The sequence below is a fragment of the Gossypium hirsutum genome, chromosome D10, assembly GCF_007990345.1.
Source record: "Gossypium hirsutum isolate 1008001.06 chromosome D10, Gossypium_hirsutum_v2.1, whole genome shotgun sequence".
In the NCBI taxonomy this organism is placed as follows: Eukaryota; Viridiplantae; Streptophyta; class Magnoliopsida; order Malvales; family Malvaceae; genus Gossypium; species Gossypium hirsutum.
Window position 1 is genome coordinate 16,607,260 of NC_053446.1, and position 72,089 is coordinate 16,679,348.

The following is a 72,089-nucleotide window of genomic DNA, read 5'->3' on the forward strand; positions in this document are numbered from 1 at the left end:
GGTGAAATAGGGATTTTAGCTTTAGCGAGCTCGGGAATTTCGTTAGCATGATATTTAGAAATCTTTTTGTCTCTGGCATTTTGAAAATGAAATCAATTTTTGAAAATGATGTCCAAAAGGTTTTCAATTTTAAAATAAGGATTTTTTTGAAATAGGGGTTAAAACTAGGAGTACTAAAAAGGCAAATAGCCCAAAACTTTAAAATCAACCTATTTCTATCCCCCACCTACAGTAAACTCACAACAACTATTTTTCCCTCATCCTTTTGTGTCTCCCCTTGAGTTTTCTAAGCATTAATCTTTCAATTTGATTTCCAAACTTCATCCCTTTGATTTCTTTCATTCTCATAACATTAAGCCTTCATAGAATTCCAAGAAAAACAACAAAAAATACCATAGATTTCACTATCGTTTAACTTTCGAGTTTTTTATCAAACGCTCAATTTTTTGGTCAACTAAGGTAACGATTAGATCCTTAATTAGTTTTAAATGTTATCTGGTCTTTTAAATTGAATTTTTAGTCATTAAATTGCATGTTTTGAATAAAAGCTGAAAATTGGATTGTTAATGGTAGATTTGGGGATTTTGGGTAAAAAAGTGGTTTCAAAGTGTAATTCTATTAGTTTTGATGAGATTAGAATGTTTCTAAACTTACTTTGAAGTTTGTTAAATATTTCTTGGGTTTTAATGAATTTTCATGGAAATTGTCATAAACATGTAAAAAATTTCAATACCATGAGTTGAGTAGTTTTCATAGTTTAAAGGTTGAGAATTAGTTTTAGGTGAATAAATAGATAAATAGAAGCGGTTTTAGGCAAAACGATTGAGTATAGATCGAGATATTTAGATATCAAGTTTGTTATGTCGAAGGTTTCGGTTCCTTGAGAAATTAGCTTAGGTTTTCGTTTTTGTTTGCTTGAGTTGAGTCTGTAGCGAATTTTTGAATTTATTGTTGTGTGATTTGTTGTGTTAAAACTTTGGATTCATTAAGACCATTTACAAGTTAAAGAAAGGCTAGTTTGGGCTTTCGGTATTTTGACGAAAACGCATTTGGTGAGTGTTTAGAATAGTTTCTTGTGGACACCATTCAATGCATTAATTGGGAATTTAGAAGTGGCCTAAACTCCTACTCTAAATTCTGAGTGTAAGCTTTCTTATACTCATGAATTTATATGTGAAAATTATAACAACCTGTTTTCAATGAAATCGGAACAGTTTTTTCGGGACCACAAATCTGAGTCCGAAAGAAAATTTATTTTAATATTATTTTCTGATCTGCTTTATGATTGAAATATTTCATGAAAATTTCGTAAAGAAATTCTATTAGCTCAGGTATTTTCACACGGGCAGAGACAAGGGTGTGTTTCTTAGCCGTGTGTGGCACACGGCCTGCACACAGGTGTGTGACTTGGTCGTGTGAACTCTACACCTTAATTATGCAAGTCTGTATGCTCACACGGTCTAGCACACGGGCATGTGTCTTGGCCATGTGGCCTAAGTCAGTAACCACCCTAATTTGGACACGGGCTGGGACACAAACATGTGTCCCTCCTTTGAATACTCACACAGCCTGAGACACGGGCGTGTCTCTCGACCCTGTAAAACACACGGGCTAGCCACATGAAAGTGTGTCCCCTACACCTTGGATAATTTTTGAAATTTTGCGAAAAATTCTGAAAGTTTTCGATTTAGTCCCAACTCGATTCTAATGCGCATTTTGGGCCTTGAGGAATCTTATAAGGGACTTTAGGATTGAATTCTGATACGAATATTGTATGTTGTGAAATGTCTGTTATCTGTTTTGTAATCTCTAGTAACGCTCCGTAACCCTGTTTCGACAATTTATTCAGGTTAGAGGTGTACATTTATTGGTATCAGAGCTATGATTTAGCCGATTCTCAGACTAACGTGCAAATACGAGTCTAGCTATTCATGTCATTATATAAAATGTGATAGTGTGATATCTCCTGACAATTTTAAATATGTTTTTCATATAGTAATGTCGTCCAACCGAGCTGCATCTGAAGAAGCTGAGAGCAATGCTCAGGCTTTAGTTCAAAGAGCAACATTCAGTAGTAGAACGCCCGTATCTGAGGGCCGATGAGGAGAGGCAAAAGAAGCCTTCTTCCAAATGATGAATGAATGGTTTACAGAAGTTCTAAGAACAAATCCAGTTGTATAACAACCTCCCCCTCCTGTGTCTCAATCGGTTCCTAATATGCCACATGGTACTAAACATGTTAGAACTGGTAAGCCACCTATAGATAAAATTCGTAAATATGGGGCAGAAGAATTTAGGGCTACAGCTGAAGATGATCTTGAAAGGGTTGAACTTTGGTTGGAAAATACTATCAGAGTTTTTGATGAACTATCCTGTATACCAGTTGAGTGTTTGAAATGTGATGTATCACTGCTAAAAGACTCGGGTTATCAGTGGTGGAATACATTAACTTCTGTTGTGCCAAAAGAACAGGTTACTTGGGAATTTTTCCAAACTGAATTCAGAAAAAAATATATCATTCAGAGGTTTCTTGATCAGAAAAGGAAATAATTTCTAGAACTTAAACAGGGTCGCATGACAGTATCCGAATATGAATGAGAATTTGTTAGACTAAGTAAATATGCCAGATAATATATCTTGATCGAAGTCACAATGTGTAAGCGATTTGAAGAAAGTCTGAATGAAGACATAAAGCTGTTACTTGGAATTCTTGAATTAAAAGAACTTGTCGTATTGGTTGATCAAGCTCACAAAACTGAAGAGTTGGGTAAATAAAAGAGACAAGCTAAGATGGAAACCAGAAATTTAAGTAAAAAGTTTACTGGAAAGTCATATTAGTCGGCCTCAAAGAAGTCAAAGAAAGATCATGACCATTCTGTTACCTCTGCGGTTATTCTGGGAGAAGTAAAAGTATTCGATACTCCAGTCCAAAATCCCAGGCTAATCTGTAGCAAGTGTAGGAAGTGTTAGAAACACTAAAATTAAATGCAAGCACTATAATAAATTTCATTTTGGAGAGTGCCGCATGAAAAGCGGAGCTTGCTTTAGATGTGACTCTTTTGACCACTATCTCAGAGACTACCCGGAAAAGCCTGAGAAAGATACTATACAGACTTAAAAGCTGTAACACCCCTTACCCGTGTCCTACGCTCGACAGGATACGAGGCATTACCGCTCTTAAACACAAGCAACCATACAAATTCAGCCATAAAATTTCATTCAATTTAAAACTATTTATACATATGCATCATCAACAACACTTATACGAGCATAATTATATCTAATTAACATACCATACCATTGAGCAAAACCTAGCCATTGGACTTCAAGACTTCTAGCACATACAACCATTAGGAATTTAGGTCATACCCACAACTCATCATGTATCATGCAAACATAACTCACATCACAAGACATTGGCATATAATTAATATATATAGGCTTACAACCAATTAGCCAATATAAGCCAAGTTACATGGCTACACATAAATCAAACCTTTAACCATTACGAACCAAAACATTTGGCCAAAGCATAATAACTCATAAACAAAATGACTGAGTCCCTATACATGCCATAAACTTAAAATGCCTAAATACGTTGATACCAATCAATAGCTTGATAGTGTGATAGAATCTCCAACGAGCTCTAACCCAAGCTAGTATCTATGACACTATAGGAAAAAGAAAGAAAGGGGGTAAGCTATATAGCTTAGTAAGTTGGTATGTAAATAATAAGAAATCTGTTAACATGCTTTTACCAACCCTCACAACATGTTCTCAAGATAATACAATCAAAATTGCACATAGTTCCACTATTTACTCATGTTCACATCAAGTTGTCTACTCGAGTCATAGTCACTAAATTATTTATATCTTGTGCTACGAAACTCCAAATTAAGATACGCTTGATTTTCTCGAAACTGGACTCACATATCTTCTTCCACAAAATTTTCAGAATTTTTGGTTTAGCCAATAAGTATAGTTAATTCTTCAAATTCGTCTCTATTCTGCTGCTTGACAGTTCCGACCCTTCTTCTCTAAAAATTAAATATCTCTTAGTACGGGATTCGGATGATATTCCCGCTTGTTTCTCTTGAAAATATACTCATTAAGAATTTTAATCATATAAATTCTAACCCATAATTCTTTTTATACAAATTTTTAATGATTTTCCAAAAGTTAGAATAAGGGATTCCGAAATCATTATGACTTTATCTCACAAAAATTCAAATATCTCATAATATGAGATTCTTTTGCTTACACTGTTTCTTCTATGTGACACTAGACTCAATAATATTTAATTTCATGACTTATTCAACCTCTAATGTGATTCCCAAAATTTTTGGTGATTTTTCAAAGTTATATAACTGCTGTTGTCCAAAACTATTTTATTGCAAATTTTACTCTTTCATGATTTCTTTGTATTAACATTTATTTAGACACACATAACACCAAAGCATATCCATAACTAGCCATTCCAAGAGCTAATCATTATCATATATTTACATGCCATTCATTGGCCAATTTCACCTAGACATCAACAACAAAGACTTAAACATATCATGTCTCAATTTAATTTGGCCTAAAAGTCTCACACAATCATCAATCAAATTTACCACATATTTATACCTCATAAGTATAGACCTATAATCACAAGGTCATCACAAGATCATTCTCATAAGTATGACTTACTCATTTACATTCTTGCCAAATGTCCAATATACATCGAGCTCAGTACTCATGAATTTTTCATACATACCTATATCCTTTCAACATGATCATGCATTGTCTTTTCTTTGACATAATCTTTGGATTACCCGTTGAACCACTTGGAATACTAAGGATACTCAAGAAAACTCGTATATAATGTATCGTACAAATGTCATGTCCCAGACAAGGTCTTACATGGAAATCTCATATCGATGTCAATAGCCCAACTATGGTCTTACACAAAGTCTCATATCGATGCCATATCCCAAATATGGCCTTATACAAAATCTCATGCAATGCCGATGCCATATCCCAGATATGGTCTTATACGGGATCTTAAATCGATTCTGATGCCATATCCCAGATATGGTCTTATACGAGATCTCAAATCGACGCCGATGCCATATCCCAGATATGGTCTTATATGAGATTCAAATCAATTCGGTAATATACATACATATACAAATCAATTCGGCAATGTATATATCTACATATAAATCAATTTGACAATATATAAAACATATACATTTTAATTCAAAAACATTTATTTACTTATGAACTTACCTCGTACGGAAACGAACGAATCGGATCAACTATTCATCAACTTTCGATTTCCCCCGATCTAAATTTGATTTCTTTCTTTCTTGATCTATATGAATTCAAATTTAACTCATTTAATCACCTATTCATTCAATTTCATCCAAAAATACCTATTTGGACATTTTTGCACTTTAACCCTTAAAGTTTCACATTTATTGAATTTAGTCCCTATTTTACAAATACACAAAATTCACACAATTCAATATAATCCAAGCTTAGCCGAATTACTATAGTGCCCCTAGAAGCCCAAAAATTTCATTTATTTCACATTCCAACCACTCAATTTGCATATTTCACAATTTAATCCCTATTTGACATTTTTGTCAAAAATCACTTTACAAAACATATTAATCTATCAACAATTATTCATTTTCCATCATCAATATTCAAAAAAATCAAGCTATCATCAATGGCAACTCACAAATTCATCAACCAATTCAAAAATTAAGGCATGGGCTAGCTAGAACACGAAACAACGATTTCAAAAACATAAAAATTATCAAAAACAGGCTTAAAAATTACTTACATGCAAGAGATTTATTAACCAAAAGTTTCAAGCTCCCAAAGCCTTCCTTGTTGCTGTAAATTTTGATTGGGGAAGATGAATGGTAGCTTTAATTTTTTTGTTTATTTTATCATTAATTTACTTATTTACTATTTTACCATTAAAAATATTAGTAATTACACAAAATGCCACTCCACTATCATCCACTAACTCATAAATGTTCTATTTACCAATTAAGGACCTTTACTTTAATGTTCTATAGCTATTAGGCACATTTAGCTTATAGAACACAACTTTTATGATTTACGCGATTTAGTCCTTTTTACCGAATTAAGCATTCAAACAGTAAAATTTCTTTACGAAACTTTCAAAAATATATAATCACATGCTTTAAATACCAAAAATAATATTAAAATAATTTTTTGACCTCAGATTTGTGGTTCTGAAACCACTATTCTGATTTAACTAAAATCGAGTTATTACATAAGCCGACTAAACCCGCCTCGAGAGGTAGACCACCTCGTAACACCAGTAATGTGAGTGATAGCAACGGTACAGGAAAAGATTCAACTTCCAAATCTGAAGCACGAGCACCAGCAAAGACATATGCCATTTGTGCACAAGAGGATGCCTTTGCACTAGACGTCATTACTGGTACTTTTTCTCTAATTGGTACTGATATTATTGCTTTGATTGATCCTAGTTCAATGCATTCATATATTTGCACAAATTTAGTGATTAATAAAAATTTATCTGCTAAGTGTACTAAATTCGTGGTTAAAGTTTCGAACCCTCAGGGCCAGTATCTGATGGTTGATAAAATCTGCAAGAATTGTCCGTTAATGATACAGGGTTTCTGTTTTCCAGCTGAATTGATGTTATTACCATTTGATGAATTTGATGTGATTCTGAGTATTGACTGGTTAACTCAACATGATGTCGTGGTAAATTATAAACAAAAGCATATTGTGTTGAAGTGTCAAAATGGTGAATTACTTCATATTGAAACTGATAATATAGATGGCTTCTCTAATGTGATATCAGCTATGTCAGCAATGAAATATATCAGAAAAAGGTATGATTCTTATCTTGCTTATGTGTTGAATACTAAAGTATCTGAGTTGAAGCTTAAATCACTGTCAGTTGTTTGTGAATATTCTGATGTGTTTCCAGAGGAATTACCCGAATTACCACCAGTTAGAGAAGTGGAATTTTCTATAGGTCTTGTTCTCGGGACGACACCGATATTTTTAGCATCCTACTGAATGGCTCCTCCAAAATTCAAAGTGTTGAAAGCACAGTTGCAAAAATTGATTGACAGAGGTTTTGCTCGACCAAGTTCTTCACCTTGGGTTGCGCCGGTTCTATTTGTTAAGAAGAAAGATGTATCCTTGAGATTGTGTATTGATTACCTACAGCTTAATAAAGTTAAAATCAAGAACAAGTATCCACTGCCCAGCATTGATGACTTGTTTGGCCAATTGATAGGTGCTACAGTATTTTCAAAGATTGATCTCTATTCTGGTTATTATCAGTTACAAGTAAAAGATTTGGATGTGTCGAAAACAGCCTTCAAAACCATGTACAGACACTATAAATTTCTTGTGATGCTGTTTCGCTTGACTAATGCACCTACGGTATTTCCGGATTTGATTAACATAATTTTTAGACCATACTTAGATAGATTTGTGGTGGTATTCATTGATGATATTTTGATATATTCCCGAGATGAAAAAGAACATGTTGATCATTTGAGAATTGTTCTACAAACTCTGCGTGAGAAACAATTGTATGCTAAATTTAGCAAATGTGAATTTTGGTTTCGAGAAGTTGGTTTTCTAGGATATATAGTGTCGGCTGAAGGCCTCAGAGTGGATTCAGGTAAAATTTTAGCTATTGTTAATTGGAAGCCACCGAAAAATGAGTCTAAAACCAAAATATTTCTAGGATTAACGAGTTATTATCGGAGGTTTGTAAAAGGATTTTCGTTGATAGCTTCTCTGATGACACAGTTGTTGCAAAAATATGTGAAATTTGAATGGTCTGATAAGTTCCAGCAAAGTTTGACCGGTTAAAAGCCCTATTAGCTGAAGCACCAGTTTTAGTCCAGCCTGAATCGAGTAAGGAATTTTTGATTTACAATGATGCATCATTGAAAGGTTTAAGCTGTGTCTTGATACAAGAAGGTAAGGTGGTAGCCTATGCGTCTAGACAGCTAAAACACATAAAAAGAATTACCCGATACATGATCTAGAATTGACAGCTATTGTATTTGCATTGAAAATCTGGTGACACTACTTGTTTGGTGAAAAATGTCACATGTTCACTGATTATAAAAGTTTAAAGTATCTGATGTCGTAGAAAGATTTAAATCTAAGATAGCGCAGGTGGCTTGAGCAACTAAAAGATTATGATTTGGTAATTCATTATCATCCGGGAAAGCCAAATGTAGTTGCAGATGCTCTGAGTAGAAAGTCTCTATTTTCCTTGCAAGCCATGAATAATCGATTGTCACTGTTTGATGATAGTTCAATTTTAGCTAAATTAAAAGCTAAGCCAACGTTTCTAAAACAGATTTGTGAAGCTCAGAAAAGTGATAATAAATTGCAAGCTAAATGGGTATAGTGTGAATTGACTTCTGATTTAAAATTTTAGATTGGACCTAATGACTGTCTGTTATTCAGAGGTAGAGTTTGTGTTACGAAGAATTCGAAGCTTATACAGAATATTTTGCATGAAGCTTACAGTGGTACTATGTCTATGCATCCAGGGAGTAATAAAATGTATAATGATCTGAAACAGATGTACTTGTGGCCGGGAATGAAATGTGACATTTCTGACTTTGTATCTAGATGTTTGGTATGTCAACAAGTTAAAGCTGAACATCAGGTACCTTCGAGATTATTACAACCAGTCACGATACCAGGATGAAAATAGGAAAGAATTACTATAGACTTTGTATCGGGATTGCCTCTATCTCCGAGAAAGAAAGATACCATTTGGGTACTTGTTGATCTTTTGACAAAGTTTGTACACTTTATTCTGGTACGTATGGATTTTCCCTGGATAGATTAGCAGAACTATATGTTTCTAAGATTGTCAGATTACAGTATGCCAGATTCTATTATTTCTGATAGAGATCCTCCGTTTACATCTCGGCTTTGAAGCAAGTTGCAAGAAGCTCTGGGTTCACAGTTGCATTTTAGTACTGCATTTCATCCGCAAACAGATGGTCAATCCGAACGCATAATTCAAATTCTTGAAGATACGCTTCAATGTTGTGTACTAGAATTCGATGGCAGTTGGGAAAAATATCTGCCGTTATAATAATAGTTATCAGTCAAGTATTAAAATGGCACCGTGTGAAGCTTTGTATGATTGTAAATGTAGAACTTCGTTGTATTGGACTGAGCCTAGTGAGAAAAAGAAACATGGAGTTTATCTAATCTGTGAGATAAAAGAAAAAAGTGTAAGTGATTAGAAACAGTTTGAAAGTAGCTTCTGACCGTCAGAAATCCTATACAGATTTAGAACGTAAAAAAATAGAGTTTCAAGTTGGTGACAAAGTATTTCTAAAAGTTTCACCTTGGAAGAAAGTTCTTCGGTTTGGCCACAAAGGAAAATTGAGTCCACGGTTTATCAGACCATATAAGATCATTGAAAGAATCAGACCTATTGTGTACTAATTAGTATTACCACCAGAGCTTGACAGAATTCTTAATGTTTTTCATGTGTCCATTTTACGGCAATATCGGTCAAATTCTTCACATGTTATCTCTCCGAAAGAGGTTGAGATTTAGTCTGATATGAGTTACAGCGATGAACTAGTTAGAATTCTGGCATGTGAGACTAAATAATTAAGAAATAAAAAGGTAGCTCTAGTAAAAGTTCTTTGGCAATGACACGGTATAGAATAAGCTACCTGAGAATCACAGGAAACTATAAGAAAGCAATATCCAAATCTCTTTACTGGTAAGATTTTCGAGGACGAAAATTCTTAAGGGAGAGAGTTGTAACAGCCCGTTTTCAGTGAAATCGAAAAGTGGTTTCGAGACCACAAATTTGAGTCCGACAGAAAATTTATTTTAATATTATTCTATGACCTACATTATGACTGAAATATTTCATGAAATTTTTGCAAAGAAATTTTACTAATTTTATGTCTAATCTGATAAAAAAGACCAAATTGCATAAAATTGCAAAAGTTTAGTTCTGCTAGCTAAAAGTATCAAATAGCTATGGAATTCAAAATTTAAGGTCCTTATATGGAATTAGACCATGAAGTAGAGTTAGTAGATAAGTATGATGATTCATCCATGGAAATTTAATTAAAGAAAAAAATGACATTAGAAAATAAAAGATGAAAAGATGATAAATTAATAAAATAAGAAAATATCATCATTTTCATCATCTTTCCCAAAATTAAATCCATGGAAATCCTAACTAAGAGAAAATAGCTCAAGCAAGCTTATTTAGCTTAATTGGGTAAGTATTCTTATTTCGTTTTTAGTAAGTTTTATATTTCCGATATCGTAATAGCTTAATCTAGCTATCTCAGGGATTAATTTGTAAAGTTATCAAAGTAATAGGGTTTTGATATGGATGAGTATGCATGAATCCTGAAATTTATGATAGAAAATGAAAGGTTGTTCGTAGGTAAACAACTTTTGGAAAGTGAATTTTGATGAAATTATGATTTAGGGACTAAATTAAAAACATGTAAAATTCAAGGAAAAATTCTAATTTTTGTTAAATTCATGGGCTGTAAATGTTATATGTAAAAATTGAATAGCCTTGGGATAAGGATTAAATTGCATGAATTTCATTTTCTAAGCCTAGGGATGAAGTCGTAATTAATTAAAAGTATAGGGGCAAAATGGTAATTTTGCCTGAGATGTGAAATGGATGGAATTGAATTCGAATTTTATTATATTGAGTTAAATTTAGTCGTATAGATCCTGATAGACCTAGTTCAAAATTGGATCGAGGAAAATAAAAAGTATCAGAATAGTAGTCTACGAACACGAACATTGTCGAGGTAAGTTCGTGTAACAAAATTGAGAATTTATATGTGTTAATTGAATTGTATGTATGTGTTTGTATTGTTGTCATGTATATGAAATTTACTACATATCTGACAAAGCCTGATAAATGTCAAGTCCCGTTTGCATAAAAGAAAATTTAATGGATACAGAATTTCCCGTATTTGGTTGTGGTCCTACATATGTTGCAGATACAACACTGCTCAAAAGAGCATCCCGTTATAAGTCCTCTCAAGCTTCCCGTTATATGGTTCTTGCCAGCTTCTCGTTAATAGCTCTTCGCAGCATCCCGATCGGTTGTGATCCTACATGTATTGTGAGCACACCGCAGCTCTTATGAACATCCCGATATACGGCTCTTCGTGAGCTTCCTGATTAAAGGCTCATTGTTAGCTTGCCGATATTGGCTCGCTTGAACTTTCCGATATATGGCTATCCAGAGCTCCTGATTATTGGCTCTTCGAAGCTTCCCGTTATTGGCTAGCATGAGCTTCCCGATTGTGGCTCTTATGAGCTTCTTGTTACATGGCTCACATGAGCTTCCGTTATATGGCTTGAGAGAGGAATTCCTGATTATATGCTCTAAAGAGCATTCCCAAAAATGAATTGACGTATTACAGATTTGTACACTTCAAGTGTACTACTCGTGTATCCATCAATATTTAATGATTCAACAAGCAAAATCCTGACATGAGAAAACATGAGTTTTAAATGAATTGTTTTCCGTATATCCCTGAAACACATGGAGTTGGTATATGTGATTTTAAGATATGGAAAGTTTATGAATATGGAAATTTTGTTACATGATGAGCTCATCCTTATTTCTTAGAATTCATGTGAATTACATGACTAACAAGTTTGATGATAATATGTGTTTAAGCTATTGGCTAAATTGTTTTGGATGTATTATCTATGCTTACCTGAAATGCAATTGAATGGTAACTTAATTTCTTGTTATACGAACTTACTAAGCTTTAAAAGCTTACTCTTTTTCTATTTTCCGCTGCTCTATAGTAATTCGAAGGCTCGTTGGGTTGAAAGATTGGCGGAGATATCATCACACTATCCATCGGCTCATCTCGGTATATTTAGTAAATTAACTTTGGTTATAATGACGTGGACAGGATAATTTGGCCAATTTTGGCATACACATGCTTTGGTTGTAATTAGCCATTGGAATGGCTTGTAATGGTCGCATTTTGATATATATGGTATTATCGTATTTGAGGTATGAATTTGATTATGCATATATGTATTTGGTATCTAGGTAAGTATAAGTTTTGGAATGACATAATAATAAATTGTCTATCGGGGTGCCTAAGAGCACATTGGTTGTATGTGTAATATGTTAAATTTAAGACTTGGTTTTGGCTTGGTTTAAATCTCTTGAATTGGTTGGTAAATGTGTTAAAATGTTGATGTAGGTGGAAGACAAGTTTGGGTGAGAAATAACGCTTGGAAATGGCCTTATTTTGTCCACAAGGGTAGAGGCACGGGCGTGTCCCCTGTATCTTTAAAATTTTAAAATAGAATGCTTAGGTATTTTCACACGGGCAGAGACACGGGTGTGTGTCTTAGCTGTGAGTGGCACACAGCTTGGCACACGGGCTTGTGACTTGGCTGTGTGAACTCTGTAACTTAATTATGCTAGTCAGTATGTTCACATGGCCTAGCACACGTGCATGTGTCTTGGCCGTGTGACCCAAGTCAGTAACCATCCTAATTTGGACACGGGCTGAAACACGGTCGTGTGTCCCTACTTTGAATACTCACACGGCCTGAGATACGGGCGTGTCTCTCGACCGTGTGAGACACACGTCCTAGCCACACGGGCATGTGTCCCCTACACCTTGGAAAATTTTTGAAATTTTGTGAAAAATTCTCTGAGTTTTTGATTTAGTCCCGACTCAATTCTAATGCGCATTTTGGGCCTCGATGGTTCTTCTAAGGGACTTTCTGATTGAATTCTGATATGAACACTATATGGTGTGAAATGTCTATTATCTATTATGTAATCTCTAGTAATGCTCCGTAACCCTATTCCGATAATTGATTCGGGTTAGGGGTGTTACAAAAATGTATTGTGAATTTGTGGATTATAATGTGACATTGTGATATGTCTAACAAGCTTATGATGGATATTGTGAAAGAGTTAATTGTGGGCATGATATATGTGCCATATGACAGTTAATATGTTGTGCTTATAATGTGATGATGCAAAGATAAAGTGCAGTGAATGGTAAGTAAATGTGTGTTAATAATGGATATTTTGACTTTTTGAACCTTAAGACCATTGGATATAGTTGGCATGCAATAGGATTGTGAGTATTCACATATATGTGTTATGTGATTTGGGCATTGAAACCTTAGGATATGTTGGAGAGATAAGGGAATGTGAGCTAAGCTCCATTCAATGAGACATGTTTGGTGTGATGGACAGTGTTAGCTATATATGTTTCACTTTTGGGGATATGTTTGACTCTATGAGTCTTATGGTGTGTTGAAGATACATCTATCCAATGAGTGGTGATAGAGCCCACTTTTACACTTCATAGCTCAAGTGTCAAATTATCTATAAATATGTTTATGAGATTGTGATATATGCTTAAATTTTATGTGATTATATGTGTAATGTGATATATACTTCAAAATTGAATGTGATTACCATGTAAATGACTAGTTAATAATGTAGAGTAAAGTATAACATGACACTAGAGTTGGAACTATTAAAGTTGTGCTATATGGTTGCTTCGTTAATACTTGATGAATTGCTTGCATGGTACTTGTTTTAGGCATTCACTGAGCTTGTTAATCTCACCCACTCCTTTTAATCCATTACAAATTAGGAGTGTTCTGGTGTGAGCGATGTGGTTCTGAGGGGTGATCCAAGCAAGTCTTTCACGTTAATTTGTAGGTGTTTATTATCCATTTATGATTTGGGAAATAAAGGCAATGTGGTAGAACTATTTCATAAATGTTGCCATGACATTTTGGTTGTTTTGATAACTTATTAATTCTTAGGATTTATGGATATTGTTCTTGTTATATTGCTTTGTTACTCGAACATGTTTTCGATGATTGAACTGTTGTTGTGGTCTTGATGTTTATTTGATGAGGTATTAGTTACATGTTGAATGGTTTATGATTGGGATGGATTATTAGCCTTATTATGTTCTAATTTTGGTGTTTGGAGTAGAGGTATCGATATTCAGGTTTTAAAAATGATACCTCTGTGATATTTCGTTGTGCAGAAAGTCAATATTGTAATTTGGTATCGATTCATTATCACAAGTATCGATGCTTGGGGTAGAATAATTGATACTTTAATAAATGTATCGGTATTTTTTGGGATTTGATTTTTAGACAAGAAATAGAATGTTGTTTTGGTACCGATTTTCCAATCGATACAGATACCTTTTAAAGGAAATATTGATACTTTCGTTTCAAAATTTTGCTAAATGAACCCTATGCATGTTTAATTATTTTTGAAAGACTATTTGATGTATATTTAGTATGTACTAAGGATGATTAGAGTAAGTTTGACTCATAGCTCCTGTGTATGTTAAAATGGAATGAATGAGCCCATTCGTACTGTGTGTGATGTGAGACGATGGTGTGGCATCCTGATATTCAGGCTCAGCGACCGGGTCGAGTATAGGGTGTTACAGAATGTAGGTTTTCAAAAATGGAAATGGAAATGGAAATGAAAATGAAAATATAAACTTGCAATACTATAAAGAATTACTTAAAAAATGATAGAAGAATGAGTTTATGTTTTTTTGACTATTTATAAGCCCGAAAATGAAAATAAATCATTTGGAAATAGTGAACATGTTGAGTTATGACATATTGAATGATTTTTTTCGAAATTTTACCAGGGATAAAATCGTCAAAATTTTACTGGGTTAAAATTAGGGTGAGAAAATTATTTAATATGTAGATATTACAGTTTATTTTGAGAAATAGAATAACTGAATCGGGTTGGATCATATTACAGTGTACTGGTAAAAAAGGCTTAGAAAGTATTCATAATTGGACCCGATGTAAGAGAGGTCCAAAAACCCCTCGTGGACATTAAGTGGGAGGCAACCCTAGTACGAATATTAGATCAAATCATCCACCCTAGTCCTATTCTAAGTAGGATGTAGTTTTTCTACCTTCTCTTCCTATAAATAGATGGTATCGGTAGAGTTATTTACACAACTTTGAGATATTGTTATTCTGTCGAAAAATAGAGAGAATTTATTCTCAAATGTTACATATATATTTTCCAGAATAACAATTTAATCAGTTTCTATTAAGAAGAGAGATATTTTGTTTTCACCTCAAAATGAGAGAAAACTTTTTCTAGTTTTGTGTTCCGATTCAATCGGTTCGAGCCCACACTCGAAGTAGTTCGTGGTACAAGAATAACGGAGAAGATCGTATGGTTGAAAGCCAAAAAAATGAAGCATCTACTTGACCAAAAACACACGTACAAATTCAGTTAAGGTTTATTTCTATAAATATCACAAACCGGGTCAGTTTTCAAAATTTTAATTTTCCGCTGTATAAGAAAACCGTTCTCAAATTGGGTTTTTTCCAACACCACATACATCAATGTGCACAAGTTCTAGGGGTTTTTCGGTCCTCGTTCCTTTTGCATTAAAAGATCACTTAGTCATCTGACCTTCCAAGCAAGATTTACATTGTGGAAAATCAACTTCATTAAGTGAACTTAAGATGCCGTCTTTTACAAGTCTAGTGATTCTTTCCCGGTTAATATGACCAAATCTCAAATGCCAAAGTTATGCCCCATTAGAGTGAGAAGTTTTAAGTATTTTATTTTATATTTCAGTCTTAAGCAGTGTGTACATCTTTGGTTTGATAAAATAGAGATTATTTGACATCAACCCATTACAGATAAAATTGCAATTTCTAAATATTACAATTCCATCATTAAAATTCACGATCAAGTCGTCTTTATATAAACATGCAACATAAGTTAAGTTTCTTTTGAAACTTGGTACATAGAAAACGTCTTTTAAAATAATCTTTCTAAAATTATCAAAATAAAGATGTACATCTCCCACTATTTCAGCTATCACACTTGTATCGTTCTTGGTCCCCAATGATAAGCTCTTATCTCTAAGATCTTTCGTCTCCTCGAACCCCTGTAGAGAAACACAAACATGATTAATGGCTCCTAACCTAGTGGTCTATTGAATCTTCCACTAAACAAGCTTCTATCATGAAGAGTTTTATACATTTTCCTTTGGTAGCTAGGTATTCTTTCCACTCTTTACAGTTTGCCTTGAAGTGCATTTTCTTACTAGAAAAGAAGCATTTAGACTTAGCTAAGTCTTTCGGCTTTCTAATTCTATTCCTTTCCACTTGTGGTGGCCTAGAGACCTTAGCCTTGCCTTTCTTAGCATGCTTTCCCTTCTCTTTGAGGAATAAGACCAACTAACCGTCATTCAACATTAACTCATAAGATTGTAACTCCTTCATAAGTTGTGTAAGTGTCAGGTTTTTGTTGCCAAGGTTATATGCGGCCCAAAAACTAGTAAAATCCTTTGATAAGCTTTTGAACACCATATCAATTTGAGTGTTCTGGTCCAAATTTTTCTCATTGTCTGCAGCCTCAACAAAACAACCCATAAAAGTGATCATATGGTCTTTGATCGGAAGCTAGTTATGACAAACTGTCGAGCCAAGGTTGCTTGGCCTCTAAACATGTCTTTTAGCTTATATAGAATTGCTTTAGTGGTCTTATAGCTCTTTAGTTGCTTATACAAAGTACTGGTCATGCTTGCCAGCATATAGCAACGAGCTATCTCATCAGACTCTTCCTAGTGTTTTCTAGCCTCAACTTAAGTGGTCGGAGGGTAAGTAATATCAAGAACTATTTTAAGTTTCTCATAACTTAGGATAATTCTTAGGTTTCTTTTCCATTCCTTATAGTTGTTTCCATTCAGTTTATTTTTAGTGAGTATGTTCAATAAAGGAGTTGGTGCAATTTTTGAACTGAAAATAAAACACTCATATATTAATATCTTTGTATTAAGCAAATGTTTGTAAATGTTTTGCAACATTACGATATGCATTAAGATGAAGCATGTGTCTTACATTAAACCTTGAAAATATTTGTAAGTTGTTGCAACGTTAATTCCTACACCCATTAAATCAATTCATCTTGTTATCAACTAGTAAGAATATTGATTACAATCCAATTAGTACATTAACCTAATTCCTTGGGCATTCACACATACTAATAATTGTGTAACATTTGACCATCATTCTAACTTAAGCATAGCTCCCTGGGAAGTTACTTAACTAGATGATCTTGAATGTATAACCATCAACTCAACACCTAACACATCATGCAACACAAATGAGTCATCTTGGGACAATCTGACCAAGTAGCATGTTGTGACTAGTTGTCCTTTTTGAAGACAAAATTTCATATTGTATCGCATGATAAGACCTACCATAGGGGTCAGTCCAACTATCATATGATCATATGAAAATTTTGCTTACTTTTAAGAGATCTTCTCTATGAAATCCACATGAAAACGTCTACCTTGAGGTAGGTCCATTTCATGTCATCACAAGAGACAACTGATGAAGGTTGTAGGTCTTCTTTAGGGACCTTCTCCATTCAATATTTTAAAAACATACAAGGTTTTTAATTTTCGTTTTCAATCATGTATGATCAATATATGAACAACAAGTACATGTGGCATTCTTTCCTAAACTATATGGCATGCTTATCTCATGTATGCATGACATGCTCTGACTATTTTATAATATTCACATTCAATTATTCACAAGAGTCAATCAAACAATTTTGATTCTCCATAGTTTTTCTTTTAAGGGAAAAATCGAAGAAGTGAATGTGAATTGTGCACCAAGTAGGCTCCTAGGAAAGGGAAGTGAGTCGTATTTAACCACTTAAGAATCAAACCTTTCCTTACCAGATTCAATCCTAGACAAGCACCTTCTTACTACCACATTTCTCACAATAATCGAATAACCTAAAGAAGTGAATGGAACAATACAACGCATTTATTTTCTCATTACTGCACTTCTTATCTTTAATAGATCAATTGTGGATCATCTCATACATATATATCACAATTATATCATATATAATTATTGAATAGATATATAAAGAGATGAGTAATAAAATAAAATTGTCAACCAAGGTTTCCATGATTATATTTCTAGAAAATAAATGGAAAACCAAAATTTTACATAGTTTTTTGCTACAAGGCATTCCTTATGTCTTCAACCGTCATCGCTCAATCTTCTCCTCGTCATGGACTCCTTTTCAGAAAAATTATATTTATATCCTATATGCGTTTTTGGCTTACAAGAATTCTAAAAATAAAAATAATCCTATGTGGAAATAATAGTCCATGGTCTATTTCCTAATAACCACAACTTTTGCAAAAGATAATAATTATAAAACAAATATATATAATATTGCATTCATTCACATACATTCCCCTAAATATGCAAATAATTACAAGAATACCACATATGATCAAATATTAATCAAACAAGATGAAGAGAGAGATTCGGTCTCGGTTTACACCATAAACATAGCACAACCTAGCGCTCTGATACCAATTGTTAGAAAAAAATTTGGTTTGAAAATGGAATTGACCCGATTTGTGATATTTATAGCAATAAGACTCATACCGAAATCGTACTTATATTTTTCGATAAACGGATCCTTGATGTTTTCTAGATTTCAACCAAACGATCTTCTCTGCTATTCTCGTACCATGAAATACTTCGAGTATGGACTCGAACCAATTGAATTGAAGCACATAACTAGAAAAAGTTCTCTTCTTTTGAGGTGAAAATAAAATTATCTCCTTTATAAAAAGTGATAGAATAGTTATTTTGAAAAAATATATTTAATAGTTGAGAATTAATTCTCTCTATTTTTTTGTAAAATCGTGTAAATAGTTCTATCGATGCCATCTATTTATACAAGGAGAAAGTAAAACCCTTGTTGAGTTGTAGTGGTTTATTTCAAATAGAAAAACAACTTCTTACTTAGAGCAAGAGAGGGGTAGACGTACACCTTAGTATTCCTACTAGGGTTGCTGCCCCCTTTATGTTACATGAGGAGTTTTGGGTCTCTCTCACATTGAGTCCAATTACGAGTACTTTCTAGGCCTTTTTGACCTAGTACACTGTAATGTAATCCAACCTGATTCAATTTTTTTATTTCCCAAAATAAACTTTAACATTTATATACAAAACAATTTCTCACCCTTATTTTATCCCCAACAAAATTTTAACGATTTTGCCCGTGGTAAAATTTCAAGAAAATATGTTCGATATTCCACAACTCAACATGTTCACTATGACCGAATGGTTTATTTTCATTTTTGGGCTTCAAAACAGTCCAAAAACATAAACTTATTCTTCCGATCATTTTTTAAGTAATCTATATAGGATTGCAAATTTTCATTTTTATTTCCATTTCCATTTCTATTTTTGAAAACCTACACTCATTTTCAAATGATTCCATTTCTCCATTTCAGAGAAAACCATAATCATTCCTTAATGTTTCCCATTTCTCGTTTTCTATTCATCTCATTCATTTACATTCAAAACATGTAATTCATTTTTAGTTTCAACTTGCTAGCGGAGGGACCAATTGGACTTATGTAGTTGAGGCTCAAATGATTTATAATTAAAATTTGGCTTTTCATCTATTAATTATAAACTCATTTAGTCACGAAGTCATTCCACGACAGAATCATGACTGTGCTCTACCCAATGACATACCATTATGAAAGTAACTACTCAGTACTCGTTCAATGACATTGCCATAAGTATGTAGGATATCATTTATCTCTTTGGGATAATATCCATTCTCCCAATATGATCTTATTTTATCTCATGGTAACAATTACATCTTCTTTCATAAAATGTCAATCACTATCAAATAGTGATGAAGTCATCCATCACAAAGATGGATGACCCATGGCCACGTTTACTTTTCATCAACCATGTAATGCCAATAAGAGGATTTTATTTCCCATGTTTTTGGCTATGAATACCGTTGTTGTGAATGACGCTACATACTATAAAAGTTGTACACCCAACGCACCAACTTTCAGTTTATTATCTATGTGAACTCAGGCTTTTACTTACATCAAAGTGTACGAGTCATGCATACATAGTCTGCCATCTACTCAGGATTTAGGTATGCCACACTATGAACGCCACAAGTGAATAAATCCATAAATGGATTTAGAATATATTTTGCTTGGGTCTTGTCTTATGTACAATTAGTATAGTCACTCACATCTATGTATCTATCTTTTAGGAGTCATCCCTCAGATGCCCAAGACAAAACATCTCCCCAATTGGATTTGACAGACGACATATTAGTCTTTTAATCATTTTGCTCATTTTTATTAGACTAAGGACATGTTTAGGTTCGTCTACTAATACAAGTTGTCTTTCTGTATTACGATCTGACCATGTAATACCGCTTAATATTAGTTAATCATTTAGACAAATGATAAGCAATATTTGCTTCTATTTTACTTTGCGTGCAAAAACCATGTGAAGACAATTATACAAAGTATATTAATGTAATCAATGAATTTGTTTTATTAATCAATCTGTTAAAAAAAATACAAGTGTATATTAACGAAAATACTACACTTAGGGCATCAGATTCAACAGAAACTACCTTTAGAAAACAAATAGAAGTCTACATGCACAAAGATAACATTCAGTAACATTCCAGCCTTGTCTATGATACTAACGAAACGCATCGAAACAAAAATTTGAAACACAAAACATCTGTTATCCATTCCATCCAAGTTGACATGTTTCGTCAAAGTTCAAGTTAAATGGAAGATGATATAAATTGAATAGTAAAGCCAACTAGTTCGATACCTAACTTTAATTGAATCCTCCCTAAAATCAAAATAGTTGTAGATGCTTTTAATGAAGCGCCTTAGTTACCCATGGCACTACAACTTCATATTCTAAACACCAAATTCGAATGTATTTTGGAATTTGGTTTACTAGCTTCTTAAATGCCCAAAATTACCTGGCCTGTTCCTATAGATTAACTCTAAAAGATCTAGGAAAGGTTACAAATAGAGTCATAATCAAGATTTATATATAGTATAAATAATTCTCTATATTTAGTTTATGTACTATCAAAGACACTCTATTTTATGAATATTACTTTCTTAATGTGTGTGCATATATATACCAAATTAATTTGAAAATATTTTAATAATCTTCGGATAAGTTATTTCACAAAATATGAATTTTGAAGAATAATTTTTGTTCCGATGATTTAATATTAGGTAGATGAATCCCACCTTAAGGTAAATCAAAATAGAATCCCTACATATAATTTTTGTTTAGATGACCCAGTGTAACACCCCATACCCAACCTGGTCGTTGGGTCCGAGCTATAGGATGCCACATTTGTTGTTGGAGCAACTACGATAAATTATACACAAATTAGATCTTTATACATTTAGATATGAGAATTACACATGTTTAATGCGACATATATTCATTTACGGGTCATATATGAGTTTATGAAAGCTCAATACTATTCCGGGTCAAAAAAGGACTAAATTGTAAAGTTTGCAAAACATTTCAAATGGGTGTCGCGACTTCCATAGCTCGGTGTCATGGCCTTGAAGACAGTGAGCAAGTTTCCCAACTTGAGGACCAAATTGTAAAATTTTTAAAACATTACAGAGTCAACATCGCGACATCAAACAGAGGATGTCACGACGAAGAGGATTGGCGACGTGACATCCAAGGAGTGGAGTCGCGACATCTTCGACAATAAACTACAGTTCCATTTTCATACATTTCCAAACTAACATATGACAACAATGGTTGGCCTTAAGCTCCCAATTGACCAGTCAACATATATAAAACATGGTTAATATACAATTTCCAAACCATAAAATTTATTTTCATGTATAACCATTAAAAATTTTATTCATTCACTACATCATACTCAAATTTGACCATTTTCAACTTGAAACTAGATAATCTTAGGTACATGCCAGTTGACAAAATGAAAAGCGCTATACAAACTTAATTGAGTTGAAAGTTGTGATCTGGATGTTGACTCCACCTCTTGGGGCTTTAAGAATTACCTAAAGCTGTGTAAGGGATAAATAAACCATACATTGAGCGATAAAATTTAATGATACTTTCATGGTTCAAGATAATGTAACATACACATTTGTAGCATATCACAATACAAATACACTCAATATCTAACCAATTCATGTTCTATAATGCCAATCAATCCATTATCTTATACACATATGAGCATGCTTTAACAATGACAAATCAGTCCATTCAACATTGCATCATATTTAATCAATTCAATTCACTTACTAAGCTCCTGTCATTAAGTCATTTAGCATTCATTATCAATCATGAATTCAACATCTATACATATATGCCATTAACATTAAGCCATCCAAATCCCATGACTAATCCATATCATTTACCTTTTAACTTACCATTAAAATAATTTTCTAGAGTTTATTGACTCATTCGCATTCGTTTTGGTCCCTAGGGCTCGTTTTCATTTGATTTGCATAATAGGTTACATGCATTCTCTATCTTAATTCACATATATACATAATGGATTCCATAGCATTATATGATCTTATTTTTGTATCATTTATCAAGTTTGCAATTTATAACCCTTATTAACCTAACTCAGACACGGACGGATACACAAATCATCTAACCAACACACCAAATTGGCATTGAAGTGTATCATCGGATAAACTGAAGTAGGGAAAACTGACGCAGATAGTGCATACTGGCACATGAAGTGCATCCTAGCGTACAAAGTGCATTTTAGCACACGAAGTGCATCCTATCACACAAAATGCATCCCAACACACGAAGTGTATCCTAGTGTATAAGCATATAAACTCGTACACAATCCAATCTTACGGCATGCCAACTATATCCGGCATAGCCCGAACAACTAATAGGATACCAATGTTCCATTCTCATTATATCATCTGATTCATTTATTATATCACATTCAATTTCATAATCTCAATTCTATTCATCGTCAATATACATGTATTTACATCATATAACATATTTCCATTCATTTTTCTATGCCATATATCATACTTCAACTAATTCTTGTGATTTTATATTCTATTCAATTCAATCCAATTCTCGACATTCAATATCATTCAATACGAATCAATTCATAGGAAAATATAAGATTATCTCTATAGTTAATCATGCAATCAACATGTATATGTTTTATAAATGAAATGATCTCGAATCATAAAAGTACAAACTGAGATCAAGCGTCACTTGTCAACAACTTTCGCTTTTCATTTCCCTCTCGACAGCTTAGTGCCAACGTTAGCTACGTACTATAACACAACAAAATAATCAATATCAATTTCCATCAATTTACATTCAAACATAAAGTTAAGTATATTTTATGATTTATTCAATTTAATCCCTAAACCCGAAACAAGCATAACTTTAGATATAAAACTTCGGATTAAAATTTGATTTCACATTTACCTATTAGGGACCCCATAATTCTATCCCTAGCATAATTTCATAACATATTTTCATTTTATTCAATTTGGTCCTTAATGTAACAAAGCTACCAATCAAACTTATTGAGCTTTACAATTTAGTCATTTTCATAATCTAAGCTTAATTTCTATAAATTTCAAGCCTAATTCTTCAATTTCTCAATAATGGTAACTTACCAAATTTCACCAATTTAACAAATTGATACATGGGCTAACTAAATTAAGCTCCAATGATTCAATTTTCATAAAAATAAAAAAAAATGGCTAGAGACTTGAAATTGTTAGCCAAATATCAAAATAGGTTTAAAAATTTATTCTTTTTCTTGGCTGTGGTGAGCGGTCATGAAATGAAGAAGATGATGACTTTCTCCACTAAGGTTTAACTTATATACTAGGTTTAGTTGTAATTAAACTTAATTAGTTAAATTAATCATGTTTAACTAGCATTAATCATGCTTTAATTAAACTAAAGGCATCCACCATCATCATTCACTAACATCCATTTTAAATTGGTTTATTAACCATTTTAGTCCCTTGGATAATTTCTATATAAGTCCCCAAGCTTTTTCCTAATTAAAACTTTATAGCGATTTAAATTTTACAATTTAGTCCCTGAGCATTCATTAACCACGTTTTCGGCTAAATTACTTAATCAAATTTCAATATATCTATATACTAACTCTATAAATATCCCTATTTAATATTTACAGACTCGATTTATGAAAATGAGGTTTCGAAATTGTAATTTTTTACTCCACTGAAAACTAGATTGTTACATTTGGAATTAACTCTTATATCCTTACCGTCACAACCAATCCCATAACATTCTCAAAACACCATCATACAAGTTTATACTTTGAAAAAAGAAGAAGATTCCAATCATATCATTACATGACATAACATCCCAACACATTGATATTAATACCCCATTTTCTATTATGGAAATAGTAAAAGGTCTAGCTAAATCTAATGACAATTGCCTTAAAAACTAATGACATTTTTCTAAATTCTAAACTCAAAAGGTTATGCATGATTTTTATCGTACATATGCAACCATCTAAAAGAAGGATTAAAAACAATCAATAAACAACTATCATCACATACTAAACAAATATTAAGACAATTCCTTAAACTAACCAATTAAGCATGTCTCCATTTAAGAAAATAAATTTATAGAGGGGATAATTACCTAGATGAAAAAAATTTACAGCTAACTTCTTGTCCCTTGTCGAATAGGATTATTTGTTTACTGTTGCTGAATCTAGAGAATACTAGTTGCAAATTGCAGTGTTGATTGGTAAGGCTAGTTTTTAGCAACTTCTACATTTGATGTGCCGACCAACTCTACAAATCATGATTTATAATTGTTATTCCTTTCTCCCATTAGTGACTTAAGTAGTCAAAAAACAAAATTCAACCACATGTAGTTCTTTTAAAAAAAAAGATATTCTAGCTACTAAACAAGCCATTCAGAAAATACCAAAATACTTAGCTTATCAAGCTAAAACAAGTATCAACTAATAGATTTTCACTCTTAAGCACAAAATCTTCACAAAGAATAGAACTTGATATACTGCGAATAAAAAAGGCCATATTAAAAAACACAAAAAATAGTAAGGAACAAAAGCCACCTAACATCGTCATTCATCCAAGTGATTAACCAAAAACACAAAGACAAAAAATTTATTTATATGCACAAATTTTCCTTCTCTTGGAAATCTTAAAAAAAAAACTTCCCTAAAAATTACGAAAGAACCCTTGAGTTAGAATTATGAATAATTTGCTTAGGCTGAGTTTCATCAAAGCTCAATAAATTAGCATATTAAAAGGTTAAGCTTGATGGAGTTTTGTGCTTGAGCCAAGCCTGGTCAAATTGACTCAGGTAGCTAGGTTTCATTTCTTTTCAACCTACACAAATCTACATGAGAGATGTTTGAGACATTGAAAAAGTTCGAAATTTTAGAAAAATTGTACTTATTTGGGAGCTAATTTGAAGCGAATAGGAGATGGGGGTTTAGCAAAGGGAGAGTTCCCTTCTTTTAGTGAAGTTTTCTAATGAAGGAATGATGAAAGCTATGTTTTGATTAACTTACAATTGGGTATTCTCGGTTTTAACTATTTTGTTTAGTTTTTAGTGGTTGAGATTTTTGGGTCCTATATCTAATGAATAACAATAACCCAAATGTTTTGTGAGCTTTCTTTTACAATTTTTTTAGCTTAAGCTAGAATTTTCGATGAATATAATTTTCAATGGAAATTTTCTTTGGTTAAAATATGCTATAAGTTCTGTACTCTTCCCAAATTTGAAATTTAGTAACTATGCTTTTATTTTTAGGAATATAGTCTCATTACTTTTAAGATTTCAAATTTTAAATTCAATTGTTAATATTATTATTATTATTTGTTAAATTGATTGGTGTGACATTTTGAAATAAAAAAAATTTCACTTGGTAATAATATAGCTAAAAAAATAATAGTGTAATGATCCTGAATTTAACAAAATAATTTTAACAATGTTAACAATTGGACTTAAATTTTAGAATATGAAAAATAGAGCAACTAAATTCCTAGAAATTTTAAGGACTAAATTATAAATTTACAGAATACAGGGACTTATGAAAGATTTTAACCATTTTCTTTTAACCCTTTATTCTCATTGGGTCGGAAAAACCACGTGATTCAAAATTTGACCCGATTGAGACCGGGTCTGGGCTTAAGAGAGGATTTGGAGGCGAGGAAAAGTAAAATCCACATTTGTGTGCGGGAGATCTCCCACTCCCCATCTATCTCTATATATGGCAAAAATAATCAAATGAATAAAATAAATAAAAAATAAATGCTCTGAAAATTCGCATTCCACGGAAACACAATTCTGCGTATTCTAGATTCGCTTCAGTTCCTCAAATTGTTGTTTGGAGAATAAGCTTTGTGAATCAGGTAAAGATGATGGTCGAGGATCTGGGCGTGGAAGCCAAGGAAGCGGCAGTTCGTGAGGTGGCGAAGATACTTCCTCTTCCTGAGCTTTTACAATCCATTTCTACCATCAAAGCTGATTATATTACCCGTCAACAGGTAACGCACTCCCTCTTTTTCTTTTAATCTTTTCACAATTGAGGCTTTCAATTGCGTTGAAATTAAATTGGGCCAACTTCTTTTTTCCCCTCTATTAATTGTCAGGCAAATGACGCACAACTTAGTACAATGGTTGCAGAGCAGGTATCTAACTTAACGATTTTTATCTTCGTTTTACTGATCACAGGTTCCGTTTGGTTATTATTGCTTTAGCTACTTGATTTCGATGTTTTTTTAATTGATAAAAAATGAGCAAAGAACTAGCTATAGATTTTGAATATTATTTGCAAGCAAAAAGCAAGTAGCAAAAGCAAAACCAAAGATTACTTGATTACATATATGGAGCTAAGGAAGCTCCTATTATTATTTTTAATGGTTTTTGCATGGAAAAATATTACCCACTGCAGGTTGAGCAGGCCCAAGCGGGACTCGAATCGCTTAACTCATCTCAGAAAACAATAAGCCAGCTGCGTGAAAACTTTATATCTATTGAAAAGTATGTTCGATACTATTACATTGTTAGATGCTATCAATGTTTATTCTCTTGATTTTTCTTGAAAATTTTCAAATATATGGATTACCTTGTTTATCAGGTTATGTCAAGAGTGCCAAAACTTAATTGAAAATCATGATCAGATAAAGCTTCTTAGCAATGTCAGGAACAACTTAAATACAACGCTCAAGGTGAGCTTTCAGTATCTTATAATTTGAAAACCATGATCAGTGGTGTTTCTCACTTTCTCTTGATCAGATTAAACAATCATGAAGAGAAACAAATCATAATTAGTTGATTACTCTTTGAGTACACACCCGTGGAAGGGCATACATCCTTTTTTGTAGCATGCCTAAAATTTTTTGTTTAACATTTAAGGGTTGCAGCCTTTTTAATTGTTGGTCCCAACTAGAATGCCTTTCAAGGCTTGGACTAACTCTTGGAAAGACTGATGGTAATGTTATTGGAAAAAAGAAGTTTGTTAGTTATATATAAGTTTTATTGTCAAGTTTTATGTGGAAACTTACTTTTGTCTAGTGTAAAGCTGTGGTTATGTGGCTTTAGTGCTTTTCAATGTATTAAATTTTCTTATGTTGTAGCAGTGTTTTTGATATATTGATTTATTGTAGGATGTTGAGGGTATGATGTCCATTTCAGTTGAAGCTTCTGAGGCTCGAGATTCTTTGAGTGATGATAAAGAACTTGTCAATACTTATGAGGTATAGTTTTTTTCTAAATAATCACAGCAAGTTGGGGGCTCAATGAGTTTAAATGTTTGAGAAATTGTGTATTGGTGCTCTATTTCTCTTTTCATCCTTTATTTCTCAGAGGTTAACTGCACTTGATGGGAAGCGGCGATTTGCTTTAGCAGCTGTGGCATCTCATAAAGAGGAGGTCGGCAGGTTAAGGTGTGCATCTCCTTCAATTTTGTCATGTAAAATATATGATAATTATAGCAATGCCGACATGATTACTGGAAAATTGATGTGGAAATATTTGTCCATGTATTAGACATTAATTTCTTTCTATTGTATGCCTTATCGTTTTAGATGGTTGTTGTTAGTTTGACAAATTTGTAAAATATGTCAAGAAAGAATAATATCTCTGCAATCATTGACAAAGTGATATATGCTTGACTGGGGTCAATTCTCAGGTTTTGAAAAATTAATATGTGGTATAGTGTCCCCCCCCGCCCCCCTCCCTTTATATTAAAGACTGAAATTAAACAAAAACTTGAATGGAGGATATCAAATAAGTAAAACTATGAAAATTACACGGCATTGCTTGGGATCCCATTTTTTATTTTAAAAGAAAATAAATTGTTTGATATGTATATTTTGTTGAACAATGAGTATTCCATATTCATGTTGGAAAATATAAAAATGCATCATTTATAACATTTTAGGACTTTTTGTTCTAAAATAAATATCTTTAACTATTCAATTTAATTTACTAAGAATCTGTAAATTGATTATTTTGGGATTTTTTTCTGAATATGGCTAGATTAGGGTATCTAATTAAACTTTAAAATGTGATACACATTCAAATATAATTGCTCTATACAAAACTACATCATGCATTTTAATGTATTAATACAAAGATTAATATATTTTATCTTTATAAAAATATTTACTTTGTATGTAAACAGATCTATTACCTTTTGCTTTTATAAGTGAAAGGCAAATGAAAAAGGGTAAGAGCAAAACCATCTCAGACTTGTAAAAATTCATGGATTATTATAGCAAAGACATGAGATTGCATCTTAATATAGGAGCTTTTCTTTTTTTGAAGTAATAAGATAACTTACCTTCTTTTCTGGATTTAAAATTTTTGAAATTAATGTAGAAGTTCTTTTTGATAATAAAACATATAAAATTATAGTGTTTACATAATGAGAGTTTGTAATGATGAGATGCGATTTATGATGACTGAATTTTTTCTGCCTACACCACTGTCTGAAGTGGCAATTGCAATGTTTCACAAGCCAGTCTGGATATTTGGTGGTATGCATTGGAAACGGTTCCATTTCCTTTTGATTTTAGCCAATTCAAACAAATGTTTCTTAGGTTCACCTGTACAAGAGGCTGTTCAACTCAGATTTGCTCTTAATGGGCTTAAATCGTGTGACTTGATCCTGCTTGATGCAAGAATGGACTTAAAACAATGTAATATAGGAACTCTCATATGATGATGGTAGTCATAGATTATAAAAAATGTTTGTAGCTTTGGTCTCACGTTTGTCATATTTCTTTTGCTTCATTCTATAGTATAAGATTTTTTGACTTATTTTTATTGGAATCTTAACATTGGTTGTGTCCAGAGAATATTTTGAAGACGTTGATCGAACCTGGGAAACATTTGAGAAAACATTATGGGGTCATATTTCCAATTTCTACAAACTCTCAAAAGAAAGGTATGCACATAGGAATTTGAGGATATTTGAAACTAGTTTGTTTGAATATTGTGCCTAAATCATAATATGTTTTTGCCATCACACTTCATTAAGATCCCCCTAATAAGGGGTTCCTGTCTACTGCAATCTATGTGCACTATTCTCAAAGCATTTTTAAATTTCTTGAAATTATCAATCTTATGATTCTTGTCAGTATCTTAAGCACACACTTTCATGACAGTAACATTTTTCTCTTTTTATTTCGGTGTTCAGTATATTTACAGAAATATTCATTCTAATGACTACTTTAAGGTAGTTTACCTTAACTTTTTAATGGAATTTTAGCAATGATCTAAGGATGAATATGCTTGAAAAGTAGGGGTGATATGGTTCGGTTCAGGTTGGTTTTGGAATAAAAATTGTGATTACCCTATAGTATTCTGTTTTTTAATAAACCAAACCAAATATCAAGGTAATCGAATTGAATTGAATTCCAACAGTTTGGATAAGTTCAGTTCATCGTTTTTTAAGAAGTTTAAAAAACAAATTTCTATGTACTTTTTTAAATTTATTTTCAATAATTTTTATATAAAATATTTATTTTTATATTATAAAATTATAAAAAATAAAAACTAATTATAAATTAAGTAAATAAAAAAATTGATTTGATACAGATAATAGAAGTTTTTTTATCTAGTGAACTGAAAACTGAACTGCATAGGTTTAAGTACTAACCAAACTGAAAGTGAACCAAACACTGTGGTTCAAATCAATTTTCAATTTTCTTGGTTTTTTTGCTCAGCCCTATTGGAAAGATGTGTAATTTTTTGCTTTAGGGATGATAAATTTTCAATTGAGAATTTTTTATCCATTGGAAGGAAGATCTAAGCTGAGAACTCTAGCTATAAAGCTTGTCGTTGTGAAATCGAGGGAGAGAGAAAGAGGAAGAAAGAAGACAGCCTTGCTGTCACTGCTTTAGCTGTAATCAGCTTTGAAAAAGAAGAAAAGAAGAGAGTAGAGAGAAAAGGGTTTTCTGAAATAATTTCTTGTGTGTATACATTATGCTACATAACATATTTATACTAGTACCTAGATATACAATGAAGGAAAGGTATCTAAATTAATGCTAATTAGTCCCTAGAATTATGCACAATAAATCTTAAGGTTCTAATATTATCATAACATCAATCAACATGGTCATAAAGATCTCCCCTCTCTTTTGCATTTTTTCTACGCCTTTTCAATCTACATCTCCTTTTCTAATAAATATGCATGTAACATATCTTCTTTCTAGTTTGAACATTTTTCTAAATATTCTAAATCCGTAGATTGTTTTCCTAAGTGTTTCACCAAACTATAAAAACCCCCTTATTTGAGTATTAAATTTGATTGAAAAGCTTTGAGCATTAAATTTGATCATGAAACTTGATTGTTAGTTTGTGCCTTTTAAGCATTCAATCCAAAACCAGTTTCTAAAGAGACCTAAATATAAGGGCCTTGTGAACCCAAACTAAATCCTTGCGGCATAACACCTTTAATGACTTCCATTTCATCTTTAGGATTGGTTTTTCAATTGAAACAAATTGGTCTACACAAGAACAACACATATGGGCTTAACATAATAACTAAATATGGGATATTATAGAATGTTAAGCAAAGAACTCAAAATCAACTAATAGATGATTGAGAGGCCCCACTTGAGTTTGACATAAAAAAAGATCTCAATTTAGCTGATAACACCTGTTGGTACCTTTTCATTGGGACATGATAGTTAGAGATGCTAATTTTGGTTTCGAGTATTAGCTAAATCTTTTGTGAGATTTTCCATTGAATGGTAACAAGAAAGAATATTCAATTCCCACTCTCGTCACGCCTGAGTAATTACAATTTGTCTAGGAATGAATCTTTCTAGGAGAGTATTCCAATCAATGCATGATTTAAGGATACCAACAAATCCAATGTAAGCCAAGATCTCTAATGCAGACAATTGCATAGCATCACCTCTTCCAACAGGATAGTTGCCCATGGTGGAATCATGTTGTAATTGAAAATTGGTAAGTTGTACAAACATTGGATCCTTTAGAGCTTAATCAGACTCTCAAAATAACCTCTTAAATATGAGTTTGCAATGTAATATCTCCCATTTACTTCGATCCTTAGCTGCCTTGATTTTTGCCAGTAGTTCACCAATATACTTATTATCATCTAACTCTATGTTTACATATGGACGCTGAGGAAAATAATCATTAAAAATAGATACTATGTTCACATATGGATCCCAAATCATTAGCAAAAGGTCCTCATTCATATGTTTCTCATGAATTTAATCCATTAGCAATTGATTTTCTCTAGAAGTAGCTAGAACTCGATTTTCAACAACTTTCAAAATGTCTACTTTCATGTTGATTGCGGGTAGTTTTCTTCGAAAGATTCTTTACATCGTTGTTAGTTTTTGTGCTTTTTCTTGAGTGCAATTTTGATTTTTTTTCTTGGTAAAGTTCGTTTCGATTGTAGAAACTAAATCAATTTCTTTGTACTCCAAAATCATTCGCTGAAGTTGTGCCCCTTGGGATATCCAAAAAATTTTCGACTCACCTCCAATCCTCCCTTTCTTTCCAGGATGTGGCTATCATTCTATAAACAATGAAAGACTTCTTCAAATGGATGCACATCACTCATTATAAATAGGATCCAATAGATCATGGTCTTGCTCTTCCACATGCATCTAGATAAGAAAATTAGCAACTTCAACATTAATTACTCCTCCATTTAATTCAAGGGCATGCACCATTTGATCCTCCAATCCACCTTGTACCGCAAGGTTTGTGGGTCTAGTATCATGTAAGGGGTTTTCTTCCTTACTAAAATCAAATTCATTAACAAGACTACCTTATGGCACGTCAAACTAGTTGTGGAAACCTTCTAGAATCTCCATATGGGTTCCCACTTGTTCTTGTTGCAATCAAGTAAAAATTGCACATGACAATTCTTCAATCGCACATTGCATCACAATTAATTTTGTTTCTTGATCCCAATTTCCTTATCCTCAATCTCTACCACTTTTGGCCATGGTTTAAAAGCGAACCTAATTTAAACCCTAGGATCCAATTAGGCTCTAATACCAAACTTGATGTGGTTTTAAGGAAAACTACAGTAAATCAATAGAATAATGGTTGGACGAATGAGTAAGAAAGGTGGAACTCTAGAAAACATAGGGTCATAAAGCCTCTAGTTTCTCTTTATTATTTCAAAGAAAAAAATGAGAATGTTAATGTTGTGCCTGTAAATATTTTGCAGCTAATTTATAATAAGCTTTCTTGCAAATAAAGTTCTAATCCTAACCCTAGATTTAAACTGATAATTAATAATTCTAGTCATCTAACTATATGTCTTATAAAAAATATATAAAAAAAAAAAAAAAGTTCCTGCTTCAGTGATGGGGAAATGGTGTTGAAAATTTTATATTCAGTTTGAAAGAAGGGACTTCTACTCTCTAAAAGCTTCCTGGCTTAAGTAAAGTCTCTAGCTGGTGAAAGGTGTCTTGTAAATGATGCCCCTTGATTTAAGATCAAGCTTTTGGTCCAGAAAAGCAACCTCTTGAATTTCCAAAATTGCAACTGTCCATTATATATTATTATTATTTGCATTTACCGCTCCTTCTTAAATTGCACTTATAAGCTGTTAGAAATATTGGTAAAGTCAATATTGATAAATCCTTAGAAATATTGGTAAATCGTTAGATATTTTGGTAAAAGCTTTTTCTAAGCTTTTTTTAGTGAAGCTTATGGTAGAAGTGCTGCCATGACTAGGGATGGAATTTCTTTACCTACAGCACAGAATATTAGAAAGAAGCAAATAATGGATTTCTTTACTTGTTTTTTCATGCATCTGATTTTATCACAATGATTCTCCCCTGGGAATCAGGGCATTTATTCCTCTGCCTGGATTGATTGCTTTGTAATAATTATCCCCTGTGCTATTTTTTCTTAGAGTTGCTTTTACAATTGTTAGCATATTCAACCTTAAATAGGTTAACAATTTGTTTTATTTTTTTATTCTCACTTTTACAACCTTTACCTATTTTGCAGTCCACAAACCCTGGTTCGTGCTTTGAGGTATGCTGTTAATAAGCTTTTAAAATATTTCTATTTTGCTGCCATGTATTTTCAAGGTCCTAGGATAAGTTTGAAAATTTAAGCATTTTTTATATTGAGGTATATAGGTTTCTGCTTGTACTTTTTCTCTGTAATGCCTGGTAATGATACTTGGTTTTTTGTGGTTGGGTTGGTATGATAAAGAGTAGTTGTATTTAACTTTTTGACCTCTTCTCTCTAATAAGTTTCTTGGACTTCCCTGCTAGAGTTGTCGAAATGCAAGAAATTCTTGATCAACAACTTGCTGAGGAGGCAGCTGAGGCCGAGGGTGATGAAGCAATGGCAGCTATTGCAAACCCTCGAAGAGCTGGCAAGTATGTATCTGGTGTGATTGTTTACTGCCACATATTTTATTTGCAAACTATTGTTAATGCTTTTGAATGATCAATTAATAATTATATGTTAAAGTTATCCTTTATGACAATGTAGAAAATCTACCAAGTCTTCAGCTTCTTCTAAAAATTTAGCACAGCAAAAGTTGAAGGTTCAGGGGAAAGGCTACAAGGATAAATGCTATGAGCAAATAAGGAAGACAGTTGAAGAGCGGTTCAACCACCTTTTGACAGAGGTACTTTTCGTAATAATCAACTTAGTACATGAGGATGGTATATTGAATCCTTCTTAACTTTTCATATGATTCTAATGGTATTTTTTACCCCAGCTTGTCTACGAGGACCTAAAAGCAGCTCTGGAGGAAGTTAAAACGGTATGCTCAACTGATCACTATATTGGTTTCTAACTTTGTGTCTGATTCTTACTCAAGGGACTTCAAAATGGCTCGCATATGGTAATTTAGTACATTGGTTGCTGTTCTGCATAGAAATTATTTAAACACTTCAACTCAGTGATAAAAACTAAAACATTGTTAGAAAAATAAACCTAGAAGAAGCTTAATAAAGGTTTTACATGGAATTCACAATCATGCTTCAATTTAGCTGAAAGATAATTGATAGCAGCATGATTTGCAAAGTTCTGACACACAGCAAAGTTTTATATTACCCAGCCCTAGTCCACAATATAATACATAAATTACTTAATGTAAATCATTCCATCTAATGGGAAAGATTAGAGATGATATAATGATTTAAGTAGTTGCAAAGAGGAATTATTACTTCCTTTAGAAAAATCAAATCATACTAAGCCTATGATATAAGGGGTTTCTACAATTGTCGGCTTATCATATTTTTGTTAAGAAACTCGCATGTTTTTTTTTCTTTTTTAAAATTAAATTCTAGGTCTACATAGTATAATTGCAATTTTGGCTAAATTGCCATTTTGGGACTTTAAAAACACATTTATCTAAGTCATCTTTCTGTGCCTGTCGTTTAAGTTATAGTCTAGAGGTTTCTTGTTCTGGGTTAATATGGTATTAATATCTTGATGAGCATATAGCAAATATTCTTTGTGAAACGCTCATGACACTTCATCTCTTGCTGCACTTTCAACATTGACTTCTGTAGCCTATCATGATAGTTTTTCATTTCATATCCTCTACACTTGCATACATACATACATACACGTGTGTGTGTGTATCATGGGAGCTCAAGTTTGATTGCTAATAGTTTTTGCTTGTAGCATTTTTTAGTTTTTTTCTTTTAGTTCTGACCTTTTCTTTAGATAAAATTGCTTTTGTATTTGATAGGTGTGATTTTTTTTTTTTTTTGATAATTAGCTTGGAGAAGAGCTTGGAGATATTTATGATTACGTAGCTCCGTGTTTTCCTCCAAGGTTTGTCTTGCTACAGACCTGCTTCTTTTTCTGAGTTCATTTGGTTTGACGTCGAGCAATTAGACTATGTATCCCCCTCATTCTAGATTCCATGTTTACATTTCTGATGAGATTTTTTCTTTGATATCCTTTTTGCAATTTCATTATGCTCTTGATGGAACAATTTGGTCTTTTGCCTTGAGTTTGCTTTATTGTCATCCCATTATCTTCATATGTAAATATGACCTGCTTTGTATGTTTGAAAACTTGACCCTTTGACTGAGGTCTGGTAAATCCACAGTTTCTTTTGGATGGAGCATATGGTATTGTCTAAGTTCTAATCCTCAATAATTGATAAGTGACCCAGAAAACTTTAGTTCAAGCAAATGTACAATGGAGGGTTGAAGCTTTGTCCTCCTAGGCCTGGTTATTCTATTATAAGTTCTGGTTTCATTATTGTCTGTTTCCTTTAACAAGTTGGCAACTCATGGACAAGATAAAAGGGAAACTGGGTGAAATTCTCAATATAACCAGTGTAGACAAATAGTTTTGATCATATAACTACCTATTTTACAAATTATTTCAATGAAACTTTTATAATTTTCAAAGAAGCATACTAAACAGATTAGCTTTTACATATGAATAGCTTGTAAATTGTAGTAATTGGGTGGATTTACCATTAAAGGGACAGCTAGAATAAATTGAACATGGTGTAAGCATCAGTGGGTTTCACCACCAGAGATATATGAACTAGGTATAAGCATGTTGAAGTTCGGTGTTAAACATTCTATTTGCTGATTTTTGGAACTTGATATTGACCATGTTATTTGTTCCATCTTCTTGTTCTCTGTTTTAGCTAATGGGATTCTTGCTGCTTGCATAAATTGTTATTTGTTATTTCTGAATTAGGGTTGATGTTGAGTCAGTTTTAAAATTACACTATTTGATCTGCACTAACTCCTAGGTGATAAAGGAAGTTGAAATTTAAGCTTATGCCTTGTGCCTCTATGCACTTATTCTGTGGTGGTTATATAGACTTCTGGTTGAAATCATTTGAAGAGCTAATTATCAAAGATGCAGAAGTGCATTTGTATGTACGTGTACGTGTTTCTATCAGTAAGATTGTGAGTCCGCATGCATGTTTATCTTGTATTACTTAATATTAATATGTCCATGCATGCAGGTATGTTTGAATTATGCCAAGCTTTCTAGTCAAATGCAGTACCTCAAAGTCCTAGTTTCATTTGCTATGTTATCACTAGTCAATTTTTACCACTAGGGAATTCTTATAAATGCTACTGTGGCTTTTGACTAATTTACATTCCTTTTCTGCTTCACTTTTCAAGCTGAGAAAACTTGTGCTTTACTGTTGGGTTTTTACACACTCTTGTTATTATTACTAGTAGTTACTATTATTATCAATCACAATCTACTCATGCAAGCTTAAGTCAGGGACGGTGTGACGGGGGGGCATGCCCTGACCCCCCAAAAATGGAAAAATATCATTCTAGTCCTTTTTACATTTCTAAAATTATAAGTTAGTTTAATGGTAAAATTATACTTTGGCCCCCTCCAGATGATAAAATTTTAGTTCAATCCCTTTAAAATTTCTAAAATAATAAGCATATACAATGATAAAATTGTAATTTGACCCTTTTAAAATTTTATAATTTAACTCCACCCCTTCCCCCCAAAAACAAAAATTCTGGCTTCATTGCTAGCTTAAGTTGTCTTCTTGTTCTAAGGATTGTGTAGGCACGCTAATTCAATTCAAATACATTATCTGCGTAAATTAGACTGTATATGAGATAAATATATTTAATTATTTTGATTTATAGTTGAAGTATGCTTTTTTATTCTCAATGGGATAGCCCTCTCCCATCTTTGTACTACCAACAGCCAATGGCATAATTCCAGCTGTTTTAAAAGGTTGTCCACCGAGTTTGTTCATGCTGCTGCTATAGTTTTGATAAATTGTGGCTGTATGTGACCTGAATTTGGTGTGTGGGATTAGTATGGCAGTGTGCTTTGCACTTGGAAATCTTCTAGGAATTGTTCTATGTCTGATGCTATCTTCCTTTCTGGCAGATATGAAATATTCCACCTCATGGTAAATCTGTATACAGAGAGATTTATTCAAATGCTTAGATTGCTTAGTGACAGAGCCAATGAACTGACAAACATTGAGATATTAAAGGTACTCTCCAGAATCTTCCATGGTTTTCAAATATGACACCCAAATTACTTTGCATTTTTGTAACTTTGCTCATTGAGGATCTTGACCTGTGCAGTATGCACATTATCATCAGTTTATAATTGCTGACGATTCTAACCCTGTATTTGGTGGAATGAATATCCATAATAAAGATCAACTGAATCTGAAAGTGTGTACAGCTTGACATTTAAGTGTGTCTCTCCTATGAGAAGAATTAGCTACTGGGCTAAGTTTTGCGAAAGCGAATATTTTTTACGACAAGTATCTCCTGATTTATCCGTCACTGTAGTTGACCATAAGACCGAAAACTAACATCAGAGCAACATGGAAAGAAGCATATCTTCAAGTATTGTATTTCATAATAGAGATGAATTAACTTTGACCTAAGAAGTCAGTTAATCACTTTCATTTTGATGTCTTCGAGTTTCATTTATTTTTTAACATTTTAATTTAATTTTCTTACAGCACAACCTTTTTCTTAACTTTGTATCAGTGTTGTATTTCTATCTTGTTTTAACTCATGTAACTTTAGTCGTTTATGGGTATTAATGCTTGCATGTAGGTAACTGGGTGGGTAGTTGAATACCAAGAAAGTTTAATCGGGCTTGGTGTTGATGAGACTCTTGCTCAAGTGTGTTCTGAGAGTGGTGCCATGGATCCTCTCATGAATTCATATGTCGAGAGAATGCGAGCCACAACAAGGGTAACAATATACAACCCTATTAATCATGGTTACTGTATGGGAAATTTAAACTGTAGCTTAGATCTTTTCTATTTATCATTTCGTTATTCTTTTTCTAGAAATGGTATTTAAACATCTTGGAGGCTGACAAGGTCCAACCACCAAAGAAGACGGAAGAGGGAAAGCTATATACTCCTGCTGCAGTTGATTTATTCAGGATACTTGGGGAGCAAGTACAAATTGTTAGGGATAATAGCACTGATGCCATGCTTTACAGGATTGCTTTGGCAATAATTCAGGCAAGTTAGTGGAATCTGACAAAGATACCATGCTTCTTGACTTGGGGGATTCTGTTGGAATTGCCGGGGATATAACAAAATGTTTTGGAACATTTGTCAGAGTTAGTTTCTAATATAAATATTATATAATCAACATTGTTGTGTTCTTTTTCCTTTTCATGGCTGTATTTCTATGCTAGTACAGCTTGGGCCATCCTTCAATGTTTTTAAAATGTCTCTAATCTTAATTGTAAAGGAGTGCCCAAATTTATTCTCCCGTCAACCTATTCCTCAGGTACTAAGTTTAGATGGGAGCATATTACATTTTTTCCAATTTCCAGCTTTTACAAGGTTTACTTGAGATAATTGACTTTGATTGAGCTTATTTTCTTTTGATGTTCTCATCACTCAATCTATCTTCATCATTGTTTTTCCTTGCCACATTTTATAGGTTTTCAAATATACCTATGAGGTCTTATTCTTTTATTGAATTGGACATGTATTATATGATTCTTTTTCAGGTCATGATTGATTTTCAAGCTGCTGAAAAGCAGAGACTTGAAGAACCTGCTTCTGATATTGGTCTGGAACCTCTATGTGCAATGGTTTGTAGATATTCTGGGGGATTAGTTTGTCTCTATTTCTCATTTTTCTCAGGATAATTAAGTTTGTGGCCATGTCATTTTGGTCTTACTGTTTGCTGAACTTATTTACCCTTGGGGTTGTATTCCACTATACCCTTCCCAGATTAACAACAATTTGCGCTGCTATGACCTTGCACTGGAGTTAAGTAACAGCATTATAGAGGCTCTTCCACAAAACTATGCTGACCAGGTTTTGTTTTCTTTCTTGCTATTATTTTGACTGCAATTGCAAATGATGGGATAGAGTTAGTCAAATTTTCTCAATTTGCACTAACTGTTGCTTTAGAAAGTTCCTTGTACATATATTATCTACATTAAATATTTCAATTTCCATGACTGTGTTGTGCTCGTGTTCTTCTATTCTCTTGTTCTCTTGAAAGAAGTTTGTGCTCATGTTTAGCCTTCCTATATCCTTGCCTATTTCATGTGTAGGCACACATGAGTGGACATGATCTATTAAATGTTACTATCCTTCATTGTGCTGTTTTGAAATCCAATATCCTAGCCTTCTGTACAGGTAAATTTTGAAGACACGTGCAAAGGTTTCTTGGAGGTTGCAAAGGTATGCTCAAAATTGTACCATTTTATCCCCTTGCGACCCTTTTATCATTTCTTTTCTTTTGGATTTAAGGTGAAATTTAGTTTTGATCTGTTTGAACTTGTTGAGGTATTTTGGGCTTGATCCTGTTTTGTACTTATTATTTATTCCGTAAAGTTCGAAAATGCCTTTATATTACAACTAATTTCCTGGAACATATAATTGCTAAAGTTTTTTTAATAATGTTCGTCTTGTTAGTCACCGTAAGCTCTTTGCTAGTTGATTCGTTTGTTCCATGTGTCTGTTCATATGTTAGAGAGCTGAATCAAAATCAGTTGGGACACATACGGACTGATAATGGTTTGTGGCTTTGGTTGAACATTTCCTGTTTTATTTATTTATTTTGATTTGGGGTATGGGGGATTTTAATCTTGTAACTAGACTTGTCTGAGGGCTGGGGCTGGTCGCTGGCTAGGTAGGCCTAGCCCCTGCTTGGAGAAGATACATTTAAATTCTGTTCAGTCCGAATTACTATTTATTAATTAAAAAACATTTTTTATTTAAGTTCAATTCTAAAAATACATAAATATTGATATTTTTAATATTTTTAACTTTTAATATTCAATGAATAGTAAATTCGGACTTTCGGGTTACCTGTGCCAGAAATGGGCCTGAGCAAAGAAAATAAGATTCTGGCTGCGGCTTGCTCCAGCCCATGGACAGGTCAACAAATAGCTAATCCAGGATGGAATTTCCTCAATTCAAATCTTTTTTCCCTTGTTGATTGCATCTAGGCTGAATATTTTCTGTATATTACATACTGTATAATCTCAAATAGCTTTAGTGTGATAGTAGTTCTACTATCCCAAAAGAATGAAAATACAGTTTCTGCATTGTTAATAGGAAGCAGTACGCCAAACTGTTAATGTAATCTTTGAGGATCCTGGAGTGCAAGAGTTGCTTGTAAAACTTTATCATACAGGTACAGTAATTTTTTATTCTTGTAATTCACTTTTTCTTCTCTTGATCTTACATGTCAAATACAATGTTGAACCTTTACTCTCTTAAATGGTTCAAATATCTGCTATTGCTTCACTTGCTTGGTGCAATTTAAGAATGAATAATCATGCTTCTACAAATGTGCACACTAGAGGAACAGTTACTATTTTTTTAGTTATGTTAACTTGGCTAGGGTGAGTGTCAGATATATATCTTCTAAATTATGCAAGTTTTTTCTTACATTTGGACCATTGGGCCTCCATCCATATCTTTCGAATATGTATCACATAAGAGTAATTGAAGGAGAATGAAGAGTTAAAAGTATACTTTTAGTCCCCTCCCTGGAATATGTTATTACCATATGCATTATTCTAATATTTGGTTCTTTGACTTTTTTATCTTGCAATTTCTGACATAATATATATAGCATTTTCAGTCTCCCCTTTCACGCAAACATGCTTTTATTTTTTTCTTTTTGGCCAACCGTGGTCTTGTATTGGAATTTGCCCCTAAATTGGACGATATTTTTCCTATTTCAAAATCTGAAAGTGTTAGTACGAGCCAATTGGAGAAATATTTTGTAGAATTTAAACCTGAAGTTTGTAGCAAGTTTCCTTTGGTTGCATTGTTGATCAATAAGCACTCCCACAATACTTAATGTGGCACTTTGATTTCATTTTGCTTCTTTTTTTTTTTGTAATTTCCATGCTTTAGGATATTGTCTTCTACCAGTACTGCATGGATAGTATCTTCCATAGAAACTTTCTGTGATTCTTATGAATTGAGGATAATCTATCTTATGTGGTGCCATCCAATCCATTTTGCATCTGATTTGGACAATTCTAGGTCTATTACTTGAACGGAATTGATCAATTTATGTGGAAAGTGGACTTGTATTTTCTTAAATTGGATTGACCTCTATTTGCTAATAACTTGTACTATTACATAAAGCCGACAGTTTAGGTGGTTTCTCTTTGTTCTCTTCTGTTTCCTCATTCTTTGAGTAGTCTTTGGTACTGTTAGGTTATATTGTTTGTAAACCATCTAATCTAGACACCAAACATGAGAGTCTAGGTTGTACACTCTCTTACAATGTAGTATGCACAGATTATGCCCCCCAAAAGGTTTCATTCAAATCTTATAGAATTTCAATTTTGAACAGAACTTTTTTGGAATGCATGCCAAGAGGCATATCATATTATGGTCTGTTTAGATGCCTGAATTTGGAGGGTTGTAAAATTGGATTTGGTCTTAAAATTAAATTCATTTTAGAGAATGTTTTGGAAAGCTGGATTTATGTCTGAGTCAAATTCACTTGGAGCTTAAGAGGTCCAAATCTAAGATTTGAAATTATCTTTTGAGCTATGTATTTGCCACATCTATCCAAGCAAAAATTTCTTCCTTCTCAAATCTAGGATTTGTTAAGATTCTGAATGCTAGATCCTAGATTCTTCCAGACAATACTTTCAAGTCTATGAACTTTAAACAAAAAGATTTATGATTTTCTTAAAAAAATTTAAAACAATAATCTATATCCCAATTTATCCTTAACAAAACCGTGTTGCACTGGTTTCCTAACATTTAAGGGGATTTATTTTCAGTTTTACATGTGACATTCAGGTTGTTGAAAGAGAATCTTTATGTTGGTAAAAATAGAAGCTTATTCATGCAATAACCTTTTTTTTCAATGTACCGGGTTGAGCACCTATTTGAGTGAGGAGGAGGGAAAGAGAAGCTGTATTCAGACTGCTTATTTTTTGTTCCAAACATACTGGGGAAAGAAAGTTGCTTAATCAAAGCATTGATTTGGGTCTTTTAACTTGTGGTTTTTCAGAGTGGTGTGAAGGGCAGGTTACCGAGTACCTCGTTGCAACATTTGGTGATTATTTTACAGATGTTAAGATGTAAGTTATCTTTACCTAATCTTGGGTATCAGTAACATTTTAATTCTTTCCTTCATAAGCCACACAAGCAATAAATGTTCCATATTGGATCTGTAAAGGACATGCATCTGGAAATTTAATCCTCCAATTTTCTTTTATCATATAGCGCTTCATATTCAGCAGTAGGTGCTGAAGATTCAGTATGTAATAACCTCCATGATTTTTTAATTTTACTGTGTATTGTTTTACTGATTTAATGCTTTGCTACTAAGGTATATTGAAGAGCGATCTTTCAGAAGATTTGTTGAAGCATGCTTAGAGGAAACAGCAATTGTCTATGTTGATCATCTTTTAACACAGGTTTGATTATTATATTTTATTTGAATATAAGGAAACATTTCTGTGTTGTTTTCACTTTCTAGCGGTTAAATGCATGCTTTTATCCTCTGTAACATCTATTCCTTTTCATCATGGCCATAGAAAAACTACATCAAGGAGGAAACTATTGAACGGATGAGACTAGATGAGGAGGTTCTTATGGATTTCTTCAGGGAGTATATTAGTGTCTCAGTAAGTGATGCTTCTTAATTCAGGCATTCTCTCAAAGCAATCAACCTATATAACGTCTTCAGTTCTTCTACATTCCTTTTACCTTTTGGGTCAGTTATTGGATAAATTTCTATGAAATGGTTTCTGTTAGGTCTTTCTTCATCCTGCTTTTCTCGCTTACTGCAGAAAGTTGAAAGCAGAATCCGGATATTGAGTGATCTAAGAGACCTTGCTTCAGCTGAGAGTCTTGACACATTCACACTAATTTATTCAAATATTCTTGAGCATCAACCTGACTGCCCGGTAAACATTAAGTATATAATAAGATGCTTGCTATTCTGGTACTTGTCCTAAAAGGATGTATTCATGTTGCATTTCTAAGTAAATATCTCAAAATTTTGTAATTTCAGCCCGATGTTGTTGAGAAGCTTGTTTCACTGCGGGAAGGCATCCCACGCAAAGATGCAAAGGAGGTAATTGCCACCCTTTAATCCGGTTTATCTATTTGTTTAGATTAATATATTGCAATTACATGAAGTTGCATAAAAATAAAATCGCCTTGTTTGATCTATTAAAGACAAAGAAGCTTCGACTGCTGGTCTTGTCTAGTAACGTCTTATTCTTCTGCAAATGCTATTTACTTGAATATACTTGCGAGTAAATTTTTAAGAAATAGTAAGGCTTTGGAATGATTGGTGAAAATGTGGATGGGTAACAACAGGTGGTGCAAGAATGCAAAGAAATCTACGAGAACTCACTTGTTGGTGGGAAGCCTCCAAGGACAGGATTTGTGTTTCCAAGGGTCAAATGTTTGACGGCAACTAAAGGTTATATTTGGCGTAAACTCACTTAAACATTCCCTCTTTCCCTTCTTTTTAGATTAGGGGTTCCTTGCCGCCTTTTCTAATTTCTTGCTTCTTGTTCATGCATATTCTATGCTGCTATTATTTGTAGTAATAAATTTGCTTTTTTTTTTTGTTAGTCAACGGGGATGAAAAATCTCATTATTTTGTTATGTAATTTTTGGTGTTTCCCCAAGTTAAACTGTCACAAAGCTATGTATTTATTATTATTGTTATTACTATTTTCCAGCTGTGGTTTGTCCAGAAAATTCCTCAACACTGACTGTTAAATAATGCGATAAAAAATTGTCAAAAAGAAAAGAATAAATATAATGCAAGAAAGAGAATATTAAATGAGTCTGGATTATTTCACTTTTTAAATATTTTTTATTGTATTTAAATAAATATTTGCCTTTTAATTAGTACCTAATGAAGAGGTTATTCGAATGTAATACAAGTAAAAATGTTTATTAGGTCTTTATCAATTGTCAATGAAGTTTTCTTAATAATGTTTTTGGGTTAAAGAATCTCCCTATATGAATCCTCCAATAAAGAGTAGAAATTATTGTATTTTTATTGTTTCAGCCTCCTTCCTTGCGTAGAAGAGGTTGAAACCTTAAAAAATATTTTCAAGAAATTTGAAATCAATTAACGATAATAATAATTTAAGCTAATTAAATGAAATTACGGATTCTTCAATGCAAGTCATTAAATGATAAAAGGTTCATTCGTCGTCAGCTAAAGAGGTATTTATTGGCAGCAAAATAGACTCAACATGGCGAATGATACGAAAAATAAGACAACAAAATATGATACTAAAAGCTAACTTAAATTTAATATGAATATAAAGATACCAAAGTGCATTATCGGGCCCATTGATAGTGCCAAGCCTGCTTCTTTATAGCGGATATAACCAAGAAAGCGTTGACCGAAAAGGTAAAGTTGCCACACTTTTAATGGTTAGAAAATGTAAATAAAATTAGATTCGAAAAAAAAATAAAAAATTTAAATTTCAAATTATTAGTATCAAGTTAATCCAACTGAATTTTGTTTTGAATTCGAGACGAATTTTTAAATTTGAATAATTTAAATAAATTAAATATTAAATTATATTATATTATTATTTTAAAATTTAAATTTATATTATTATTTACTCTAATTATTTTACATTCCCAAAATCAAATCTTATTCCTATTCCAAAATCCCTAAAATCTAAATCCTTACCATTCTAAATCAAACCCCCCAAATTAAAATCTCTAAAATCTAAATCAAACTCTCCAATGTTCTTCAGTTCTTCATCAGTTCACCAGGCTTTCTGAGTTTAGGCAAACCCTTCACCCTTCACCCGTCTTCAGTCTACGGTCTCCCATCCCTCCCCTGTCGAATTTGGTGGTGGAAATTGCTGCTGATATGAGCCTTGAGGTTGTAATTGCTGCTGCTGCTGCATAAACTGCAATCAGGAAAGAAGATTTTAGACAGTTTGATTTCCATTTTAAAGGAGGCATATGAGAGAGAAAAAAAGAAAAAGCAAAAGTAAAATCTAACTTGAAAACTATCTTCGACGTCGGAGTTTCGAGGTCCGCCATTTTTCTTTTGCAATTTTCATTTCAATGATGCTACATTGGCACGTGCTCATTTACACTATTGACATGTTGCTTTGTTTCTTTATGTTTTAAGAATAATACGGTGAGTTTTGGAAGTCAAAGCATATGGTTTTGGTGGCTCCGATCTTATTGGTTGTAAATACTTAGGTGGTTCTGATTATTTGGGTTGTAACGACACCAAGACTTCGTTAAATAGGCTGATATGGGTGTTTGTGGGGTACCTGCTTGAAAAATAAACTAGTGTCTCTTTTCTTAAATGTCATCTCTGTTTCTTCTCTTGTCTGCTTCTTTTCTGCTTCTTCTTTATTTTTTTTCTTGTGTTGTTGTTTCTCTGCTGTTAGTGTGTTGTAATTCTCAAGCAAAACTCAACCCAAGATCAACACACAACAACGTATCAGAGTTGACGATCTACGATGTCTGGCAACGATGTTTCTACTCAGCTTCAAAAGGATGTGGGTGGTCTGCAGCAGGCGGTGGCAAAGCTGTAGGAGGATGTTTCACAGTGGAGTGCAAAATTGAATGATGGGTTGAAGGAATTAAGGATAGAGTTCAAAGGGGAACTTAAGCTGGAGTTGTGGGACTTGAAAGATAGGTTACGGGGGGAGATCAAGTCAGAAATGTAGAGTTTGTTGGAATTGTATTTGGGTCGACCATTTGCTTCCGCTGTTGGTGGATGGTCATCTGTTCTCGTTCCTGCGGGATAGTCGAGTGATAAAGGGAAGGGGATTTTAGGCGTGCTACCAACCAGGTTCTCGCCTAGGAACCGTCTTTTAATTCGCCTTCGAAGGACACTCCTTCCTTTTTGCCCAATGTTGATGTCAGTTTGAGGTCTCATGTCAATGAACATTTCCCCAAGTCACACAAGTTGAAATGTCCACGTTTTGACGGGTCCGATTTTAGGGGTTGGTGGGATAAACTCGAACAATATTTTGAGGCTGAGGGGATCCCTTCCAACGCTAGGGTCCGAACGGTAATGTTACACTTGGAGAGCAAGGCTCTCAACTGGCACCTTATACCCAGAGGCAAGGAGGCTTCCACATGTTGGTTTGGGAGACATATGCCCAGAGCCTGTGGGAGCGCTTTGCATCGAGTTATTTTCGGAACCCCATGTCCGACTTGGTGTCATTGAAGCAACATGGGTCGGTGGACCAATATCATGAAACTTTTGTTAGCTTGTTGAATCAATTGCAGCTACCCAAACCATATGCCTTGAGCATATTTACCAACAACTTAAAGCTAAAATCGGGCAATACCTATAGTTGTTTAAGCCGAAAACTTTGGTGGAAGGATTTCAAGTAGCACATCAAGTGGAGGGTATATTACAACAATCTCCTAGGAGGTTGTTCTTGACAGGGGGTCCTACAACTTAAAAATCCTCCACTCATACAACTGTCGTTTCTCAGACTTTAAAGCCATAAACTACCCCCATGGGGAACTCATAGTAGTAGTAACTCTACCGGCCCGAGTGCAACTCACAAATCAGTCACGGCAATAGGTTCATCCAGGAAGTTTAAAAGAACATTAACAGTCGTAGAGATTGATGATAGGATGACGAAGGGACTGTGCTTTTGGTGTGGTTCCAAATTTAGCGCGGGCCATAAATGTGTTAGGTCTTAGCTATATCAGTTTCTATTGGAATCAAAATCGGATAGGGAATGGGAGGAGTCCCACGAGGATTTAGATCAATCGGAGGGTTCTCCAACCGAAACGATGGTCCAAGATCCTATACTTTCGCTCCATGCTATCCGATGGTCCCAAGGTAACCATACGATGAAGGTGGCAGCATCTGTGGGAACTGCTCACGTATTATTCTGGTTGACTCAGGAAGTACGCACAATTTCATAAGTGCAAGGTTGGTGAGATGGCTTGCCATATCCTTCAGTCAAGAACGTAAATTGAAGGTCATGGTGGCTAATAGGGGTAATGTGTTCACCCAAAGGTTGTGCTGGGAAGTGCACTGAGAGGCCCAAGGGCTGAGTTTCTCAACAGAATTTTTTGTTCTACCAGTTAAGGGGTGTAATATGGTTTTGGGAGTGCAGTGGCTCCTATCCTTGGGAAGCATTACTTAGGACTTCAAGGCTTTGACCATGCGGTTTAACTATAAAGGGAACATATGCTTGTTACGGGGCATTCAGTCGGGGGCATTCAGTTGGATTTATACAAGTTTTTACGTGCATGGGCTTTCAAACATAGAATCAAAACAATGAAAAAGAAAAAACTTTAAATGGGAGTAACTTCTTTGTTGTTTTTTTCTTTGGTGATTTTGATTTTTTTTCCCTATGTGGAAGTGGGGTTTTCCCCTCCTTGTTTTACAGTAGAAATTGAAATGTTCCACTTTTCTCTAGTTGAATCTAGAATTTCAACTTCTTTTATATAATATATATATATATACGAGTAAAATTACTGTGTTTTGTAGTTTACATTATTCTGATTTTTTTGGTAGTATTCTTGATTCGTTCAAAAATTCATTTTCTTTTACACATTATTGGTTTTTTTTCCCTTAATTTAGCCTGCCACAAACCATTCAACTGAATGGTTGTCATATGTATTGTTTTATGAGTTTTCTCTGAACTGTGTTAATATCAGCAGATCAGATGGTTTTTATATTAGCTTTATTTTGGATGGTTTTGGTATATTCTATGATGTTATTAGTTGAAAATTACAAATCACATGTATCCCATTATTTTTGGTAATTGATTTTCTTTACGATATAACTTCACTATCTAAGCAAGGATACCATACATGTAAAATTTCCAATGTTAATTTTTTTTTACTTGTAGATAAGTGATCCAATGTTAAATTTATAGTGTAATTTTTTTTAAAAAATTTAACGTAAATAAATATATTTGATTCGATTCTAATTTCATCTCACTCGACTCTATTTGAAAAAAATTTCAAATCAAGTTAAGATAATAAAATAAGGTTCGATTACTTAAAGTTTACAAAGCCAAAGGATGCATCGTTTTGAGAAATATGATAATGTATAGCAATTAGATCCAAGCGCTTGCCCAATTTTTACTAGGCATACACCAAGGACTTATAAAAACCCCCATGGATAACTCTGCACACGTACACTTTTTGCTCTAGTCAAAATTGAAGGGTAATCCCAAGTCCAAACTCCAATGCCTAATTTGTAACACTTCGAAAATTTTAATATGATACGTGGCATAATTTAACGTGGTATAATTTTAGGTTTAAAAATTGAGAAACTTATGAAAAAATGTATGAAATAACTTGGATGAAAAAAATTATGGAAGAAATTTGATATTGAACATGGAGATATGTGAGAAGAATTGTAAAAGTGAAAATTGAAAAAAAAAACTAAATTGTAAATTTTGAAGAGTATGATGACTTATGTGCAAATAATCTAAAAATGGAGAATAAGAATTATTATGGATCATTTGACGTAGAATGGATTAGAATGAGAAGTGAGATGGAAATTACTTTTGGGACTAAATTGAAAAAATCAAATAGTACAAAGACTAAGTTGTAATTTTCCTATTTTCATCGAGAAAAGGGAAAATTGTAATTCTCACCGCTCAAGGACTTATACCGAGAGTTAGATAAGAATTAACAACTTAGATTGGCATAAGTATTGAGTTTTGAGAAAAAATCGTGAAGTTGGAGAAAAGGGCAAAATGATAATTCTACCATCAGGGTGGGTATTTGTAACACCCCAAACCCAGCCTAGACGTTATGACCTAATTTTGACGAATTAAATCAATTTGTTTAAAAACTTTTGTTTTAATCAAACTCAGAGTGCGTTTCTAAAACGTAAAATTTGGCAAATCTTTTCCAGCTTTAAGGCAAACATACGTTCAAACTATTTGTTTATTTTTAGAAAAACACTTAAGAGGTTACTTAAATTTGCAGTGAAAATTTTTTAGAGTTTTAATTTTGAAAACCGAATTTTAAATAGTTAACCCGTGTGGTTTTGCAGTTTCATGTTGAAATACTAAAAAACTAACAAACAAAACAAAAACCAAAAATGATTCTAAACAAATTTACAATCCAAAATAATTAAAAACATAAAGTATCTTATTTTATTAATCGAGAAACAATCCGAGCTACGACATGCCATCCGTTCCTAAACTCACAGTTTACCTAAAAAGTCAGATATAAAACAAAATGGTGAGCTATAAAACTCAGTGTATAACTAAAGCTCAAACTGAGATCGCACACAATACAATATACAAATTAGAGAATCACAGAAAATTTCATAGCAAACAATTAAACAGAACTGAGAATGCATGATTATGCAATGCCGTATTATTCAAAAAATCATAATGCAGATTTTTCAAAAAACTTCCTACCCAATTCTACTACACACCAAAATAGAGTTCCGTAGAACTCATCCAACAGAATAGTTGTGGTCAATGCCATCAGAGGTTGCAGTTAAAACTGCCAGATCAAATATATGTGGTCAAACCAATATATTGCAACCGAGCTACCAAATTAAACATATGTGGTCGAACCACCATAATTACAGACAAGCTGCCTGACAGAAATGCAGATAAATCACTAGATAATGCAGATCATTAAATTGCTAGAAACCCTTCTTTTACATATTATCCCAAACCCCATACAATGTGACATGACATGCATGTACTGAATCAGAATGAAAAACATGTAAAACATGTAGCCGTACAATATCAGATATCAGAAGGCATGACATTCCATACTTTAGTAGAACAAACGTATCATAAATACAACATAAACAAATCAATTTTTCCATAACGTCACATGCATGGTCATATAGCAGATTTAGAAATACAAATCAACATAATCACACATTATATATACAGACATAGCAAATCAAATTATACCATCAGAACAATCAATATCAGATCATGCAAATATTTTTGCATACTCTAAACATATCATATATAGAAGCATATTAACAGATACCTTGTTTCCAAGCCTTATTTAAACAATATGGACCTTACAGAAAGTCTAATTATGAGTCACAAATCAAACGACCCTAGGTGACAATTTTCAGAAAATCGGCCCACACGGTTGAACTTGCCCAGCCCGTGTCATCTACACGGGCTGACACACGACCTAACACATGCCCATGTGGCCCACATGGTCTGGCACACGACCGTATGACTTCAACGGTAAGTTTTCGGCTTTTCGTCCAACACTATTTTTACGAGTTTAAGCCACACACCTGTTCGTTTTTCGACGTCGACACAATAATAGCAATTTTAGAACCTAAAAACGAAATTCAGAACGAGCGAAATTAGCAACGATACTAAGGCCAAACTAATTCAATCCTTAACCACAAGCAAATTAGCCTAAACATACCAAAATAGTTCTTTACCCTTAACAAAAATCAATGACAACCTTATTTGCTAGAGGGGTATTATGTGCGACCTGATTTGCACCTAACAAAATCACAAATTAGACAAATTCGAAACTGCTAACCATCAATCAAATAATCCTTCCACTCTTGTAAGAACAAGAGAAAGAAAATCGCATCATAAAAAGAGGAACACCCATAACTTATCGAAAGAAGAACAACCATTTGGCAGAACAAAATGATGAAAATCGAGAAAGAAAAGAAAATAATAAAATAGATGGAGAAACGAAAATGGCATGATCAAATGGCTAATTATGAGTATTTAAAACAAATCATAAAGAAGAAAACTTTAGGAACAGAAAAAAGCTCGATGAAAAAGAGATAATCCAATAGCAAAATGCACAAAATTAAAAAATGAGAGAGTGAAGGAAGGAATAGGACGTGAGTTGGGGAAATTTTTTGGGGATAATTATTTTATATTTTTAAATAAAAATATCTATTAAAATCCTACCCAACCAGATTAGTTAACAACTTATCAGATATCCTAGAATTTGAATTTGACCCAACTACAAACCACATGGGCGGCACAGTAAGAGGGAAATAAAAAATTTCCTGTGCGCACGCATAGAGATTCAAATATAATACCAAAGGTTAAGCTGAAACCCTACCACTGAACCAGAAGACTCATTCTGTTATCAGTTGCCTGAAAATATTACTTAATTTAGAAGGTCCAAGATGGGAATTATGCAAAAATTTAACAAAATTCAAGAGGAAAAGATTCGAACCAAGAACATCTCACACTCTTCTCACAACACTTATCCACTAAACTAGATCAAACTACTTAACAAAATTTCCACAACTTTAATTCAAAAACAGGACATGACCACTATTAGTTTCACTAACCCAATTTCTACTAACTCATTTTTGGGGTGTGACAACTCTCCCCCTTAAAAGAATTTTACCCTCGAAATTTCCACTGTCACACTAATCACTTAACCATAAAATCTTAAATTCCTCACTCCAAATTGACCATCATGCTACTATTGTACAATTCTAATTCCAATTCAATCCAAACAATATTTCTAATGAACTCCCCACTCACCAACTCGGGTTGCCTCCATAAACTTTTTAAAGAAATATCACTAACAATCCTCTGCCCCAGACTCTCCAAAACATCATTTACGATAAACATGTAAGTACAACCGATTCTTATCAATGCATACTATAATTGAAATGAATCGCAAAAGTACTTGGATTGCCGCCAGATGTGTCTCGATCCTCTCAGCGCCTAGTTGCATAACCCAATCTCTGATTTTGTTTTTGAGTCGAAACTTATATCCGGCCTAGAGAATGTCACGAACAATCCCTAACACGATGCTCAATAGATCCATATCTAAAACATGCTCATATTTTCCTCTAACATTCACCCGAATGACATCTATCACAGTAAGAACAAATCAAAACTTGATCCACATTCACAACTGCCTCACCCCGTTGAAGCATGTCTATTCTAGCTCGTTTTCTTAGTTGTGAATTCAAGTCAACAAGATCAGAATTCCTTTTATTTCACACTTTATTCCTTTCTTTAATCTCGCCGTCCAAGCTTTTACTCTATTCCACTAACTTGGCTTGATACGTCTGAGGTCGCTCAATTACAGACTCTTAACCCTCAGATCCAGATTGGGTCTCATCGACCCTCTGCAAATTTTTAAACACATTTTGGGTCACAATAGTGTCCCAAGCTTCTTGATTACCGCCCTCAGATTCAGACGTCTTAAAAGACTCATAAATTTCTAGATTAGGCTTACTGCCTTAAGAAGAGGACTCGACTCGAGTCACTCGGCTATGTCCACCACACCCTTGCACATCATGACCATGAGTACTCATTATACTAATGTATAGTTTCAGAAATTTTGTGAATTAGTTTAGGTTTATTAAAAGTCCTAAGTCTAGAGTTTTGTTTGAGTTTTTTTGCAGAACTACCACAATTTTTAACTAGAGTAGAGTAATCCTAGCACTACAGTTTGGCTAGTTTATCTAGTATAGCTAAAGTAAATATACTTACAGGATTGGCGTTGGAGTCTCATATTCTCTTTTAATAGACTTAAATATAAGAATAATCAAAATCTGAATACACATTTTTTATAAACCCCAAATATCAAAATTATTCAAAAAGTCAATTTATTTAAAACATATTTCATGGAGATTTTTGAACCCAAAAATCACAGCCTGAGTTTTACAATTTGACTCTAATACCACTAAATGTAACACCCCAAACCTAGTCTAGATGTTATGACCAAATTTTGAGGAATTACATCAACTTGTTTATTTCACACATCATACACACATATACAACCATAGCAAATTAGAATATACCATCAGAACAATCAATATCAAGTCATGTAAATATATTTTGCATACCCAAAACACATTATATATGGAAGTATATTAACAGATTCCTTGTTTCTAAGCCTTATTTAAACAGTATGGACCCTACAAAAAGTCTAATTACAAGTCATAGATCAAATGGCCCTAGGTGACCATTTTCAGAAAATGGACTCACACACCCCAACTGGCCCAGCACGTGTGGACACAAGGCAAAACACATGCCCGTGTGGCCCAGACAGCCCAAATAACCCAGCCAGTGTGACCCGCAGGGCCTGACACACGTTCGTGTGGCCCATACAGCGTAGCACACACCCGTGTGGCTCACATGGCCTGATATACGGCTGTGTGGCATCGATAATGAGTTTTTTAGCTTTCTGCTGAACGCTGTTTTTACGAGTTTAAGTCACACACCTGTTCGTTTTTCGATGGCAACACAACAGTAACAATTTTAGAACCTAAAAGCGACATTCAGAATGAATCGAATTAGCAACAATACCAAGTCCAAACTAATTATTAAGTCATTAACCGCAACCTTATTTACACCTAACAAAATCACAAATTAGAAAAATATGAAACCGCTAACCATCAATCAAATAATCCTCCCACTTTCATAAGAACAAGTGAAACAAAATCGTATCATATAAACAGGAACACCCGTAACTTACCCGAAGAAGAACAACCATTTGGCATAACGTAAAGATGAAAATCGAGAAAGAAAAGAAAATAAGAAAATAGAAGGAGAAACGAAAATGGCATGATCAAAAGGCTAATTATGAGTATTTAAAACAAATCACAAAGAAGAAAACTTTAGGAACAGAAAAAACCCGATGAAAAAGAGATATTCTAATCGCAAAATGCAGAAAACTAAAAAATGGGAGAGTGGAGGAAAGAGTGGGACGTGAGTTAGGGAAAATTTTTAGGGATAATTATTTTATATTTTTAAATAAAAATATCTAATAAAATCCTACCCAAACAGATTAGTTAACAACTTATCAAATATCCCAAAATTTGAATTTGGCACAACTACTAACCACTTGGGCGACAGAGTAAGTAGGAAATAAATTTTTTTTCTATACGCACGCGTAAGGATTCAAACACAAGACCAAAAAGTAAGCTGAAACCTTACTACTGAACCAATAGACTCATTCTATTATTAGTTGCGTGAAAATATTACTTAAGCCAAAAGGTCCAATATGGGAATTAGATAAATATTTAACAAAATTCAAGGGGAAAAGATTCGAACCCAAAACCTCTCACACTCTTCTCAAAACACTTATTCACTAAGCCAAATCAAACTAATTGACAAAATTTCCACAACTTTAATTCGAAAACAGGACGTGACCACTCTTAGTTTCATTAACCCAATTTCCACTAACTTGATTTTTGGGATGTGACAGTATTTTTGGCACTTAGAATCTATATGACATCAAATATTAGTTTAAATATGGAATTGTGGTGATGAGATGATCATAAGGATTTCGAAATTGATTTTTTTATTAGTAAACAACTTTTTGATCACATGTTAAAATTGTTTTGACTTGTTGATCCATGTGGTATTATTTTATAACATCAAAAGAATTAAAATGATGAGAAAAATATTCTCATATTTTTCATATTTTTCTTGGGTTTTCCATCATTTTTACTCATTCCCTCTCTATTTTTCATTATTTTTTTGTAAAATCTCCTCACCAAAATCTTGATTTAGCTATATTCCTCATCATCTCTATCACTCAAGAAGTTAGTGTTTAAGCCTCAATGTGAGAAAATGTAGTAGGAGGGAGAAAGAAGAGTATCAAGGTATGAGTTTTGTAGTTCTCATCTCACTCATGCATGAAATCATGTTTATTATTAGTTTTGGGTGTTGTTAATCTATATTAATGACTATTTAATATTTTGATATTTACTAGATTTTTTGTTAGATCATGAAAAAATCAAAGAAGGGTGAAGAAATACGGGCAAAGAGAAGGGGAAAATAGTGGACTGAGCTAGAAAATGGAGATTTTCCACCATTTTTATAGTTTTGTATGGTAAGATATTATGTATACCTCTAAAATTACTTATCTTATGCTTTAGAATTTAATTTATTAATTTTTATGAGTATATTACCGTATACTGATAGGTAAATGTCTGTAAAATATGGTTTTGGACTTGTTTATAGAAAAATCAATCTATGTCAAATAATGTAAAATATGGCTAATGACATGAAAACTAGGATATAGTGATTATCGATTGAAGTCTCATCTCTCTATAGAGATGTAAATGAAAGTTTTGATTTGTAATACAATGATTTACTATTATGAATGGAACAACTGATTTTCTATTTTAGTGGCTAAAGCACGAATATTATTCTTAAACTATATCTAATTTGATATGAAAGTTACTGATACTCTGAAATTAATGAAACATAACCCTAGTAGCTTGGTTAAATAGTTAGGATATGATTGACATACTAATACGGGATTCTCCTGTTCCTGGCACTATGGTGTGATCCTGATCTAGTCTTTGGACAACCGTGCTTCAGCGCTTTTGTTATTATAGTTTCCACATAATTTTAACTCTGAGAATTAAATTGATTTTGACATGATACAAGTGAATACTTAAACGGTTCGATGCAAATATTCATATGCATTCTTTATGGTACTAAACTACTCTCTGTTTTCTAAATAGTGATGTATTTGACATTTACATTACTTTTAAATGTTTAAAAACCGTGTACATTGTTTAAATGTAATTATATAAGGTATTTCCATATTATCTTACTAAGCTTTATGCTTAACGTGCCATTGTCTTTGCGCGTAGGTTTTTGGATTTGAGGCTTGGAACAACTTGAGATCACAAGCATGCACCATTACCATTTTCAAAGGGTATAAAACAATTATATTTGTATAACCATTCTTAGTGGCATGCACTAGAAAGGTCTTTCAATAATGCATACATATTTGTTTCACACTACCATAATTTGTAATGTTTGTGTTAATGATTTTCACTTTTCAACATGATTTGGATGACTTTGAGACAATTTGTTATGGTTTTGAAATGGTGGCATGCATGATCTTGTTTGAATTTAACTGGAACTTAGTTTTGAAGAGTGTATATACATTTTACAGTGGTTGCAAGAATTATGCATATTTGACAAGTTTTCATTCTATTTGACTATGTTTTATGCTAAGTTTTTTTTTGGAAATTTGTTAATCTCAAAGTGTGTTTTATAAACAATTCTTTTGAAGGTGTTTTAATGTGCGTTGTCGGTTAATAACATGTGATTTTTAAGATCCCAAAGTTTGGTTTTCGTGATGGTGAAGTTTGGGGATGAAAAATGGGTGTTTCAAGGCAATTTTTGGCTTTAGGGGTCGAAGTATCAATAGAATGACTTAGAAGTATCGACATAAGTGAGTTAGAATGCCTCAATGTGCTATCTGGAGTACTTGTATGAGTACATTTAGGCACTTCTACAGCAACAAGTGCCCTAGACTCAAGAAACTGTACTGTTTTGAGTTGTTTTGACTTTTCAAGATCTATTTTAAGTCCTGAGCACCTCCGACCACCCCAAGCATCTTTAAAATGGTTTTAAATTGTCTCTAAAGTATTTTAATTGGTCAAAACTTGGATCAATGATTTTATGAAAATGTTTTTATAGTTTCAAATTTGGTAAAACTCTTATTTCCCTCAGCTCAAATGACTCCTCTTTAAGCCAATAAGCCTTAAACATTTGGTTCATGAACTAAATGGGTGTTAACATGTTTTCAATGACCCAAAATGATTTTGAAAATTGTATATTACTCTTTCTTGAACATTGAGAATTGTTTAAAATAAATTCTATAATGTTACCAAATGGTGTTTTATCAATGAAATTTTTTGACTATGGTTTAGAAAGTGCTCCGATAGCACCTCCTATTCATACCGAACATTGGGACAGATGAGGGGTGTTACATAACTTCCTTTTGTTTTGCCACTCAGTGAGTAACTCAATCTCATTTCTCGATTTATCACAAACTTGGCATCAACAAAGTTATATATGAATTATTAATATATTAAAATTATAAAAAAATATAAATTTCCTTAAGAGTTAAATTGCACCAGACACCCCCAAACTATGGCTCACATTTTAAATTGGTCTTCAAACTTAAAAAATATTGATGCTATATGAATTAGACCCTTCCGTTATTAAAATTTATTAATTTCACCATTAAATGACATCTCAAATCTTATGTGACATAAGCTAAAATCAAAATTTTAAAGAAGAGTAAAATGTTGCCATATAACTTTTAAATGTAAAAAATAAAAATAAAATAAAATAGAAAAAATAGAGCGAAAAATAGAACTTTTGTAAAAGTTTCAAAAACCTCAAAACCAAGATATTTTCCATATATATTTTTACGATATTCATTTTTCATTAAAATTTGCATTTTAAATCATGTCACAACAGTTTTGATGAGTAATTTAATGAATAAATTAATGGTTACTAGAGAGGACCTAGTTTATATAAATCTAATAGTTTAAGGATATAAATAGAATATTTTGAAATTGAGGGACCGAATTAGAATGAGAATTATAATTTGAAGATGTTTAATGTAATTAATTCTTTCTTTAAAATGATTATTGGTGTACTTGAATAGCCAAGTAGCAAATGGGTGGTTAATTCAATTTATTTTTTAAATTTTATAAGTTATAAATATTTTTTAAAAAATACAATAAATAAATTTACTTTTATATAATGATAATTATATAAGTAGCAAATGGGTGATTAATTCTTGGATTGTTGATTAGGTCCCGATTTTAGTTTGATTTGAATAGAGATTTGGATTAAGCTTAAAATATATGTATTTGTAAGGGTTAATATATATAGATTTACATGAATTTGGTAACTTGCATCAACTGGGTACTTAAACTTTTTTTTCTAGACCTAAGTGATCTAAACTTGGAAACCATAAGCCAACTTGGTACTTTTTTTAGAGACCTGACTAATACCTTTAAAATATGCTGAAATGGCACGAATGACTAATAACATGGTGACACATGACATTTTTTAATATAATTTTATATAATTTATTTTTTACCACTCATCAAAATGTGAAACTACCTGTGTCACCATGCAATAGGTTGGTAGTGCCATGTCAGTATATTTTAACAGTGTTAGTTAGGTACCTACAAAAATACCAAATTGGCTTATGGTTTCCAAGTCTTGGTATCAATTAGGTCAAAAATAATTTAGGTACCAAATAGATAAAAAGTGCCAAGTTCAGGTACCTTGGTATATATTAACCCTATTTGTAAGTTGAATTTCAGATTTATTTCAAGTGTTTTTCTTTTTAGACAATCACTTGGGTTTTATTTATTAATTCCAAAAAAAAGCCCAAAAAAGCAAATAGGTTGTACAATCAAAAGTGGACCTACCCATTTGGCCCAAAAACCCAACAAAAAGAGCTTGCTATTGTGTCACGAGGCTAGACCTTTCGTCTCACAATCCATGTGGCCTTAGGCGATCCGTTCATCCCAAACTCACCTAAGTCAGCCTTTACGCCCAAAAGTGAGGATTCTTTTAAGAACTCCTCCAAGGCACCAATTTGTATAGCGAAAGCAATTGTGCCAAAAGAAGCTACAAGTGAACAACAGAAAGCCAAAGAAAGAATGCACACAAAGTGTTTGAGGAAATGCTCAAAAAATTCTATTACTCTTAAGAATTCAACTTACAATGGATGAGTACAAATGAGGGGGAGGCTCTCGATTTATAGTTAAGCTCCCCCAAAACCGACGGTCAAGATACATTTACATCGACGGACGAGATTAACAATATCCCTTTATTTTAGGGATTTTACAAGATATGTCATGTCAAATCTAATCTAATCTTTACAAGATATGATTCGCTCTATCTTCTAAGATTAGTTACCATATTAGCCTAAGTTTCCATGTCTTCATTACCGGGCCAACCAAGCTTCAATCTAATAGGCTTCTCCAACAGTTCTTTGAATCGGGCCAGTTCTCGTAGGCTAAATGTTCCCATCTAATCGATAGACCTCTATGGGGAACATCTTGTGCCATAGTCACGGGCTTTGCACTTTGGCCCGTGACACTAGAAGCATCCAGGGCAACAATATTAAAAAAATTAATCAACAAAAACTCCTGAAAAAAATGGAAAACATTCTCCTCTTCAATTAACCGTTCCACTTTTCCATAATCTTGAAAAAACCTTCCATTTTCCCATACACGTCTCTTCACCGATCTCTCCCTAGATTACCACATCGGAGCAAAGAAATTCAATCTGGAAACGCAACCCCCCGGATCTCTTTCCATTGCCTCTTATGCATATCTAGGTACTTCGTTTCTTATGAGTCTTTGTCCTTCGTTCTTCAAACCTTCTGTAACTAACAAATGAACGTTTTCGTTCATCGATTGATGGCCATGCTTGAACTTGCAAGTTTGGAAACCTTTGCTAAGACGTTGGCCATCTTTAATATATGCGCAGATTTTCGACCTATCCTCCTCTCCCCTTTGCAATTTTTTGACGATTGAAAGAGCATCTCCTTCAACCTCCACTACCGAGAGTCCCAAATCCAAATCAAGTTGAAGTCCCTGAACACATGCAAGGGCCTCCGCCACAAACACTGTAGGTATGTTTTTGTTTAACACAGACATCGATACCAAAACCCAACCCTCCGAATCCCTTATAACTACCCCTGAGCAAGATCTGTTTTCATGTTTTTGTATTGAAATTTATCTTCATAGTCGGGCTCTTCGATGATTGCCACTTCTCAACCCCCATCCTTCTGGCAGTTAAAGTGTTTCTCAAGCCATCCAGTTCTCAAATATAGCTTCTGATGAACTCTGCTATAACTAACCTTGTTTTCTTTTTTCTTTCATGTACCCATTTGTTCCTTTCTATCCAAATTGCCCATAAAGCACAAGCAAAGGTCTGACATTGATTGACAGAGTTATGCTCGAAAGACCAGGTAACTCATTCCATATATTTGAGATCTGATACCGAATGTGGCCATACAAAATTCAATTGTTGCCATATCTCCCTTATCACAGGTCAATCACACAATGCCTGCTCTCTGGTTTCCATCTCTCTCGCACATCTAGGGCATATTGTTGTTGCTACTAGTCCTTTATATTATAGATTACATTGGATAGGAAGGAAATTAATGAAAAAGCGCCATATTGTAATCTTCAGTTTTGAGGACAAGTTTAGTCTCCATAATTTCTTGTAGAAATCCATATGTGCAGTTTGGTTGTATAGATGATTAGGATCGATAGTCCCTTGTAATAAAAGCTTGTAGCCACTTCAGACAGAATATTCTACTGACGTCTCTCCTCGCTACACCTGATAGTCCTTATGCAGAAATCTCACCAATGGAAAACTTAAGATTCTTGCTTGCATCATTTTTGCAGAAGTTATTCGTGATGATTTCTTATTTCAATCTCCTTGTATCATTATGATTAGATCTGCCACCACAGTAGTGTCTGAGAAATTCTCCCAATTTTGAATTTATTATTCCATAGCTCTCGGCACCCACGCAACTTCTTTTACTGGAATTTTTGTTTCGGTCTCAACATGCCAAGACATTTCAGCTTGGAGGAGCCCCTTAGTAGCCCACATACTCTTCCAAATATAGGAAAGTATATTTCCTAAACATGCACTTAAAAAATCAGTACTCAATAATATTTAGCTTTCAATGTACCAGCAAGCAAAGAATTCGATAAATTAATTAACCTCCATCCTTGCTTGGGAAGTAACGGTAAATTAAACTTAGCCAAACATCTAAATCTCAACCCCCATTTTTCTTTAATTTACATAATTTCCTCCACTTGCACCAATGAATACCAAGCTTTTCGTGACCTTTTTGCCACCAAAATTTTACCCTTTCGACTTATCCTAGCCCCTTCAACAAAACTTTTTTGCCTAGCCAGCCTCATTAGTGATAAGAGACCTTCGCTACAAATAAGAAATAAATAGGGACTTAATAGACCTCTTTACCATAAGCCTTTAGTAGGACGTAACACCTTTCCCTCTTCACCATTAACCACTTTTGAATATGAGATAGCTTATACAATGTATAATAAACTCCACCCACAAGCTTGCAAAGCCCATTTGTACCATCATGTGCTTTAAGAAAGGCTAGTCTACTCGATCGTAGGCTTTACTTACATCCAAATTTAATGCTAATGAGGCTTTCCTCCCTGTTCGTTTTTGCTTAAACATGTGTAGAACTTCATAAGCAAGAAGAACAGTATCCAAAATCAATCGCCCTGGGACAAAAGCGCTTTGAGCCTCATCAATGCAACAATCTAAAACTTGTTGAATCCGATTAGTAGCTGTCTTTGAAATTATTTTATATAACACCGTACGAAGGCTTATAAGTTTAAAATTTATCAAGTTCAAAGGGCAAGCTACTTTTGGTATAAGCACAATATTTGTAACATTGAGAGATTCCAACGACTTATCTTCATTCAGAATTTTGAGGGGAAAAGGACTAACCTTTTGCCTGATAATATGCCAGAACTTCTAAATGAAGATCGTCGAATAGTCGTCTAGTCCCGCCGCTTTTGTTAGGCCCATTCATTTCAAAGTAACAAAAACATCCTCATCGGAATACTTGGTTATCAACAACTGGTTCATGTTATCTGTTATGTATTTTTCCACCCTAGATAAGATGTGTTCCATATTTCCAATACCTTTTGTAGTGAAATTATTTTTGAAATAAATTCGGGCAATTTCTTCCATTGCAATCTCATTCGTAATCACATTTCCCGCATCATTTTGCAAACCAAAATTTTAGTTCATACACCTTTGTTAGGACACAAAATTATGGAAAAAAGCTGTGTTATTATCTCCCTTCTTTAACCAATTTGCCAGAGCTTGTTTCTCCCAATGCGCTTCTTCTTTCTCAATTTCTAGATTAAGATGCACCTTTACATCTATTAGCTCTGCAAGTATCTCATTATCCTTCTCTAATTCATTCAAATACCCCAATCTTCTATTTAAAATTTCTGATACCTTACTTACTTTGCTTTGATGCGCATTTCCTATTTTTGCAAACCAATTTTAAGGGCTACCAACTTTTCCATGACATTCCTCGGACTCGACTCCCATATCCATATTACTTCCTCCTTGTAAGACTCCTCCAAAACACACTAGGCATCAAACTTAAATTTTCTTTTTCCCCTCTTTTTATCTATTTGATCTGTTTGAATAAAAAGAGGACAATGATCTGAGAATGAATGTGGTTGGTGCTTAATGGAAAAAAATTAGGAAACATATTCATCCATTCAAATTTTACCACTCCTTTATCCAATCATTCACGAATGTTCGTTTTTGGTAGATTCCCTCTTTTCAAAGTAAACTATGGTCCCATGTGACAGCCTAAAGTTGACCCTAGTCGGGAAGTGGTTTCGGGACCGCTAAACCGAGTCACCAAAATGTTTGAATGTGATACTTATTGTCTAGAATATGTAATTATGAATGTGTGAAAATTTCAAGCTTCAATTTGGTTGATTTCATGTGAATTTAGTTAATAGGACTTATGTGAGAAAATTCTAAAATGTGATAGGTCAATGTGTGAGGACCTATTAGTGCATGTGGACAAAGGGGGGACTTGCATGTCAAATTTCCCCCCTAATGAGTAGTGGCCGGCCATGACAAGGAATGATGGGCAAAACATGTCATGAAACATGTTTTGTTAATGGAAGAATAAAATAAGGAGTATGGGTAATAAAGAAATGGAAACAAAAGAAAAAAAAATGTGTGGTTGCCCCCCCATTGCCGTGAGCTAAAGAGAAGAAAGGAGAAAAATTTGTGTTCATCCTTTCTCACCTTCATTTAGCCTAAATTAGAAAGAAAAACAAAGAAAAATTTTCTCATCCTTTGGTTCATCCTTGGCCAAAAATTTTAAGGAGGAAAGAAGAAGAAAGGTGAAGAGATTCGGCCATGCATGTAGCTAGGCTAAGGTATGTTTGAAGATGTTCCATGAGATGCATGCATGTTTTAGTTGTTAGCTTGAGTTCTACCTAGCCCATGGTCTAAATCTTGCTATGAGATGGAAATGGCACTTGACCATGGATGCATCATTCTTGGTTGATGTTTGATGTTGTGGTGATGAGGCATGAAGATGAGTTAAGATTCGGCCTAGGTGGAGGTTGTGTTAATGCCATTGCATGCAAAATATGAAGCTTGTTAATGATGCATGTGATGATGGCTTGATGATTCTTGAACCTCCTTTTTAGCATTTTTGTGTGAGCACATATGTGCATTGGTTGCTAAATGGAGAAGAATCGGCTAGCAAGATGTGTGCTAAGGCCGAATGTAACATTGCATGTTGATGAGCAATGCATGTGTTAAATCGATGAAAAGGGGGAGGATGCTTTACTAGTGTGTGTATATGTGTGTATTAAGTGTTGGGATCGACCCCAAAAATAGACATGCATATTCGGCCAAGGGGAAAGAAATTTGCTAATATGTTGTGTTGATGCATGATTTTTGCATGTATGAGACTTTAATGTCTAATGTATAAATATGGGCTAAGTGCCTTGTGTTCATCTTTTTGATGCCTAAATGATGAAATCAATTTATTTGTTTGATTAAGCTCAAGAGCAAAGGGGAAATAAATCCGATAAATGGAAGGAAAAAGTGGTTGAATAGCTAGCGGAATCGTTCGACAACACCCGAGGTAAGTTCTTGAGTAAGAGAGCTTAAATTACAATGTGATTAAATCATGCTCTATGTGTGGCTATTGAGCCGAATGTGCAAGGACGATATGTGCCTTGTGTTTGAGTTTCGCAAATGAAAATGAAATGTGAATGTGCATGATTAATTGAATGCTGTCCGGGCTAAGTCCCGAAGGCTTTGTGCTAAGTGAATATATCCGGACTAAGATCCGAAGGCCTTTGTGCGAGATACTAAAACCGGGTTAAGTCCCGAAGGCATTCGTGCGAGTTGTTAAATCCGGGTTAAGTCCCGAAGGCATTCGTGCGAGTTGTTAAATCCGGGTTATGTCCCGAAGGCATTGTGTGAGTTACTAAAACCGGGCTATGTCCCGAAGGCATTTGAACGAGGAGCTATATCCGGTTAAATCCCGAAGGTACGTGATTTGGTAATGAATGAGCTTGCTGTAAAATTCCAGCGAATACTCGAAAAACATCCCAATATGGGGATATGTTACGTATGTGTTGAATTTAATCGAGCCCTTACAAATAAATGTTCGCTCAGTTGATAAACGAGCTACCGGCCTTCGGCCAAGTTAGTTTATTGTGTATGTACATAAGGGTTGTTAATGTTGTGAAGCAAGTTTGATATCGGTAAATTGCGTATTATGAAATATTCCGTTTAGCTAAATGTGTGCTATTCTTTGTGCATACTGGAATTCCTTGCTCAAACTTACTAAGCATAAATTGCTTACTCGTTACATTGCTCCTCTGTTTTATAGATTTTTGGTTCTCCAGCTATCGGACTCGGGATCTTGAAGTCGAAGTCGCCCACACTATCAAAGGCTCTTTTGGGTACTATTTTAGTTGAATTTTGATATGGCATGTATAGGACTACCCATTGTTGTCTTTCGAGTACTTTATGAAATGTATAAGTGTACAGCCATGCGAAAATGGCTTGTAGAAGTGGAGTATGGCATTAGACCATTCGTGTTTATGAATGTATAGATGGTTTCATGATGTAACTATAGTTGGAATGGAAGTGTTGAGCAAATGATCAGCCACTAGAATGGCTAAGTATGATCATATGTGGGCTTATGTATGACAAGGCCCTAGTTGGTCCATGAAACCCCAAATTAGGTAAGGTTTACTTTGAAAACAGAAGCTGATAGCAGCAGTGGTGTGGATTGGAAAAATCACAAGAATTTGTAGGAGTGGAATTAAATAGTGAATAAATTATGTAATCGAACCTTGATGAATCTAATTTCATATGGAAGTAACGAAACAATCATAGGAACAGTACAGTAAGAGATATTCGGGTTCTTGTGGAACAGGGCCAGAACAGTTTCTGGATTCCCTGTTCCGCCTTTGGAAATTCACTATAAATTGACCAGAGATAATTAGGGGTCATACCATATATGTATGGATTCCTCTCTGAGTCTAGTTTCCATAGAAACAAACGGCATCAGTATTGAAGCTCTGTGCAGAGAGATATCCAAGTCGTAATGGGAAAAGGTCAGTGTAGTCGACCCCTGTAACATGGGAGACTTTGACTAATAAACTGTACTAATTGGCCCGACCAAAAATTCTAGAAAAAAATACATAGGTGGGGACATGAGTCTAGTTTCAGGGAAAAATCACAAAACTGATTTTCGAGTTGTGAAACTCAAGATATGATTTTTGAAGCGACTAGTACTCAGACTGGGCAGTGTCTGGAAAAATTTTTCAAAGTTTGTTAACATCTCGTGTCCGACTCCGGTGTCGGTCTCGGGTTCGGGGTGTTACATCCCGAGTATCCAACATCCACTAGTTGACATTCCTCTCACATCTTGTGAATTTCCTCTATTCGCCTATTCTCCCACGGAACTCCTTTGAACTTCTCATAAGAATACACGATCTCATTGAAATCTCCCCATATAGCAGCTCTTGATTGCTCCCTAAATGTTGAAGTAGTTCTTAAAATTCCTCGGGCCCCATAAAAACCCATCAGTCTCCTTTTCATTCCTCCTTCATCCTTTTGAATTTTTGCATCGATATAATTCTTTGAGTAACTACGAATATAGACCGTATCATTTCGATTCCATGCTAAACTAAGGTGACCCCGAGTATCATCAGCCTGAACATAAAGACTGTTGTTAAAACCACATCTCTTCGAAACTTTTCTATTCAAACTCCCTTCAATTTTGTCTCTATGAAGAAGACAATTTAGGGATTATGAGTCTTCAATGTCTGTCGAAGTCTTCGAATAGCCCACAGGCTCCCCAATCTGTGAACATTCTAACATAATATTTTCATGGCGCTTGATTGGCTTGCCCACTGGCAATCGCCGATAATTGTTGAAAGTGAGCATTTGACTTCTCATCCATAGGCCCTTATGAATCTGTAAATTTAGAAACATTAGAGTCCAAAATATCAAACCTGTGCCTTTTCTTATCATCCCTATTCTCAATCGAGCTCTTTTCCAAATCTTGTTAAATATTTTTTGGATTTAGTGCGCTGAGTGTAGTGTATTCATTTGTAAACTTGTAATTTTTTTAACAGATTAGTTAATAAAACAAATTCATTTATTACATTAATATACTTTGTATAAGTGTCCTCACATGGTTTTTGCACGCAAAGAAAAATTGAAGCAAATGTTTAACTAATGCTAAGTGGTATTACGTGGTCGAATAATAGTACAGAAAGACAACTTGTATTAGTAGATGAACCTAAACATGTCATTAGTCTAATTGGAAATTAGCAAATCAATTAAAAAACTAATATGCCGTCTATCAAGTCTAATTGAGGAGATACCTTAACTTGTGCATCGGAGCTGATGACTCCTAGAAGATAGAGACATAGATGTGACTAACTGGACTGATAGTAAATCGGACAGGACCTAAGCAAAGTAGATCCTAAATCCATTTATGGATTTATTCACTTATAACGTTCATAGTGTGACATACCTAAATCTTAATTGGATGGCGGACTATGTATGCGTGACTCGTACACTTTGATGTAAGTAAAAGCTTGAGTTAAAATAGGAAAGGAACCAAAAGTTGGGGCCTTAAGTGTACGTGCAACAACCCATTTTTTAATGGTGTCGAAAATAGTAGTTTCGGGACCACAAATCCGATGAATAAGTTTATATTATTCTTTAATGTTTTGAGTCAATTATAATATTATATTGAACTTTGGGTTAATATTTTGTTTTTATAAATTGAACGAATAAATAAATATAAGTGGTACAGTTCAAAGGTCAAGTGATTTTTAAAAATAAGGTATTGGGACCTCATTTCCGTAATTTAAGGCCATAAATATTTTTATTAAATATTTATAGAGTCATATTATAGGTGAATTGAAGTTTGGCCCGGTAATTTTGACGATTGGTTGCTTATATAAGGTAAAATGATTAAATTGTAAAAGAGGCAAAAATGAATTGCTATAGATTTAAAATTCTAAAGGGACCAAAATGGTGATTAAAACATGGTCAAAAAGTCCAAGTGTGGTGACATGATTAAATCCACAAACTTTTGGGTTATTTATTCATTAAGTCCTAATTAGTTTAAGGTTAAATTGAAATAAAGTTTGTTTAGTTGGAATTTAAAATAATTGAAGGACCAAATGGGTAATTAGATCCTCCTTAAATAGCAAAATGGTAGGAATAGTGTGGAATTCTCTAGATTGGGGTAAATTACAATTAAATCCTAATTAATTAAGAATTTACTAATTAGTTCGTTTTTCGGTACTGTCAAAAATGGTGGTTTTGGGGCCACAAATCTGATGTGTCAGTCAGTAAATATTAATTATGTAATATTTACAAGGTCATTAGTATCGTGTAAAAATTTGATCATGAAATTTTATCGTTTAGATAGTTAATTAATTAAAAAGGACTAGATCGTAAAAGTTGCAAAAATTGATTAAAATTGGTTAAAAGGTCTAAATTATTAAATGGAGGGGACTTTAATGGTAAATATACCATATGGGTATTAATTGGACGGCATAAGTGTTAAAAATTCATGAACTTTCATTTGTTTTTATTGGGTACAGTAGTAAATTGTAAATATTTAAGTAAAAGAATAAGTCACCACTTTCATATTTTCTTCTTGGGGAAGCACCGAACAGGCATGGATAGGGGTTTTAAGCTTTGGGCAAGCTTGTCTTTCAATTTGGTAAGCCTATTTAAACCGATTTCTTGTAATTTTTATGTTTTTGATATCGTTGCAATTAGGTCCAGCTAGACCGTATCTCCGTTTTCAAAATGGTTAAAGATTATGGATTGTGCCATTGATGAGTTTTGGATATTGTTGAAGTTTTATGATAAATTATTAAGCTTGATTATTAAATAAGATTATTTTTTAAAGTAATTTTTAGTAATTTCAATGTTAAAGGACTAAAGTGTTAAAAAGATAAAATTACAAGGACTTGATGTGAAATAATAGAAATTATGGGCTGTAATGAGACATAATACAAATCAGCTAAACTTGGAATTTGTTGAAAATAGTTAATTTGCAAGTTTTGGGATTAAAGACTAGATTGTATAAAAGTAAAATGTTTGGGGCAATTTTGTAAAAATGTCAAAAAAGACTTAATTGTATAAAATGAGTTAATTTTACTGTGGGAACTAATTAATTGAATGAAATTATTATTCTATATTAAGAACGTGTTGAAAATCAAGGAAAAGAAAAAGTTATTGAGTAGTCCTTGTACTTTGATTGTTGTTGCGGATTAGTCTGGTAAGTTTATTCAATTTGATTTTAGTGCATTTTTAAATGTATTATATGAATCTAGTTGCATAATGTTATATTATATTGATGTGTGTAATTGAAAATGGAAATAATGAATTGATACGACGTCGATCACTGATTGAGATACTTTGAATCGTTACTGCAAATTAGTCCTATAAGTTCTTAACTTGGTAATTCAATTAATTATTGTTTTGATGAATTATTATATATTTTTTATATATGTGAATCAAATTTGTTGGCTTGAATGAAACGGATAAGACCACAGTTGAAAGACACTATGAAACTATACCGGAATTGAATAAAACTATAGTTGAAAGAAACTATGGCATTATAGTGGAAACGTGTAAGACCACAGCCGAAAGGTTTTATAGCATCATGATTTTAACGATTAAGACCATAGCTGAAAGACATTATGGCAGCATAATTTAAACGAGTAAGACCATAGCTGAAAGACGTTGTGGCATCATGATTTTAACAGTAAGACCATAGCTGAAAGATGTTATAGCATCACGATTTTAACAAGTAAGACCATAGCTAAAAGACGTTATGGCATCACGATTCTAACGAGTAAGAGCATATCTAAAAGGCGCTATGGCATCATAAATCAGACGAATAAGACCATGATTGAAAGATACTATGGCATCCTTCAACCATTTGTTATTCAAGTAATATGTTTCGGGTGAAATATGTACCATAAGATTGAATGTGAGATGAATGTGTTGACTAGTATAATTTGTAATGAATATTTATGCCTTGGTGTGATTATATGCTATATATGTATATAAATATGTTAACTAAAATGTTTGTGATGTTTAAGGAATTAAATGGATATACGAGTATTTATCGAGTAGTCAATGTTATTCTATTTGGTTCACCGGGCTATGTTTTATTGATCTTTGAAAATTTATTGAAAAGTGGAAACTGATTTGTATTATTGTACTAAGCAAATTTTTCACCTTTTGTGAGTTGTGATTGATAGGAATTCAAATAATAACCTCGTTGATAGGAACTTTGTTCATTGATCTTGTATTTGAATTATTATTATGTTTAATTCAGTAAGCTTTACCGTTCAATCGACGAACTTACTAAGCTTTATGAAAGCTTACTTGTGTTATTTGTCTTATTTCTTGTAGATATGTTTTGTGGATCGGGAGATCAAATCAGTTCAAAAAATCACACTATTCGGGGATCAATTGGTATCTTTTGAATACATCTTGGCATATATAGCATGTAATAGGAGAATTTGATTATGTTTGTAAGGGTTCATAAGTACTTATTGGTGTTGTTGTTAATGTGCATATGATGATGTGGTATAAGTAGCTAAGTAAGTGCATACTTGATTTTATGGTATAGCATTTTGAAATAGAAAATAAGTTATTTGAATGTGCTTGTAACTTGTAAACTTAGTTAAGTCATGGATGACACATTGGTTAGACCTTAGGATATTTGTTTTGGTTGTCATTGAAATTGTAACAGTCCATTTTCAGTGAAATCAGAATAGTAGTTTTGGGACCACAAATTCGATGAGTACATTATTATTATTTTATTATTTCAATATCTACAGAATGTTAGTAGGGTCTTATTAAAATTTCATTAAGAAATTTTGATGTTTGCATGTTTAATTACGTAAAAAGGACTAAATCATAAAATGTGCAAAAGTAAAGTTCTAATTGTAAAAGGAGTCTAATTTCTATGAAACTTAAATGTGAGTGGACTTAAATGGTAATTAGACCATTTATAATGTTAGTGGACAAAGATGGACATAAAAGTAAGTGATTTTAAGGTAAATTAGTAAGGTTAAAAAGGTAACTCAAAAATTAAATTAAAGTAAAATATGTTAAAATTAATGTATCATCTTCATTAGCTCATCTCTCCGCCAAATTTAGGGATAGAAAACCCCATTGAAGAGGCTTGAAGGTTCAGATAAGTATATCCCTTGCATGCAAGTGTAATTATGTTCTGTTTTTAATGATTTTTATGTTTAAGGGATCGTTGTAGCTTAACCTAGCTAGCCCAGGGATCAATTTGCAAGATTGTTAAAGAATTAAGGTTTTTCCATGAATTTTCTTGCAAGATTCTTGATGTATTATGAAAGATTATGAGTCCTTGTTGATAAATAAACAAGTTCTGTAAAGTAATTTTTGATGAAATTATCATTTAGGGACTTATTTGTAAAAATGATAAAATTTCATGGTGAAATTGTGAAATGATGGTTTCTATGACTTGATATAGGTCCCTAGTGAATTTTACTAGTATGAGATGATGATTAAAATGCTTAGATTTCAATTTTTGAGTTCAAGCACTAAATTGTAAAAAAGTTAAATTATTAGGGGTAAAATTATAATTTTGCAAAAAATATGAAATATGAATTGAATTGAATAATAGAAGTATTAAATGGATTGAATTTGCCCGTTCAGATCAAGATAGACCTTGTACGAATTTAGATAGGGGAAAAGCTAAAGCCTCGGATTGATCGACGTTGTTTTTATGCTTATATCGTTGAGGTAAGTTCATATGAATAAGTATCATTTCTAATGCTATTTACAATTATATGATATTATGTTAATTTTCGTATACATGAATGATGAATATCCAACAAATAGAAATTCGTAGGATACAAATGACATGTCATTAGGGTTTTCATGTTTTGGGTGCTGGTCTTGAATGTCCTACCAATGGTTGAGGTCTTGCATTTGTTGCAGGTACTCCACAGCTCATTGAGCAGCATCGTGTAGCTTACATTCTGAGCTACAGCTCCTGTTAGCAGGCCCATTTCACAACTCGTGTGAGCAACGATGCAAAGGAAATGTTACTGTTATATGTTTAGCACACTTCGTGTGAGCTTTCCCGAGTATCCAATGATATTCTAAATGGTTCAATGGGCATGAAAAGGAAAGGAACAATAAGTTTTCAAATGAACTATATCATGAAATTATGAAAATCATTGAAATGGAAAGCTTCAATGGAAGTATGTTTATGTTCATGAAAATGATGCATTCAAAAGAAGTATGTTCATTTACAAATAGCTTACCTTATGTTAATTCAAGTGAATTATGTTTGAATGAACTAACATGTGTTGTTGATGGTACTTAGGCTTGTGCTAAGATTGTGGTTGGATTATGTTATGCTTAATCTTAATGTTATGTATTGAATGGTAAGTTATGTTCATGTTTTACAAACTCACTAAGCATTATGTGCTTACGTAGCTTTCTTTCCTATGTCTTATAGATAATCAGAAGCTCGATCAGTTTGGAAGCTTATCGGAGATCTATCACACTATCCATCGAATATATTGATAGTTTTTGATGTTTTGGCTAAGGTTATAACGGCATGTATAGGTGGACTTGTGTTTGATGTTTAGTTGAATGCTTAGATGTTGATTTTGGTATGTATAAGTTGGTTTTTTTGGTACCATTTTGATGATGGTTGAATTGTGTCGTTTTAGTACTTGTGATGCATGAATGGTATGGCTTAAATGGTAAGTTTATGTTGAAGTAATTAAGGTCAAGATATGGTAAGTTTTGGGATGGTATTG

General features: G+C 33.4%; 1 protein-coding gene and 2 long non-coding RNA genes across 3 annotated transcripts; 2 read left to right on the top strand and 1 right to left on the bottom strand.

Annotated features, from left to right (window-relative positions):
- Window positions 1-26,190: 26,190 nt before the first annotated feature.
- LOC107914448 (exocyst complex component SEC6) lies at window positions 26,191-44,144 on the top strand. The gene is made up of 25 exons (XM_041102118.1): window positions 26,191-26,519; window positions 26,625-26,663; window positions 26,927-27,015; window positions 27,113-27,203; window positions 27,642-27,731; window positions 27,841-27,920; window positions 29,333-29,425; window positions 33,493-33,519; window positions 33,765-33,872; window positions 33,988-34,126; window positions 34,220-34,264; window positions 35,231-35,286; window positions 37,354-37,462; window positions 38,043-38,183; window positions 38,282-38,461; window positions 38,962-39,045; window positions 39,188-39,274; window positions 39,602-39,646; window positions 40,526-40,604; window positions 42,456-42,525; window positions 42,777-42,864; window positions 42,985-43,074; window positions 43,240-43,356; window positions 43,464-43,526; window positions 43,775-44,144. Exons 1-25 carry the CDS (start codon window positions 26,391-26,393, stop codon window positions 43,904-43,906), a joined length of 2,271 nt encoding a protein of 756 aa, XP_040958052.1. The 5' UTR covers window positions 26,191-26,390; the 3' UTR covers window positions 43,907-44,144.
- Window positions 44,145-44,990: 846 nt separating this feature from the next.
- Window positions 44,991-45,845, bottom strand: LOC107914447 (uncharacterized). Its single transcript, XR_001688857.2, has 2 exons — window positions 45,441-45,845; window positions 44,991-45,345 (listed from the first exon to the last, which is right to left on the bottom strand). It is a non-coding gene; the product is annotated as an uncharacterized lncRNA (long non-coding RNA).
- LOC107914446 (uncharacterized) lies at window positions 45,333-47,843 on the top strand. Its single transcript, XR_001688856.2, has 2 exons — window positions 45,333-45,472; window positions 45,841-47,843. It is a non-coding gene; the product is annotated as an uncharacterized lncRNA (long non-coding RNA).
- The last annotated feature ends 24,246 nt before the right edge of the window (window positions 47,844-72,089 follow it).

What these genes read in the sequence shown, in the direction of transcription:
- LOC107914448 (XM_041102118.1), top strand. Translation starts at nt 26,391, where the DNA reads ATGATGGTCGAGGATCTGGGCGTGGAAGCCAAGGAAGCGGCAGTTCGT. An exon ending in CACAAAACTATGCTGACCAG is followed by an intron (nt 39,275 to 39,601) that starts GTTTTGTTTTCT and finishes CCTTCTGTACAG; the next exon opens with GTAAATTTTGAAGACACGTG. An exon ending in TGTAAAACTTTATCATACAG is followed by an intron (nt 40,605 to 42,455) that starts GTACAGTAATTT and finishes GTGGTTTTTCAG; the next exon opens with AGTGGTGTGAAGGGCAGGTT.